This window comes from Glycine soja, chromosome 12, assembly GCF_004193775.1.
Source record: "Glycine soja cultivar W05 chromosome 12, ASM419377v2, whole genome shotgun sequence".
Classification (NCBI taxonomy): Eukaryota; Viridiplantae; Streptophyta; class Magnoliopsida; order Fabales; family Fabaceae; genus Glycine; species Glycine soja.
This window is the reverse complement of record NC_041013.1, coordinates 42,038,640-42,110,728: the sequence shown is the minus strand read 5'-3', so window position 1 is coordinate 42,110,728 and position 72,089 is coordinate 42,038,640. Positions and strand designations below refer to the sequence as shown.

The 72,089-nt window shown below is 30.5% G+C and overlaps 3 protein-coding genes across 8 annotated transcripts; 1 reads left to right on the top strand and 2 right to left on the bottom strand.

Moving 5' to 3' along the window:
* Positions 1-15,789: 15,789 nt before the first annotated feature.
* Positions 15,790-16,341, bottom strand: LOC114378271 (nuclear transcription factor Y subunit C-1-like). Its single transcript, XM_028336839.1, has one exon. It carries the CDS (start codon positions 16,294-16,296, stop codon positions 15,925-15,927), a length of 372 nt encoding a protein of 123 aa, XP_028192640.1. The 5' UTR covers positions 16,297-16,341; the 3' UTR covers positions 15,790-15,924.
* Positions 16,342-31,818: 15,477 nt separating this feature from the next.
* Positions 31,819-36,231, top strand: LOC114380441 (NAD(P)H dehydrogenase (quinone) FQR1). Of its 3 annotated transcripts, none has more exons than XM_028339504.1 (4): positions 31,819-31,956; positions 34,360-34,453; positions 35,269-35,531; positions 35,617-36,186. In XM_028339504.1, exons 1-4 carry the CDS (start codon positions 31,934-31,936, stop codon positions 35,846-35,848), a joined length of 612 nt encoding a protein of 203 aa, XP_028195305.1. In that variant the 5' UTR covers positions 31,819-31,933; the 3' UTR covers positions 35,849-36,186. The 3 variants fall into 3 exon arrangements, with proteins under 3 accessions (XP_028195305.1, XP_028195306.1, XP_028195304.1); XM_028339505.1 differs by lacking the exon at positions 31,819-31,956 and adding an exon at positions 32,120-32,256; XM_028339503.1 differs by lacking the exon at positions 31,819-31,956 and adding an exon at positions 32,317-32,346 and having other exon boundaries at positions 35,617-36,231.
* A 5,208-nt stretch (positions 36,232-41,439) lies between these two features.
* LOC114378011 (transcription factor bHLH123-like) lies at positions 41,440-46,012 on the bottom strand. 4 transcript variants are annotated; one of them, XM_028336516.1, is made up of 7 exons: positions 45,316-46,012; positions 44,388-45,003; positions 43,896-44,003; positions 43,688-43,753; positions 43,446-43,505; positions 43,288-43,338; positions 41,440-42,407 (listed from the first exon to the last, which is right to left on the bottom strand). In XM_028336516.1, the coding sequence occupies exons 1-7, from the start codon at positions 45,627-45,629 to the stop codon at positions 42,258-42,260; spliced, it is 1,365 nt and encodes a 454-aa protein (XP_028192317.1). In that variant the 5' UTR covers positions 45,630-46,012; the 3' UTR covers positions 41,440-42,257. The 4 variants fall into 4 exon arrangements, with proteins under 4 accessions (XP_028192317.1, XP_028192316.1, XP_028192315.1 ...); XM_028336515.1 differs by having other exon boundaries at positions 43,440-43,505; positions 44,388-45,000; XM_028336514.1 differs by having other exon boundaries at positions 43,440-43,505; positions 45,316-46,011.
* Between the last annotated feature and the right edge of the window lie 26,077 nt (positions 46,013-72,089).

Genomic DNA, 72,089 nt, shown 5'->3' with positions numbered 1-72,089 from the left:
AATAAAAATTATTTTAATTAAGGATCGAATTTGAGTATTATACAAATGATTAAAGTGTACTTTAACACATTAATCATCATTTGGTTTTATTTATATGTTAACTAATATTTGTTGAATTTTTAGTTTATTCGATTTTTTCTATCCACGTTAAATTGGATGGGATGGTAGCCGGTTAGTTTAGTTAACTGTTTGATTTTTCCCATGAACCAATTATTATCTGAACATTTTAAACTATTAGATAAAAATAAGTGAATAGTTTTTATTTTTCCATGCTTTAGATAGGATTGATATTCTTTTTTTTATTATTATAAATGTCGTCCACAAAAATAGAGAAGAACTCATATATCTTGAAAACGTTACTGTGTGCTTTATTCATATACACGCAAATCATCGTTTGTTTTTATAAGGGTGTCAAAATAATCTTATCTTAGTCACCATATTTTTGAATTAATTCTAATGTTATTGAATCTTTTATCATGAATAAAATGATATAACTTTTCTTTTGGTAGAAAAAAAAAAATGACATCAAAAACATTTGGTGGCAATTAATTTTATTTCGGGTGATTAGAAATGGCTTGACTTAGGGAATTTTTGGGTGGTTTAAAAATTTCAAAAAAATTTATATTGAAAAACTAATTAATTTTAAAAAATCAAACCAAACACATTCATCCAATTTTTCACCTTTTATCCATTCAGTCTAATTTTCTCTTCTTTATTTCATCTATTATATTTTTTTTATATTCCCTCTAGCCAAAATGGACTGTAAAAGAATCAATATTTTTTTGAATGGTGCAAGTTGACAATCTAAAAGTTGACTTAATTTGGTTTTACATAATTAATTTATTATGATTTATTTTTTGCAATTTACAAATATCACAATTCTTTTGAAGTGATAAACGGCAAAATTTATTTTTTGTAAAACTAAAGTGGACTTTTAAAATGTCAACTTACATCCTAGGGATTTTCATGAATTGTATCAGTTTTGAATAGAAAACCATCTAATTTAGTTTATTCTATTTTATTAATTTATCATTTAAATAATTTAGTTTGTAATTCAATCCAATCAAAAGTCAATCATAGTTGCACGGATTGAATCGGTTGTCAGTTTTATTTTTTTAAAAAAAATATTTTTTATTCAATCTTTGTAGAAAATTAATATTAAATCAATATTTTTTTGGATCAAAGATAAAAATATATTTCCAAAAAACAAATAAAGTACAAATCGATCATAACGATCCAGGTCTCACAACGACAACAGCAAACTACAAGACAAAGAAAAGAAAACAACGCCTGCTATATATTACAGAATCAATTTAAATTCCTGTTGCTAGTAGCTCTCAATAGGATAATATCAATCACATCCTTGCTACGAATTGTCCCACCCGGATTTGGTTGGAAAATAATCTTGTTACGACAAGTCTAAATTGCATATACAACCTCAGTTAAAGCAATTTTCAAGAGACTAATTTTTCTACCTTTACCATTCGTCAATTGACAAATCCACTGCAATTCTGAATGCCAGCCCCCAGGAATACGCATAATGCTAATCCACCTAAGGATATCAGCCCAAACTTTTTTAGTGGTAGCACACTCAAAGAAGAGGTGATCACAGGTCTCAGTTAACCCACAAAAAACACATTTACAGTCAGTGACCACACCAAAGCGATGGAGGCGATCTTTGGTGGGAAGCCTATCCAAACAAGTCATCCATAAAATAAACTTAGCTCTCGGCCTAGCCAAATTCCCATAGAAGATTTTCCTCCATGTCACTTTAGGCTTATCCCCTCTCAACATATGGTAAATTTTTCTCGTAACATACTTTCCTGTATTTTGGAACCCCTTCCAAGCATCAGATTGTAAGAGATCATCCCGATGTTTGAACATAGCTTTTAGGATCCAAGAGCACTGGATACCAGGACAGAAAGTAGTGGGATCTGATTTTTTTATATAGTACGCATGAATCCAATTGATCCAGAGTCTGTCTTTCTTCTCACAAACATTCCAAAGAAGTTTTCCAATAGTTGCTTTATTCCATTCCAAGAGGGATATCATATTCAAACCACCTGCAGAAAGAGGATTACAAATATGATCCTAAGCCACGGGCGCTTTTCTGGTTAAGCTCTCTTTGCCAGTCCACATGAAGCTACTACAAATACTGTTGATATGGGATATAACCTTTTTAGGTGAAGGGAAAATCTGCATCCAGTAATTTGCAATAGAGAAAATAACACTTTTCAAAAGTTGCACTCTCCCCACATACGAAAGCAACCTAGTACTCCAATGTTTCAACCGAGCAAGCATCTTCTCAATTAACGGTTGACATTGGGAAATAGTCAATTTCTTACTGGCAAGGGGAACACCAAGGTACCTGAAAGGCATATTTCCAACAGCAAAGCTAGTTTCCTGTTGAATCTGATTGATAGTATTATTGTCCACCCCTCCAAAGTAAATTTTACTTTTCAGGATACTAATCTTCAGGCCTGTAGAAGCTGAGAAATCTCTGACTTTATCCATGAGCAATTTTATAGATTCCAGGTCGCCTCTCACAAACATCAAAATGTCATCAACAAAACACAAATTAATTATCTTCATTTTTTCACACTTCGGGTGGAAATTAAAATTGGGTACCCGACTTAAACTTTGAAGGACCCGATGAAAGTACTCCATAATAAGCACAAACAAGAGAGGTGACATGGGATCCCCCTGTCGAAGACCCCGTTTTGCCTTCAGGATCTTAGACGGTGTTCCATTAATGGAGAATCTATATGACACCGTAGTCACACAGACCATGATCTAATTAACAAAAATATGCGGGAAGCCAAGTTCTATCATAATGTGACGGAGAGCGGACCACTCAATCGTATCATACGCTTTCTGAACATCCATTTGAACCATACATCTAGGGGAGATGTGTTTTCTATTGTAACCCCGAATCAATTCCTGCGCCATCATGATGTTATCATGTATAATTCTGCCCGGTACAAACGCTGATTGATTTTCATGGACCACATAATTAATCACCTCAGCCAATCTAGTAGTGAGAATCTTAGAGATAATTTTATAAATCGTGGTACAACAAGATATAGGCCGCATATCCTTGATAGTATTAGCCTCCGGGGATTTTGGGATAAGGGTGATAAGCGAACAATTCACAGCCAGGTACAAATTACTAGTATCAAAGAATTCAAAAATAGCTTCCCTAACATCATTCTTCACCACTTGCCAAGAAGTTTTAAAGAAGAAGGCATTGAAACCATCTAAACCGGGAGCCTTGCTATCTCCTATACTACGTAATGCTGCCAGAATTTCCGCTTCCTCTACTGGACGAATGAGACGACTAGCAGAGACAGCAGACATCGTATTTCCATTGCGAATAGCAGGCAGATCAATACTTCGCAGTTCCGCGGTTTTTGTGCCCACCAACGCAGAATAAAAATCTAGAATTTCATGTTCAATCTCTTCTTGCGTACTAAGTAAGCCTCCTGTGAGAGAAGTTAACGTATAAAGGCCTTTATGTTTATTCTTCTCCTTAACCGAGGCATGAAAGAACGAGTTGTTTCCGTCGCCAAGCTTAAGCCAAATTTCTTTTGATTTCTGCATTAAGATGCTCTCCTCCCGCTGGTTGAGGTCAGTAAGATGATCAGTACAGTACTTGACTTGTTTGATGGCATGCTCATCAAATAAGTTGGAATTAAGGTTAGCGTGAGCTTGTTCCAACTCAATCCTAGCCTGCTGAATTTTCTCTTGCATATTAGTGTATTGTTTATTGAGCTTCAGTAAAACAGGTTGGAGGTTTCTCAATTTGCGCCACAATTGACACATAGTCGATCCCTCAACTCTTTGCTGCCACGTGCTGGAAATAATCTGGGCATAAGACACATCCGTCGTGGTACAATTAATGAACTTGAAAACAGCTTTCCGCTTGCGAGCCTGTATATGTGAGTTCACTTTCAAAGGTGCGTGATAAAAAATGTTTGGCATTAGGACCTCCACTGTGTTATTTTGATACTGTTGGAACCATTGCACATTTCCAATTAATCTGTCAATACGAGAATATATCGCACCCGTCACATGCTTGTTCGACCACGTAAAATAAGGACCTTTAGTACTTGCTTCAAACAAACCAGAATTTCGCATCATGTTAGCAAGATCTCTGAATTCTGCCTCATTAACTTCAATCCCACCAATTCTATCTTGGCTATTGAGAACATTGTTAAAGTCTCCCATGACTATTCAAGGGCCATTCACAGTAGAGCCTATATATTCAACCTTCTTCCAGAGCTCCTTACGTTTCTCAAGCTGGTTAAAAGCATACAGAATCGTTGCAGCATATTGTGTATTATGGTCTAAACCACAAACCTCAATGTGAATATATTGATCAGCAATGTGCAGTAGATTTACATGCACCGAGTTAGCTTTCCACAAAACCCAGATTCTACCATTCTCATGATACGCATAGTTGTCAGCACAATTCCAAGTTGATCCGAACTTTTTTCTAATGTTGTCTGCATTTTTCATTTTCACCCTAGTTTCCAATAAAGCAACGACCGGTACATTGAACCTAGAGAGACAGGAGCTAATCTCTCGATGTCGAGCTTCTTTATTAATGCCCCTTACGTTCCACGTGATAATCATGGGACGGTTGGGATTTTCTCTATAGGACGATCCCCAATCCTAAGAGGCGAAAATCTATTTTGGAATTTCTTATTCAAATTCTTGTTTGGTGATTCTTCGATATGCTTTTTACCCCGGTCCAGTTTTCATGAAGCAATAATAGTCCAAGGATCCTCATCCCCTTGTATGTTTCCTTCCTGCACGTTGTCATTCCCATGCATTATGTTTTTTGGTTGCACCCTAGCTTCAGACTGGGAACTCTCCTCTACAAATTTCGTTACCGGTTTCCACACCTTTTTTGCACGTTGCATAGGAACTCTATTTGGTGCTGCACAGTCATGGCCAATTTTCAAGCAAGTATGACAATATTTTGGCCTCCATTCATATTCAATTTTTTGCTCCAAAACCCTTCTATTATGGTCCTTAATGCACACAGTTTCTCTAGGCTTTTGTGTGACATCAACCTCGATTAAAACTCTCGCGTAGGATATTCTCAATTTCTTGGCTGTGCATTCATTAGTAGCAATCGGTTTCCCTACGGTGCTAGCAATTTTTGACAGACACTTCTCTCCCCATAGATGCAGTGGCAGATTTGGGAATGTTACCCATAGCGGAAGAATTCTGAGCAAATCTTCTTTGATCTCAAAATCCGGTGTCCAATAACGTATGAAAAGCGGTTTGCCATATATAAAGTATGGACCTGATGTCATTACCTTCTCCTTATCATCACCATTCTTGAATTTGACAAAGAAAAACCCTGCTTCATTATAATATAATTCCGGCAGCGATACAAAATTCCACGTTGTTTCCATGAACTTCTTAACAGCATGCATAGATAGGTTCTCTCCTAGGGCAAATAGAATGACAACATTATCCCAGTATAACAATTCATCTGCAATGTCTGCTTCATTAATGGTGACTTCTACCTTTCCATTCACTAAAGTCGGAGCCACATATTCCACCGCCATGCCACGATCGTGATTCCTATTGCCCTTAATGACATCCACCCATGGTTTTCTCGCTTCTGTGGGTATCGTTTGTTCCTGTAATACTTTCACAGCCTCACTTTCATTTGTGATTGTTTGTACAGTTTGGGATGATTCTCCATGGTCTGACTCTCGTCTCTTGTCATCACTAGTTATCAGTTCTTCAATTGCTTGAGTATGTGTAACATCCCAATTTTGGTAATCTAGATTAAAAAGGATTGTTATGTATAAATAAATAGAGTTTTAAAAAAATGATGAGATTTTATAAATAAAATAAATAAGGAGATATAATTATTAATTAAAATAATGATTTGAGAGAAAATAAAAAGGCTATTTGATTTATTTGTTTGATAGAAAATAAAATAGAGTTGTTTTTATAAAATAAATAAATAAATGAATATAGAGCAAATAATAGGCTGAGTACCCTAGGTATAAATAGTTATGTTAAGTCAGGTGTCTCTTTTTGGCCTCATTTTCGTTTTTCCCTTTCTCCTCTTAAAACTCTTTCTTTTTTCCCGCAGCTCACCAAACCTGTCTTAGAAAAACGACGATCTCAGGCTCATTCACGGTTGGATCGTCGTGAAATTTGATCACCACGTTGCCAAACCAATTCCGAGCATTTTCACCGTTGGGAATTTCGATATTATGTCTGAGCTTAGAGGTAAACCCTTCGCATTGTAGCCTTTTATTTTCCCGCAGAAACCCAAAACTATCTCGGTAAAAGTACGATTGCGGTTTCGTTAACCGTTGGATTTTCAAGAAATTTGGATATGTTGTTCGAAATTCAATTGCGCACACTTCCACCGTTGGGATTTTTGAGATAATATTCGGGGAGGGAGAAAAAGGAATCGCATGTTACTATCGTTAGCTGAAGACACGTGAGTCCGCTCAGAGGTAAGGGGTGAGTTTATCGTAATTGGGGGTTAGAATGAACATGTGTAGGAATCCTTAGAGAACTAAATTTGGGTTTATTTTGGGATGTTTATTGAATTATAATTTTTCTTTATGATTATGAATACAATATTATTGTGTTCTATGTACCAATTGATGTCCTGATGAGAATTGATTGATAAACTTGAGTGCTCTTGATGTCTTTGTGTTAACCCATGATTTTGATACAATTGTGAGGATTTATTTCAGAGGTTTTACATTCCATGTTGTGATAAAATATTTTGTATAAATTGTTATGTTGAGGTTATGAAATGATGATTCAAACTGTGAGTATGTGATAAATTGAACATGTGACAGATGATGAAATACATGTGTATTGAGATGAGATATGTGTATTGAGTTGTGAACTATGAACTGTGCAATCACACAATTGTAAGACCCTTTAAGAGCGACGAGTATTGTGATGAGATCCACTGTGGGAACCCGACAAGTTAAAATGATTTTGAAAACAATTGAGTAAATGTGTGTATTGCATAGTTCATAGGTAAAGTGTATATGATTCATGAGATGTGATAACATGTTAAATTGAGATTATATCATTGTGATTGGGATTAAGTGTATGTGATAAATTGAGTATGTATATGATTGAGATATATAAGTGCATTGAGTTGTGAACTATGAATTGTACAATCACACGATCCTAAGTCCCTTTTAGGACGACGAGTTAATGTTAAGTCCCTTTTAGGGCGACGAGTTGATGCTAAGTTCCTTTTTGGGCGGCGAGTTAATGTTAAGTCTCTTTAAGGACGACGAGTTAATGATAAGACCCTTAAAGGGCGACGAGTTAAAATTATTTTGAGAACAATTGAGGAGTCGTGTGTTTTGTACAGTTCATAGATAGAGTCTATGTGCTAAAATGTTTTCTGGGTTGGACCTGAATCAGGAGGGAGAGACCCTAACAGACTCTTTAGAGTGTAGGCCTTGGGGGTCACACGGTTTGAGTGCTCCTTTAAGCCTATGTTGATCCCATATGGTTGGAGCATTCTCGCAAACACTGTGACCCTGATTGGTCTCCCTATGATATTACTTAGTGAGAATGACTTGACTTGCTAGTGTGTGGTTTGTCTTGTCATGTACTCCTAGGCGTCCGACGAGGTTTTTCACTGACATGGTATAACATTACATATAGGCTTGAGTCTTAGCATAATTGTTCATACGCTTGCTAATTGTTTATTATGAAATTGATGTGTTATTATGTCTTGATTGGAGTGTGTGATTCTTGTGTATTGTGATTGATGATTGAAAGGTGTGATTGATGATTGAAAAGTAAATTTTGAATGACAAAGGGATGAAATAATGTGAGATATGCTAAGTAAATTGTATTTGGCTACTATATGTTGTTTTGTTTCTCTCTAGTAGTCAGGAATGTGATAACTCACTCCCGATTTGCTGTTTGTGTTTGGATCCTGTGATGATCTTGAACCTTGTGTTCGGGGGAGCAGATGGCTAGGTGAAGTGCTTAAAGGAACCTTGTGCTGAAGGACGTCGGGACACAATGCTCTGATAGGATGTGACAGTGGGGCATAAGTTTTATATTAATTGCATAATGTTAGTCTATTTTATTTTATCTCACTGATTTAACAACATATTTTTGTAAATTTTGACGGCCTTGTTTTGAGCCGAATATATTTTTAATAAATTTTAATTGATAATAGTGAAGTGAATGTGAACCTTTTACCCGTGTGAATTTGATTACCGATATTTTTTATATATTTTATTTATTTATATATACGTCGGGGTAGAGGGTGTCACATGTTTCACCATTCTTGTTGGTGAAACACTTTTATTCCATCATTCCCTCCTACGAGACACCTGCATGTCAGCCTCTTGGGTTCCGCAATCACGGGTTCTGCCAATGTCACTGGCGAGATACCCATGCACCCACATGCATCCACGCCATCCCCATCCAGTAGTATGGGTTTCGCCATCTCCATTGGCAAAACACACATGCATTCATGCTAACATGGGTTTCGCCATTCCCATTGGTGAAACACACATGCATGTGATGTTTTCCCATGCTTGTAGGCTCTCCCCCTCCCCTTATATATATGAGCAAAGTTTCAGATGAAAACACACTACCATATTTCTAGTTTTGTGTATTTCTGAGTTTGGAAATTTCTTACTCAAAATTTCTTCTGGAAATTGTTCCGCGCTTCAAGTTTTGTTATTTTTGGGCATGTCTCTCATTTTAATATACATGATATCTTTATTTAATTTTGCAGTTATTAAAATTGGCCCCCAATTCATATTTTATGAATTTTCGGTATGTCTCTCATTTTAATATTGGTTGTATCTTTCCTTTTTAAATCCTCACATCATTTACAGATTATTTTTTAGAATTAAGTTTTCATCTGTAGTATTTTTTAGATTTAGATTATTTAATTTTTAATTTATTAAAATTACTCCCAGATGAAGTTTTGTTATTTTTCGGTGTCTCTCATTTTAATATTGGTGGTATCTTTCCTTTTAAAATCCTCACATCATTTATAATTTTTTTAGGATTAACTTTTAATCTGTAGTATTTTTTAGATTTAGATTATTTAATTGAAGTTTTGTTATTTTTCGGTATGTTTCTCATTTTAATATTGGTGGTATTTTTTTTTTAAAATCCTCACATCATTTATAATTTTTTTAGAATTAATTTTTAATATGTAGTATTGTTTAGATTTAGAGTATTTAATTTTGAAGTTATTAAAATTGCTCCCGAGTTGAAGTTTTGTTAGTATGATTAATTATTTATAAAAAAAATTTGTAGGTATATTTTGGTATATGATGAATTCTGTTATAGCAGTCTTATATTTCAATGGAAGGATATATGAAGAGAATGACGATATAATATTTGAAGACAGTAAACAAGCAATTCAAATTAATTTTGAAATGAGTTATAATGCTTTGAAAAAAAAAATAGGAGAAAAGGTAAGGTTAGCAAATAATGAAATTATTTCTTGTATATAGCTGAAAACCTGAAAAAGGTGTAAGGTTTTCTTCTTCCCTCCTACGTTCAAAAAAAACTAAGGCTAGGACTTTGCAACTTCTGAAAACCTGAAAAAGGCTGAAACCCAAACCCTCCAACGTTCAAATTTTTCTTCATTTATTTTCTGAAAAGCCGAAAACCCTAGCAAGAAGACAACCTTCCTCTACATGCTTTTCGCCAGCTAGACTGGCGGAACCCCTCATGCATGCATTTCACCAGTTGTACCGGTGGAACCCCATATGATGTGCATGGATGGATGGCTGTATGGAGGCATGGATGGGGATGGGTTTATGGGCTGCTTTCGCCAGTGACAGTGGCGGAACTGTGTTGCTTTTCAAAAATAAGATGTTTCGCCAATAGGAATGGTGAAACACCTTGAGAATCCTACAAAAATAAACCCCCTCAAAAAAATGTTTAAAAACATATCCCTTTAAATAAATAATTTGTAAAAATGATCCATTTACATCATTTTGCCTATCATTGGCTAACAATTTCATCGTAAGAGTTAGTAGATATTTGGATTCATGGTAGAGAATTAATTTTTAAGTTCAAAATTAATTTTTGATAAATTTTCATATATTTAATTTTTAAACTTGATTTTTATAATAAAAACATCAATATGAATTATATCGGTTTCAAATAAATTTTAATAAACATTAAGACTCATACAAACAGATACTTATTCTGTTGCATAATTTAGGAGACTCGGCCCACGTTATGCTATTATTTTGGCATACACGCTGACAGCAATAGCAACATTTTTGGAATTTATTAACAATGAACACTCTAGTCAACAGCTAGCCAACCTCCGTCCGTGGATAATCTTTTGTACTCCTTATATCACGCAAAGTCTCCCCTTTCAAAGCAAGCCACACTTCACATGCATGGCCCTTTTATTCTAACTTAATTATTTTCTAAAAGAAAGTTTTAAAAAAAACACGAACTGTTAAATAAAGAAAGATAAATATTGCAAGGAATAAAGAAAGATAAAGGAGTGTTTGCGTCATAGAGTAAAAAAATATAGATGTGGATCCTCTCCTGCATCTCTCTCCAGTGAAAATTTCAGTAGTTCATCACAATTTTCTTTATTTTAGTGTAAAACGACGATAATAAATCCTCATACATTTATTTCCAACCCTCCACCACTAGGCTGAGCCTAGTTAATCACATTTTATTTCTTCTTTACTTGCTGTTAATGACTGGGTTTTCGATAGTAGCTGCAGAGAAACATGACAGGAGAGGATTTAAGTTACCATTCAACTATATTTTTTCTTTAATCCATATGTCACCACCCACTCTTAAACCATGATTGGCTTCCCTAGGCTGGTTAGCTTAAAAATTCTCACTCAAAATCACAATTAAAAGATCATCCATAAGGGATTATTGAAAATTCAATAGAATTTTCTCTAAAAACAAGTCAAACCCTATATTAAATAACTTGTAAAAACATATCATATATCTAAACAAATATTATATATATATATATATATATATATATATATATATATCCAGATCTAACATTTAGATGTCAAGGCCAAAGATCACAACACAAACCCTTAACATATTATCCAAAATATGAAATAATAATGATGTTGGTCATAAATACTAATTATCAAAGTGTATCACAACATTATAATTAGGCCATTAGTATATCTATAAGAGAAGATAATTTAAATTTCAAAATAAAGAGATTTTTCTCTATATCTATTACTACCTTTATTCCTATATTTGCATTATAATGGAGTTAAGTAAAAAACACTCTTCATCAAACGCAATGGAGGCCTACCAAAAGGATAAACAAATTCCTAGGTAAGTCAATAAATCCCAAGAAGTCACTTACTTCACTACTTGTGTATCTGAAAAAATAAAATGAAATAAAGGATAAATCACAAAAATTTTGTGAGAACATAAGATATAAAACAAAGAGGAAGAAAAACACAACATAATACAAGTCTTTACATCCAAAAAGAATTTAAATGACATTAAATAAAAGCGAAATAAATACAACTTACTTATATAAACTATTGTATCATATAAACTTGTATTTAAGAATAATAACTTTATAAACAAACTTTCATTCCACTATGTGCACATAGACCACATTATTTCTTCGTTGTGGCGAACAGTAATTATAGAACTACGATATTTAACTCGTAGATTGTATTATCTCTTCGTTGCAACAAATGAAAAAAAATACATACATATGTGTGTGTGTATATATATATATGAGTGTTTAATTCATAAGCTACATTATCTCTTTTGTTGTAACGAACAGAAATCAACCATGAACTCACAATAAAAAAAAACTATAATTCAATATTCATTCTTAAATACCTTATTGAAAATGTCATAATAAATTTCAATCAAACAAAAATAAATATGTTATTTTATTCTCAAGTACTCCTAAAATTTCAAAGATCACAAAAAAATATATTTTAAAGTTTACTTGTTTCTCCTAAAAAAATTTTAAAAAAATGTTGATAAATAAATTAGTTACTCACTAAAAAAAAATGCAATCAATGCCTTCCAATGCCGTTAGAAGGATCAACCACCCTATTTTGCATAGAATCTAAACATTTAAAATAAAAGAATAAGAGGATAAACAAAATTTCCAAATTTAGCAAATCTACGGTTTTGAGGAAACCACAATAATTCCTAATACTTAGTTTTCTAACCCTTTTCACACAACTCATAACTGAACTATGCTATAAAATACTCATCTAACACAATCAGTTATAAATTTTACATTAAAGAGATCAAATAAAAATTTTAAGAAAATGAATAGTATTTCCTTTTACTCCAATCATCTTTTCATGCTTGGAAATGACACAAGAATACAATAAATTTGATAAATTTTAGAACAATAGAGGAAGATGAGTGAAAGGTTGAGAGATGAAAAATTAAGAAGAAGAGGGAGGATTGGAGAGATAGGGGTGGGTTATTGAAAAGAAAAGGAAATTAGAAGGGGGATTCTCGGGTTTTATACAAACTGGGGGGATTGTTTTATTATTTTATTTGTATAAAATAATGAAACCGTGCGTTTCACCTTAGAAACAAAGTACTAAGAAATTTACAACAATTTACACTTTGCTCTAGATCGCTTGGGTATCATAACACATGTTCTAGTTTCTTCCATGATTTACCGTCTTGTTAAGCTAAATGCTTGATTTTATGTGAAAATTAACCATTGAAGAGACTAAAAAAGGACACAAGGTGATGGTAGGAATTGCAGTTGGTAGCAGCATGGCAATATTTTGTGTCCTACTCTTATCTCTCTATTTCGTAAGAAAAATAAGGGCGAGCACGAAAACTAAGATTACTTTTTCATCTTGATATAGATATGTCTCTTCTTTTGGATTATGTTAATGAAGCTAACATTCTTAGAAAAACCAGAGAATGTAGCAATAGTGGACCATTACAATGAACAGGAGGAAGATATGGAGCTTCCATTGTTTGGCCTATCAACTATAGCTAGTGCAACTGATAACTTTTCAATCAGCAACAAGCTTGGAGGTGGTTTTGGACCTGTATACAAGTTTTTTTTTTTTTCGGAAAAGAAAAACTTTGTATACAATGTAATATACATGATAAGCTAAAATTTAAGAATCATGGCTAAAACAAACGAATCTCTTGTGTGATTTAGCATAACTGCAAATTCCAAATGGCAGGGAACATTGGAGAATGGGCATGAAATTGCTGTTAAGAGACTTTCTAGTGGTTCTGGACAAGGGCTCAAGGAATTTAGAAACGAAATTAATAGCCAAACTTCAACACTGTAATCTTGTAAGGCTTCATGGATGTTGCATATGGACGAAGAGAAGTTGCTAATATAGGAATACATGCCTAACTTGAATCAGTATGGAATCAGGGTCCATGCTAATATTGTTCAGAGTATTTGTAGTCCTTCTAAGTCTATATAATTAGTTTGTTAAATTGAATATGACAAATATTAACTTCTATGAACAGTTCACTAGATCAAACACAGAACATTGTTGGATTGGCCTAAGCGCTTCAATATAATATGTGGGATTGCGAGGGTCCTTCTCTATCTTCATCAGGACTCCAGACTTAGAATCATTCATAGAGATCTGAAACCAAGTAACATCTTACTTGACAGTGAGATGAATCCAAAAATCTCAGACTTTGGTTTGGTTAGAATTTTGTTTGGAGACCAGAACGCAGCAACTACACATAGGGTGGCTGGAAATTAGTATGAATCCTTGACATTCCTTAATATTTTATTATATAATGTCTAAACTTTGGTTTTAATGGTGCTCCTTATTTTTATATTTGTTTTTTAGTGGATATATATGGCACCAGAGTATGCAATGAATGGAAACTTCTCAGTCAAAGCTGATGTCTTTAGCTTTGGCATTTTGTTGTTGAAAATAGTATTTGGAAATAAAAATGCCAAAAACAATCGGCAACATAAAAAATAGAAACGTTATTAGACATGTACGTGTAAATCATTAATCAATTGTTATTTTATTTTTAGTTTAATTTTTATGTACTGTCAATGTAAAAAAATTTATATTGTCAATCAATTAAAAATTGTGATAGATATAACTTTTAAGGTAATTATTAAAAAAATCAAGAAGCTTATTACACATGTCAATTTATGATAGGATGACAGTATAAAATTATTTTATACAGTGCATAAATCATTTTTCCTTTTATTTTTATTCATATTTACATCACTGTGAATGACACATTACTTTATGTGTTCTAGGCATGGGATTTGTGGTTAGAAGGGAGGCCTTCAGAATTGATTAGTGAATAGTGAACAGATTCTTGCAATCTCTCTGAAGCTCTGCGCTGCATCCATATCAGTCTTCTGTGTCTGCAGCAGCATCCACATCACAGGCCAAACATGTCATATGTAGTTATGATGTTAGGTAGTGAAATTGGCTTGCCTCGGCCCAAACTACCAGCTATATTTGTTGGAGACGGTTCACCACATCAGGAATAATCTTCATCATTTAAGAATGACTTACATTCTGTCAACGAATTAGTATTACAGTTTTAGAAGCTCGTTAAGAAGCATTACTCAATCATAAGTCTCACATGCATAGCACACTAATGTTTACAATAAGGCATTATAGCCAATGGCTTTGTGATATTCTGAAAGCTGTGCATTTCCTTTTTCCTTGCCAGCTGGTTTGAAGGTATAGAATATCATTAATACTTTGTTAGTATGAGTTCTGCTGACTGGAATTCAATTTGGGCATTGTATGCTGTCTATTTTTCTTTTTTCTAATCTTTATTTTGACTCTGTATTTTTCTTGTCCCCAGTTAAGTGTCATGTTAACACAAAAGACTAATGCAGGGAAGTTTGTATGAAATAATCCTTCAATTAGAGCTAATATTTTGAATAAATTATACACTCTATTATCTTACTCAAAGATGGGATAACACTCTAACAGGGTGATGATTATCTTGAATTATATAAGAACTACTGCTTTATATCAACAGTGATGTATGAGTTTTGTGACCTACTGAGAGGGCAGGGCAGACCAAGTTAATTTCTTACTTTGCATCTGAATGTTTTATTTTGGTAGATCAATGAATTATCTTTAAGTTTATAATATGCTAATGTTATTATTTATTTCTCATGTTTTTTTTTCAGTTTTTTTAAATAATAAAAAATATTAAAAAAATTTGTTGTTTCCTAGCCGTACCCATATCTTGGGATTTCTAGATTTGTCGTTGTCCATCTCTGTCCACGTGTATATGTCCCCATTCCCGTTTTAGTGCATCCTAGGGTAAAACCTAAAGTGCTTGATAACGGCTTAATAGCAGGTGACCTAATAGGTTCAATAATAATTGTTAGAATAGCTGTGATATCATGTTATATTTCATCTTAAAAGCATTGATATAGTAAAGTTATTCAATAGATATATAAGCTACAATCCAAGAATTGAAATAAGCAGTGTGTTTCAACAAAAATGAAAAGGAAATGAGGTCAACCAATGGCCATGGATAAAAAGGGGAATACAGGGAAGTTCGGAAAGTGTTTTTACTTGAAATCTACATTGGCATTTCGCTGCGTTACAAATCTTTTATTCTTTTAGCTAGCTGCAGTTCAAGAATTTCATCAACACATATTAGGCAATAGACACCATTGCCAAATCTTTTTTCTCTAAGCAGCTGATGGGACTTTTTTGTTGTATTATGGCGTATCAAAAAACTTTAAAGTTAACAATAACATAAAGTTCCTCTGTATTGAGGATCTTAACACAACTTCATTTCATTCTAGTATGAGGATGCATAACAAACACATAAAGTTCTTACCTTAGTTATGTCACACACACACACACATATATATATTACAATAATTACATAGCCATATATAGAAATAGAACTCAAATTTTGTAGCTGCAGTATGTAGTGTAAGGTGGCTTAAGAGTAATCTATAGTTTCCACCTCCATGACATTTGTGGCACCACCAACTGCATGGCTGTCAGAATTGGAAACCAAAGTGATCAAGAAATCAAATATATCAGTGGCTATAACAGCAGAAGCCAAATCCTCTTTGTGCAAAGTCCTCCTTTTGCCTTGAATGGCCATGATCCAGGACCTTCTAGTAAGTTCCTCAATGAAGAGGTCACAAGCCTTGGAGAAAATAATTGGAGCCTCACCTGATATCATCTTAACACCCTCCCCAGAATTCTTCATGATCTTCTTGATCCTTGCCAAGGGCAGTGAGTGGGGCCCTGTCCTTCCCGATACCCCACCACACAGTAACCCTGAATATGCACCAGCTTGTCTCATATTTTCTCTCTACTTCACTCCTTTATGTTTCTGAGTTAACTTCAGCTTCAGTGGTCTCTGAGTTGTAGCATCAGTGTCAAGTTTCAGTGTTATATATGCCATTTCCTTTGAAGCTTTCATAGTTTCACTACAATAACATGGCCGGCCAAGCCTGCTTAAGCCGGCTAATTGGGATTCTAATAAATTAACTGGAGATTATGAAATCTTAATTAGACCTCTTGACTCCAAGACTTTTATTGTATTTATTTATAAATTCGTTGCTTGTGTCAAGAAACATTAGAGATCATGAAATAAAAAGAGTATGTAATGATTTGTGACTTATTTCTCAGTAAAGTATTAGTATTAAAAAAAGCTTAATTATTAAAATGATTCCTTTATTATTTATTATTTTAGAAGGTTGAATTACGCCTCTTAAATTTAAAAAAGTTAATCAAGTCCTCTAATTTTTAATTTGGCACTTTGCTTATTTATTTGGTTCAATTTGTTCTTCTATTTATTTATTTAGTTCAATTTGATCTTTTAATTATTAAAACATTCAATTTAATTTGTCTATTATTAAAAAATTTAATTTGGATCTCTCATTTTTCAAAATCATCCCAATTGTTATTGTTGCAAATATCGGCGATTCAGATTTGAATTTTAACCATTTACAATATTAGATTGTTATAAAATTTAAAATTTATTAAATTGTTATATTAGTAAATATTATTATAAATATTAAACTATTTTGTATCATTATGACGGTAAAAAATTGTCACTATATTTAAATTATGTTTTTATTATTTTATATTTTTTATTACTGTGATGATTTATAATCATCATTATATTTATTTAAATTTTACATTATTGTATATTTTTATAAATTGATCAAATTTAATAATTTAATATTTAAATAGTGACAGTTTAAAATTGTTGATATTCACAAAATCTGAATCATTAGTATTTGTAACAATTACTATCTTAAGAGACCCTTTTAATAATTAAACCTATAAAAAATGATAAATATTTAGCAATTTGAAAGGATGGTCAGTAAAGAAAATATATTTAATTTAGGTATAATTATAACTTTTGGAGCCACGATCTACAACAACGTGGCTGTATATATTATTAGACGTACGCAGCACACTGTAAAATTGTATGCTTTTGGATATTTCGAATGTACAGCTTTTTAAGGTGTGATGAAAACTTGGAAGTTAAAAATACATAAGAAAATATTAATTAAGGGTTAAATAATATTTTAGTATCTTTAATATAGGAATTTTGTGGTTCTTGATTTTTTTATCGAAAAATACTAGTGGTCAGTTGTTAATTTTTATTAGTGGGATGATTCCAACTGATGACCTCTCTTCTCCCTTAACTACTAAGCAGTGACGAATGCATATATTACAATTGTCTCCACAAGATTTTTTTTATTTGTATATGTGTAATAAAATTTTATTTTGTCCCCATAAAAAAAATAGGCATTACCCCAATAAAATAACTATTTTTAAAATGAATGTAAAAATTATAAGAAATAAAAAAAGAATAAATTGATACTAAATTTACTATTTTATCCTTTTGATTTTTATAATATTGACAATGAAAAAATTATAGAATATTTTTTAAAAGTATGAAAATAAGTACATGACAAATATAATTTGTAGAAATTTAGGTATTTTGAATTTTTTTTGTCATGACATTATGTATTTTTTAAAAATTTGTGATATTTTTTTTGAAAATATTATAAACTATTGACTAAAATATCTCTTTTATTATGATAAATATAGAAATGTTCAAAATTTGTCCTACAAAAATTTTTATACTTTTTTCATTCTCATAAAATTAAAATGTGTCACTTTTTGATATTTAGGTTAATTTGATACAATGATAGTTTTTACATATATGCATATAATCAATATAAATATAACATTTTTTTACATTAATTATTCATATAACTAATGTAAAAAAACAATGCATGTAGTTCGGATATCCGAACCTTGCTTTAAGCCTAAAAATAATATATTTCAATTTTGTAAGGACAAAAAATGTACTGAAAATTTTGCATAAATAAATTTTAAATATTTTCATATTTATGAAGTCAAAAAACATATTTGAATCCAAAATTTTTCTTGTCCCTACTAAGAAAATTTTCTAGATCAGCCACTCCCACTAGGTCAATCTTATATGAAGAGGACCGCTCATGATGTTGACACTCAATGGAATAGTCATGTTTGATAATTGGGGTTATCTAGTGATTTATGATGTTGGTCAATTATGATGATAAATGTTAGTTATTGATTTATGATGAGGAATGTGATGATGTTCAATTAATTGTGATCAATGATGTTTGAGGCATGTCTCATGGTCACGATCGATGATGGAACTATGTTGTTGATGTAAGTTAAGATTTTATGTCATAATTATGTTGTATGTATCAATTGAGATAGTTGAGCTATAATATTGTTGTTCTATGTTGGTGTTTATGGATGAACAATAGAAGATAACTTTTATATGAGCTGAGTTTTGTTATAAATCACTGGCTATTATGTATAGTATTTTCAAAGTTTATAAAGTGTAGTTCTCTTCATTTTTCCTTAGTATTTGGAATTCATTTATCTATATATGTAGTTTTTTTTTTAAAGTTTAGTTTTTTTTTTTAAAAGTTTACCCTTGCATGTGGCATATGCAGTTGTTACTGTGATGATATCGAACTATATGTTTGAGAGAGCAAATAATTTTTCAGGCTAATTTTCCTCTTGGAGACATTGTAGATCGATGGAGCTAGCAGCACAGGTTTCTCGACGCAATTTCTTCCTTCCTTTCCTTTGTTTGTTCTTGGGTATAGAATGGACCCGCTTAGGAGTATTATTCTTCTACCTTGAAACGAGCCATATGTGAACATAATGTTAGTTTGAAATGAGAATGATGGTATAATATGTGGAAATATGTGAGGGTGTTATAGCACCAAGTTTTATTTGGTTAAGCTATGTAACGTGGAATGATTTGTATTTCAAGTTTTGGATATTACAATCAGAACCACAGCCAAAATCTCATAGGCCATGTAAATATTGAGAGACAAATTGTAAACTCACATTTATAAAAAAATGTGTGTATCCTTTATGACAAGCAATTTTAATGTCTTTCAGGCACAGAAACTATGGAAAGAGGGAAGACCACTAGAACTGATTGACAAAAGCATATAGAAGACTCGAGTTTTCTATCACAAATGTTGCATTGCATTCAAGTTAGTTTCTTGTGTGTTCAACAGAATCCAGAGGATAGGCCAGGAATGTCTTGTGTGCTCCTAATGCCAGTGAGTGAGCTTGAATTGCCTGAGCCAAAACAGCCAGGGTTCTTTGGAAAATATTCAGGTGAAGCAGACTCCTCCACAGGTAAGCAGCAACTAAGTTCAACAGATGGAATAGCCATTACCTTATTAGAAGCCCGTTGATACATTCTTTGCTTGTCACATGCATCATCTACCTTGTATAGATGTATTATCTTGTGTTAGAAATTAACTCAAGGTCAAGGAGTATATTCTCTCACTCTTTCTCTCCCCTTCTTCCTTCTGTGTGAAGTTGTGACTAAACACACTAATGTTGAAAGAGAACACTAAAAACATGGTAGCGCTTGAAGAGCTGCAAATATGATATCACAAAAAAAAAAAAAAAACAATGGTCACAAAAGTAACCAAGAAATCAAGTTTGTGGTGTCCTACTTTCCATACCTTAAAGCTGGGTTCAGACTACTGCATCTAAGTCAATAGTATCATGAATTCTCTGTAACTAGTCTTGTTTGAGAAGATGCTAACTTGTTAACATAATGTGTTCACTCATTTACCATTTCTTATGTTTCTTTCTTTTCTATTCGTCAAAAAGATAAAAAAATAATGAAAAAACTAGCTAGGTTGAGATAACACAAACTAAGATGCTTCAAAATTACCAAGCTTTTAAACTAAGCTAGAAAAAGTCTGAAATCAAGTTCACTAATCCTTGAGTAGAAAGTTAGAGATTTTGATACTGTTTAGTGTGTCTGGGTTAATTAGTTTTTAGAATAAACACTTTTTATGTAACTTTCTGAAAGAATTTTCTATAAAAAAGTATTTATGCACCTGAAATAAGTGCTTCCAAACATGTCTCTTAATGAAGCTATCCTGCAAAAACCATCATTATTAGCTTCTGGATGCACTCTCAAATAAGTGAGGCCGAGCCATCTTTCAGCATTATGGTGAACTACTCAGCAATCACGTCAGGGTTTTGTTGGCCTGGTTCTATATCTGACTAAAACTGAGTCAGAAGAGCTGAAAGAATCAATGATACTTATGCACGAGAAGTTCTAATAAGTGTGTTCTTACTTCTTGCTTGGAATACTATTTGCAACTTCAATTCCCTTTTTTAAGTAAAGTTTTTCCATCTAGAGCCCGAGACAATTTATAAAAAATGAAAAACAAATGAAAACTGAAAATGAAATAAGCACTAATAGGGAAGTGAGCTTGAGTTATTTTTAACTTGAGGTTGGGCCATTTGGGATTTAACAATGTGTTAACCCCTGGGGACAATAAATTATCCTTAAAAAGTGTATTGGCTAATTGAGATTTTTGGTGTACAATGATGGTTTTAAAATATGGTTGTGATTTTATCAGTCTTTTGATATTGTTGAAAATTGCAAATAAATATGGTCTCAATTGCAGATGTAATATGGTTGTGAAGATTCTCAAAACTGAGTGTCGCGGCCAAAATTGCAATTGTAAACCATTTTTTAAAACCTTAAGCAATAATAAAATTTGATAATAAATTTTGAACATAAGACTTCATATAAACCAACTACATAAATATCCTATTCACACAAATGTTAGCCACCCCATAAGCATTAGGGACCATATAACACTTTACCTGTAGAGAAATTAAAATTCCCATGACAGCCTTTTGTATAAAACTAAATCCAATTAAAAGCTATAAGATAAAATAAGTTGTTATCCTCTGCTCTTATCTTATTATTGCTTAAAATGCAAAGAACTTCTCATTTCTTCAACTGGGCCTACAATTTCATATCCTCTTAACTTCCCAAAACGTGACATCATAAAGGGTGAATGGACAAGGAACTTCAACATTTTTCCCCTTGATCAACAAAATGATGTAGAAATACAAAAGCCTTCATTATGAAAAAGCAATTTAAAAGGTGAACACTACCCACTTGTCAGCTTTCAACCTTCATGCTTAGCAACGACGCCATTACTTGTTTCAGCTCTCATGCACTTTACAGTTAATCCCTTTTGAATTTCTTGTAAGCTAAAAGTCTTAAAACCCAAATTTAAACGCCAAGTACGTCCACACTAAAAAACATAGCCACAAAATTGACCTTCACCCTAGCTAGAAGTTATAGCTGGCAAGAGCAAAATAAAGAAAAAGAGGGAGAGAATCAAGACTTGTTTGTGAATGGACCACAATATATTTAGAGAGGGGCAAAAAGTCTCTCCACTAGTGTTGTCCTTATCGTGTAGAATTAGGTGTTATCCATCTTTCACGGGTCCAATCAAATCATAAGTTCCCCAAAATCTTAGGTGATTTATCCACACCTTATATATTTACGTTACACCCAAAGCAACATATTAATTATAGTTTTATTTTGTACTGTGGAATTGAACCTAAGAGAGAACAAATCTCCTCAATCTATTGTTCATTTGTATGCTGTGTATGCATATACAATAAAACATGACAATTGCATATGAAGAATTTGGTGTAAAATGTAAATATGAATTGAACATTTTGTAAGACTTTTATATATCTTGAATGTCACCAAATAAAGGAGATGAGTTGTCATGAGTCATTGATAAAATATATTGGTCGTTCATTCCATTAGTGTGATTAATTATGATTAAAAAAATATTTTGACTGTACATGTATGTCTAATAATACAATATTTAGTTTAAAGGAAGAGAAGGGAAACAAAGAGATTTTAATAGAGAAAAAAAGAAGGAAAAGGTCTCCTTATTTTATTAGAAGAGAGTGAAGGGAAAGTCTCTTTGCTTTGTTAGTAAGGGGGAGGAGAGAGATAACAATAGTAATGTATTATTATTTCTTTAGAAGTACTAATGGAGAAAAGAAAAAAATAAATAAATCTCAAAAATATATTGTCAATAGACTTTATAATTCACTTTCTCTCTTTTCCAAATCTCCCAATATTGAGGGGAGACAAAAATGAAAAAAATTGGATTTTTAACTGTTGATATCATCATTCTTTCCTCTAAATTTCTAAACCAAACAATGCAATGCTAAAGAAGTTTGTTGCCTCTCTTTCACTTTCACTCAAATCAAATGCACTCTAAAATTAACTCACCAACGCAGATATGCGTGCACATATATATGAAAAGTATTAAGCTTGAATTTAGCAATTATTTGTTTTCAACTCCTTGTATATTTTGTAACAGTTTTTGACTATTTAGCGAAAGATGTCATTCCTCTCAAATATATATTATATTTATTTATTTTTGGTAGTGATAATGGAAGGGTTCTGTAGTATGATGGGGCAGACGCAGGTGAAGAGATGAAGCAGGTTCAAAATAGTAAGCTTCATAAAGAAGCAACCCTATATGACTTTGAAGTTTGAACATAATTGGTGCAGACATTGAATCCGTCAAGCAAAAGCCAATTTTCATCTTTGTAGTGCATATGGCTTGTGAGTTGTGACCCTTTTGCATATAGATACTCTTCGATCTTAGGAATCATGAAGCAAGATAACACCATAATAATAATCCTAATAATAATTGAAGCAAGATAACACCATAATAATAATAATCCAAATAATAATGGCACCATGGTCGGTTTCTGATTTTGCAAGGGACTGCAAATTTTTCTTTTATGGTCCTCTCAATGTGGAGTTGTGAACTGTGAAGAAGAAGAAAAAGTTGCCCCTTGCTCCTTTTTAATTGCTTGAACACATGTATCTAACTTGTGCCCTTCGAACCTAGATGCTTCTCTTGGACATATTTATATTTTATATAATACGAAAAGTGTGGCTCATCATTCTACACAGGGTGAAGTACATTTTCAGGTTTATTGATGGAAAATAAATCATTGTAACACGTCGGTAGGTGAGTTCAGAGTGTTTTAACTAGCACCGGGGTAACAATATGATGACGCTGGACCAATTTTGGAGACCTTGCACCAAATCTGGAAGACAAAATAAAGCTAAATTGAAATGTTTCATAATTTTATTGACCATTGATAGACCAAGGAAGGAAATATTATTATATGGTATATGTTGGAGTTACGTATCCTGCAATATATATAGGCATGTTAGTGCAGCTTAATTTGCAATGAAGTATCACTTTACCAATTAAATTAGGGGTAGTCTAATTTACCCCGATTAGAAATAGGGTTAAATAACTCCATCATAAGTGATCCAATAAAAAATTAGAACAAATATATATTTTGAGTTGGACCAATTTTTAAGTTTTTTTATACACAAAATTTTATTAATTATATACTCTTTTTATTATATTTTACTAATTACATATTTCTTCCCCCTTCAAGAAAAACTAATTACATATTTCCTCAATATATATACCCTTTTTCCATCACCGTCACAACAAAACTCAAAAGCAAAGTAGGGATTTAGTGTTGACTACTCAAATCAATGCAATTAGTGTAGTAATTTTTGTTGATCGGCCAAAAAGATACTTTTATTAAAAAAGAAATTGTTTCAAGAGGTAACAATCATGAGAACGAAAGCAGAAATTTACAAAGCAAGAGAGATTACAAAAAAAACAGATGCAGACCAACCAAAGAATGACATACATAAGGCACCAACATCCTGGCATAATAAGTAGCTGCAAACTCCTCCATGAACAAATGCTCCACCAATTCAACTGAACCCCCTCGGTGATACGTTAATAAGGGGTAAAAGTCCCAACAAAAACGTTTTCTCTCCTTACTGGGTAGCAACGTTATTATTTATTTAAGCTCTTGGCAGAGAACGAAAATAAGTTATAACCAAAGATAAAGCACCCAACCAATTGAAAAGAAACCGGCCGACACCAAGGAACTGTTGTTTTCATCCTTTTGTCAGTGTCTTTTGTAAGGTGTTCGTTCGATCATGGCTATAATTTGATCGTGTGGTTTGCCAATAAAAGATGGACCAAGATGCGATGCCAGCATAAAATTATATTGTTTCTCCGTTAATGATTCAATGAGGTATGGGAGAAGAGAAAATCGTTTTCCTTATCGACATGCTCAATATTGGACGGCAACATACATATGATGTAGAAACAATTCATAAACAAAAAATCTTAAATTTGAAAAGTGGACAAAATTTAAAATTAGTAAAAAATATGTATAATCATTCAAAATCATGTGTAAAAGAAATCTATTTATAATATATAAAAGCTGAGTTATTCCATATTAAGTTGGCACGTCAGCTAAAATGATGATGTGAAAGAAGAATAATATCCTTCTACTGAGTGATACTCACAATCTTTTAAAACTCTATACAATACATTTCAATTGAGTGATACTCACATCCAAATGTCTCAGTCTTTTGCATTCCCTTCTACGTACCTGCTCTTCATCTCAAGGTTTTTCACATACAACTTCGTCTTCTTCTAGATCTTCGGTGCAGAAGAACTTTTTGAAATTCAATCGCTTCATTCATTCGTGTTTCACTTTCTTCAGATTTTTGTCAATATTAGAGATTCTACGTTCGCAATTATGATGATGATGCTATAACAGCAGTATTTCGTGAATCATATTCACATCAAAGACCGAATCACAGGACCTCCAATCACATGTGGCAATCGACGATAACCTCAATCAGACGAATTTGGGATTGTGCGAGCCTCTTCGCATCAGACCCCGAATCGCACGACACTCCATGAAACATCGGTCAGACCTTCTGAATCGGGCGACACTCGACGAAAACTCGGTCAAATGAATTTGGGGATGTGCAAGCATCTTCACATGAAAGACTGAATCACAGGACACTCTCCTAATCGCATACTGCATTGTATAGTGAGAGTCTCTCCATAATTGCATACTTCAAAGTTTTGGTCTTACACACAAGCAAACTTTTGATACTGAGTTTTGTTTGATTTATGTTTTCACTTTTGTGATATTTATTTTTCTGATGCGTAGATTTTTCCATTGTAAAAAATAATTCTGCTAAAAAATATTCAAAAGATAGATGTAAAAATATGAAAAGAGGGTAGACACCGCAAAAACACAATATAACTTGAAAAGACGAAGAAGATTAGCATAGAGGTGCATCCAAATGATGGTATGTAAACAATTTATATTTCTTCATATACAAATTGTTTTTTGTATTAAATTCAAATTCAAATTAGTCATTGGAATTTAAATTCAAATCTAATAGACATAAGTGTTTGATTTATGTCCTCTTCTTTAATATTGACATTTTATAAGTCAGAAACCAAATGCACAAACACACACACACTTGTGTGAAAGTTGAACTATTAGTGTTTTATACAATTTTAAGTGAATGTGAACCTTTGTTAGGCTTAATTAATAAGGTTGATGAATTTGTGTCTTCGAAATGTTCCTTTGTTTAAATAATCACATTGCCTCACTTTAGGGATACATGTAGACATTTTAAAATATATTATTAGTCCTTGGTTGACAACAACAGAACATGGTCCTGGAGAAAAATAAGCATAAGAGTCAGAGGTATAACTCAAAGGCATCATATCAACATTTGAAGGTGGATCACCCGGAAACTTAAAATACGCTAATTTTAACAAATAAAGTCATTATATATTTTTGTTAATTTATTTATCTCCATATTTGTTAATGTATACGCATGCTTATTATATATGTTACTTCATGAAATTTTATTTCACCTCCAAGAGTTCAAGGAGTTGGTTATGAATATCACAATCTTTTCTCAATATTAAGATAATTGACCAACGTGACATAGGTTTCATAAATTCTAATAATAGGTCCAAATATAGCAACACAACTTTGCATCTTCCAAGGACATTATACAATCATGGTTACTTAACACTCAGCTTCTTCTTTTAGAAGAGAACGCTCTTAATACAGACTTGTAACTACAATCTACAAGGAAGTTTTTTTTCTAACTCAACTTATAGTTAAACAATGATTTTCACAATTTATGAATAAATTTTAACTTAAAAAAGATATGCTTAATTGTTCATTGCCTACATGTAAAAAAAAGACTTCAAGGAGTTGGTTATGAATATCACAATATTTTCCTAATATTAATATAATTGACCAACGTGACATAGGTCTTGGAGATGTTTGACCATTTGGTTAGGCAACAACAGAAGAAGTATAAAGAAGGAGCTATTTGATATAGTTTAAATGATGGAACACCTGCTTTAAGTAATTAATCTCCTATCTTCTTGTAGCTATTTGATATAGTTTAAATGATACTCTTTTTTATAATAATACAAATAAATTATTTAAATATTATTTAACTATAGTGAGCAGTTGAGTGTCAATTTTTTATCTCCTATTTTCATAGCAAGGTAATGTGCATTATATTATATTTTACCATGACAATCTAACCATGATTAGCATGACACAAAACTTGCATAAATGTTACTTTTAAATGAATATAAAATATCATGGGTGTGCTTGTTAATATGATCTAATTTTAATATTTTGGCATATGATACTTCATGAGTGGCTGATGTTTAGCTCTTGGTTTGGCCTATTGGTCTTCTACTATCCTATGTCAAACGTGAATTTATGATTATTTTGTAACTTTAGGAATATATGCTGTGTCAAAGGTGATTTTATGATTATTTTGTAACTTTGTCTATAATTTAATTTGGAATCTCGCATGCAAGGTTATCAAACTCGAGAGTCTACGCAGACTCGTGAGAGTTTCATAGACTCGATTCGTATAGTCAACTCGTAGACTCGTAAGAGTCTACTTCATATAAAAAATAATAACAAAATATCTATAAATAACATATTAATTAAACATTTCAACAATATAATAAAGCAAAACAGTAAATCATAAAATTCAAAATATTTAAATAACCAAGTCTAGTAATAATACATCACTACTAGACAATAACTTGTAGAGGTTATAATAGTGGTAGATCATTCTCATCGAGGATTTGATGTTATTAGAGAACAAGGGTTCGATGTTATTAAAGGTGAGAATTTTGTATTTGATAATAACACGCTAAATGAAGGTATGTTGAATGCTGAATAGATAGAAAACAATAAAAAATGACTTACATTTTGGTCTAATTTTTTTAACTTGCTAACTCGTTGACTCGGTGGCAAACTCAAGAGTCTATCAAGTTTACTTAGAGTTTATAGAGTTTACCGAGATTCTACTAAAAAAAGAGTTTACTCAAGAGTCAACTCGCAGAAGACAAATGGACTCATAAACTCGTAAGAGTTAGCAAGTTAACTCGAGAGTTTGATAACCATACTCGCATGCACTATAATTGATTAGTATCCATGCTCTTTCTCTTTTCTTTTTGTTTTTGTTCTAACAAAATACATATATGAAAACTAAAGCATTTTCTAGCGCATCCACCACCATGGTTATCAAGTTAATCACCTAGAGTAGCCTGGACTTTGGCTCAAGCTCCTACCGTAACTACTGCTTCTGTTATAACTCCTACTTCGATTGCGACTTCTTGAGACATAAGGTTATCTACAGTATGATCGATCCCTATACTTTCTATCCCTTGGTGAGATTGACATGAATCATAATAAAGGTGAGTATAAACATTGTAAATCATCAAAAAAGAAATTTTAGCTAATTAATAACAAACCTGTAATGTCGCCTTTGTCTTGGAGGATAATAGTCTGCATTAGGTATCACCCATAAATTTAAAATATGCTAATTTTAACAAATAAAGTCATTATATATTTTTGTTAATTTATTTATCTCCATATTTGTTAATATATACACATATATATGTTGTTTCATGAAATTTCATTTCACTTCCTTAATTTCATAAATTCTAATAATAGGTCCAAATGTAGCAACATAACTTTGCCTCTTCCAACAAGTCAAAAGGTGCATCTTTATCATCTGATGAAGAAGTTTATGAAATCTCACAAACTCATTTAAGAAAAAAGGCAAATAAAGAAGATGACACAACTCAAAGTCCAAAGCTACAACTATCCAAGTCAAAAGATGCATTTTTATCATTAAAAGAAAAAGAATGTCCATTAAAGAAAAATGTGGAAAAAAAATTTGTCATAAGCAAAAGCTCTAAGCTACAAGCGTCCAAGATGTCAAAAAATGCATCTTCATCATCAAATAAAGTTTATTCAATCTCAGAAAGTCCATTAAGGAGAAAGACAAATAAACAAATTGTTCCAACATCCTCTGATGATGAAGAGTCCATCTTACTTCAAAGTTTAAAAAGAAACACACCAAAGAAAACAAAATTTAATAACAGGTCGTCAGCAAAAGAAAATAAATACAAAAATCTATTTAAACAAATAATTTTTGGAGTTTTATTAGCATAATTTTTATGTGTTTTAACATTATGGTTAACTATTTTTCTTTCATTATATATATTTCACATTATATGTTTTAATATTATGTGCTTTATTATATCAATTTCACTTTATTCTTATATTACTCTTATAATATTTATGAACTTTAGTTGAATGGTCATACTCTAATTTTAAAATATTTCCTTATAAATATATGAATAAATACAAATTATCTTAATTTATACATAATTTTTTTAACTTATTTAACCATCAATGATATAAAATATCATTAATAATTATATTTTTAATTTTTATTTATCAATCAAATTATTTATAAACCCGTGCATCGTGCATGTCTATGTCTAATTTAAATAGAGAGTCTAACTTTTAATACAGTCGTTTTAATTCTATTGAACCACATAGAATAAGGTTGTTTAATCTCATTTTTAGCCGTGAGATTAGTTAAACAAATTCATTATATCATAATATCTTATTTGCTTCTCTCTTTCTCTGCCTCTTAATTGTTGTCATATAAGCTGAATTTCACGTGTCAAACAAAATAGTTTGTAGTTTTTTTTTTTTATCTTATTCTAACAAATTAATAATGTTATTTCTATAAAAAAAATCATGGCATTGTATTACTTTTTAATAATAATTTTTTCTATTGTTTTTAGGATTTAAGCACACAAGGTGAATATAACTCAAACAATTAATCCAATAAAGAAAAAAATCTCATTACTTATACACCATATCAAATAGTTTATTTTATGTTATGAGACTTTTTTTTAATATTGTCATCCCATTTAAAGACAGATTGGTTCTTACTCTATTAACATTGACACGATAGTAATCATTTTCTCCATACAGTAATTATTTTCTTTTTATTAACTTCACTCACCAATCAGTATTCAATATACACCTTAATTTAACTATAAGTAGCTATTTGTGTAATCCAATCATCAATTATTAGAGTTGAAAGTACATAAAAAAATCCCAACCCAAAAAATCAATACATTAGATCAGGGGTCTCAAGGTTTAATACCACATTAAGTAACTTATTTTAGTCAATAAGAGATTCCTAGCAGTATTTTTTTTAACTTATAAATTATTGTAGAAAGAGGACATGAAAGAATGTGATGAAGCATCAATAGAGGCATCAATACCTTTTTCTTAATTTTTTGTTTGAAATTAGTTCCAATTGAACGCATACCCATTTTACCATGGCTATATACACAATGGTTAAAAACATAGGGTTCCAACTATATTTATCCATAAGTTTAGCTCAGCAAGTGTGTGATACGTTATCTAATTCCTTTTGTTGATGTCAAACACGAAATCGTACAAAAGTCAAACGCCACCAACCTTATTTAGCAATTGCTGCAAATTCTATGAACACTTCAATTTCCATAATTTTTATCACAAATCATACTCTGCGTGGACCCCAATCACATTCACTAAAAAAACTCACTACACATGAACACGCCTAATGTCATTAGACCAACTGAACCAATTCAACGGTTTTTGATCTCACCAACCTCACCTTTCTCCGTTGCCCTACATCACTCATTGGTTTTATTAATTCAAATACCATTAAAAAAATCATCATTAACTCTATGCTTAAGACATGTTTCAAATGATTATTTCTGAGAAAATATATTTGTTTTCATATATAAATTCTTTTGAAAAGTTAACTAAAAAGTGATTATTTATTTTTAATAAATTAAACCAAATACACAATAATTCATCCTTCTTTACATTTATATTTGAACATTTAGTACCCTCAACCATGCCCTTTGTGAGGGTAATGCTTGCGCAGACTAACTTGTTAAACATGGAGCAATGCATGATGATTCTTTGAAGATATGAAATGACTGTCATACTCATTTAGCCTCGCTTATGCTGACTGATAAAATAGGAGTGATTCATTTTAGAATTTAGCTTTATTCAGTTTTTGTTTCTGTCCTTAACTTTTCTTCTGTATCAAAAAAAAGTATTCGAACATTTAGTTGTCAAATTGATTCAAAACGCATCTTAGGTGCAAGCTTGAGTTTACTTAATTTTTAAGAAAAAAACAACTTTAAAGTTCATTCAATAAAATTTTAATAATAAGCCATTCTAAGTATAAAATTAATTTATTTAAATAAACACTAAAAGTTACTTGTCAAGTTTTTTCTTTTTTTTTTTTGGTTCACGAAGGAGATAAATTTTCTTGTTTATTCTTTTTAATCATATGAAAAAGAATAATTAATTAAGCCATTAATAGTTGTTTAAATGTTAAATTACTCATTTGATTTTTGTAGTTTCATTATTTTTACTTTTATAATTTTTATAGATTGAAAGTAGTCTTTTTAGTTCCTATAATTTATATTTTAATTCTTTTTTAGTCCCTATAGTTTTAAAAATGATCTTTTTAGTCTATATAATTTTATGATTTTTACTTTTGTAGTTTTTATAGTTTTCAAATCATAAGAACTAAAAGAATTAAAATACTCAAAAAGAATATTTTTAAATTATAAGAATTAAAAAAAATTAAAATGTAAAATATAGAGATTAAAAAGATAAGAATTACGAAACGATAACAATCAAAAGTAATTTAATCGTTGTTTAAAAATTCAGGCTCCCAAAAACTTTTGATTTTGAGTTTGATTTTTTATACATAATTATGCTAAAAATTTAGATTTTCTTATGATTATTTCACTTAACTCGAGTAAAATTGTTAATAATAATCTTTTAAAAAAATAAAAACAAAAGTGAAATATGGGATAAAGAAAAAGATAGATGTATCAAATATTTGCACAAATAATATTTTGTTTACTTAATGACAAATGACGCAATAAAAGTTAAAAAAATTGACAGCTTCCAGAGGAACTGAATTAGTTCACGAAAACCTTGATGATGATGATGATGATGTGCGTGACACCATCCTATCATCATTAATCATGTTGTAGGCAACGGTGTCGTTTCACCTACCAAACGTACAAAAAGCAAATCAACAAATTAGCCACCAATTAAAAATGAGCCAAGCTAATCAATCCAATGAGCAAGTACACACATGTGTATATATATATATATATATATATATATATATATATATATATATATATATAGTGCTCCTTCCATTTTCTATGTATCGTCAACGTTAGTGCTTTATTTAGGTGACAAAACTACTCACAGAGAAAGACACTCGGAGACCTTGCAAGACTTCATCAATGGCTGTCAAAGTTTATATTGTGTATGTTTCCTTAGACCCTTTTCTTTTATAATAATGAAATTTTGTTATTTTAAGATTTGTTTATCTTCTTCGTTACTTTCTGAGTTTGTACTGTCTTTGTCGTTAGTGTTGTTGTTTTTCTTCCCTTTTTTTTGGCGTGTTTTCTCATTTTTGTTGATTTAGGTACGATTTTGTTTTCTGGGTTTTGTCACTTCTTCAATGGGTTCTTAAATTTCGAGCCTTTTGAAAGCCCATTGAAGATCTAGGGGTGTGGCAGCTTTCTTCGATCTGATGCATTGTTGTTTATGTGATGGAGAACTGGTTTGTTTTGAAAGCCCTTTTGACCGTGGTCTTCTATGTGCTATGTGATGGAGAATTGGTTTGTTTTGCTTTGATCGTTGGGGGGAAGGAGTATGTTTTTCTTTTTGGATTTGTTGGGAGAATGGTGTTGATGACACAGAATCCCTTCTTAAGTTTGTTGTTTGAATTGTTCTGCATTTTGTTTTGTCGTAATCAGAATCATCCTCTGCAGAAAAGCTATTTTTCCTTAGTTTCATTTATCTGATTTTGAGTTAGATTTTTATTTTTAAAAATGGAAGATAATGGAATTAAGATGCTTATAGACTCCTTGTTATGTAATTTGGCATCACAGCAACCATATTCATTTGTTTCAGATTTACTGTACTGATTTCCCTCAAAGAGGAGAATATAAATTTGTGGTAGATCTCATATTTTGAAAAATTTTAATTGGCTATTGTTAGAGCATTGATGATTTACATTAAAATTAACATTATACACTCATCAATCGTCGAAGTATGGTTGACTAAAGCATTGATGATTTACATTAAAATATTTATTTTCTTTACTATAATTAAAATTAGAAATCAGTTGTAGCACTGATGCCAATGTCCGCATCTCAATTGCTTTGTTAGTAATTTTTTTCAGTGTTTTCTGTTTCCTTTTTAATTTAGTATGCAAGCAATAAATAGCTTTTGTTGATGATGTTTCATCCTTTCTCATGTGATACCCTATAAATTAATAATCATCACAGCAGACAACATTTTGCTGACACAGTTGTAATGTGTGAACACTGAACATCTCAAATTTGCTTATCCGAAGGCAGTATCAAATTTGTTATTTTCATTTGTAGGCAACATGTAAAATTGAGACAATGAATGAGAGTGAATAATTGTTCAGTATGGCTCTAGGGATCTCTAATTGCAATCTTAATGTATAAAACAATAGCTATTTGGTCTCACAGGTAATACTAAAGCAATACTTATTTTATGAACATACGTCTACAGCAACAGAAATCTACATGAGATGTGCTTTTGGCTCTTTTGTTTCTTTGCCTGTCTAGCTGCTATTTTCATTAATATATATATATATATATATATATATATATATATATATATATGAGATGAAAAAATCAGAGAACATATTGACTTTTTTATTGTTCTGTAAGTTTCTATGAAATCAGTTTTATTCAGTAGTCACTTTGGTAATGATTGCTATCAAAGGGGACAAAGGGAACCAAAAAGTGTTTCCGTTTGATTTTCAAATCAACCAATTCCACTTCTTACAAATATATTTACTACTGGTTATGTTTAATAGTTTGTTGATATTGCATTGCGGTTCTCTAATCTTTTCAATGTTGAGCGAGGATCATAATTTTCTCTCTACTACACAGTCATTTAGGACCATGCTCTATCTTCCAACAGAGGTTTTGCTGTGATATTTTGGTTCTCATGGTTGGACTTTTGATCCCTTGTTTTGGTTCAGCCATGATGTTTTTGTTAAAGGTCCTATTGTCTTTGTCTATATTTGCTAATTTATTAGTGGCCTTTCTTGTTAATTTTTAGGATTTCAATTTCAATAGGCATGGGTGAATTCATGTCATAAGCTCCTATTGCTTGGGCAACAATGCAAACCATGATGATAAGTAACTTCCATTGCGTCAGTTTTTAAACTGACACAACTTTGACTACAAAGTCAACTAAGGACATGAATTTTATGTTTCCAAGTTAATAACAAACTTTCAGAAGTAGACTGCCTTTTCTGAAGGGCAAAACTGGAAATCTAAGATTACACATGAAGTTTCTACAAGTAATTTTGGGTGTTCAGACGTTGATAACTTCTCTGTCTATCACACATCTGATCCATCTAAAATGATTAGCAAATATTGCAATATATATATATATATATATAATCTTATGCACTCTTGTTTTATATAATTCTATAGGTAATTATAACCTTTTATTTTTTTGCTCCTTGCCATTCGTTTTGTTGATCTGTATTCCTTTCTTTTTTATCGTCCAGGAGAATTTTGCTCAATTCCCCTTTCATTTCATCAATAAAGTGAATTACTGAACATGTTTTTGTTAGCTTTAATGACAAAATGTTATTTTCACATTGCTTTCACAGGTACTACTCCATGTATGGGCATGTTGAGAAACTAGCAGAAGAAATAAAGAAAGGGGCTTCCTCTGTGGAAGGTGTTGAGGCCAAATTATGGCAGGCATGTGTTTATGTATCATAATTTACATTTCCTGTGCATTCCATTGTATCATAGCATGAAATTACAAATGGGAAGCAACATCAGTTCCGGAGCTAAAGCTCCTTCCTCTGCAGAGCAAATAAATGATTTTAAGAAAAATAAAATAAAAAAACTAGTATAATGCCTATTACACTGTTATTTATGGTTTTCAACTCAACATTATGTTGTGCTTGCCTTCCAACTTTTACATGGTTAGTTTCAAACATTCTGTTGGCTAAATACCTTCATTATCATCTCTTGCCCGTGTACTTTCAGATTGTGTTTGATTTCTATTTTCTAAAAGTGTTTTTAGTTTTCAAAATCAACTAAACAGGTTTATTAAAACAATTTTAGAGAGTAATGCAAGACACAGTGTGGAATTGAGGGACATGTTGAACAAGATGAAAATAAAGAAAGAAGATGAGGAAACATATCCCAACTGTTTGTTTTTTGGTTTTTAAAACACTTGTTTTGAAAGCAATTTTCATAAATAAATTTTGGATGAGAAACTGATTGCTGAGTCGTAAAACAATTTTTTAAAACCAAAAAGTGAAAAGCAAATAACATACCCTTTATGTTCCCTATACAAGTGCTATATAGCCGGAGGATCTTGCCTTCAATTTCCAAATAATTCTTGTGTGATAACTTTTGTATACTCTGTACTCTGTAGTCTCTTGGAGCAAAACTTTGCTTACAAATTGAATTTGAGAAGAAATGTAAACATTTTCCTGTCAGTGAAGATTGTAAACAAATTTATTTTTAATGGAACTTTCTGACTTTGTTGAACCTGTGAACAGGTACCTGAGACGCTGCAGGATGAGGTGCTCGGTAAGATGAGTGCACCACCCAAGAGCGATGTACCAGTCATTACCCCGAATGAACTATCCGAGGCTGATGGCTTTGTATTCGGCTTCCCAACAAGGTTTGGAATGATGGCTGCTCAGTTTAAAGCTTTTCTAGATGCTACTGGAGGCTTATGGAGAGCACAACAGCTTGCAGGCAAGCCTGCTGGCATCTTCTACAGCACTGGTTCACAAGGCGGCGGACAAGAGACTACAGCGTAAGCGCCCCCTCTATCTTAGTGCTTGGTTTCTTATTGCGCGACCAAAGATGTATCCAATATTAACATGTGGAATCCATGACAGGCTCACTGCTATCACTCAACTGGTTCATCATGGGATGATATTCATTCCAATCGGTTACACGTTTGGTGCTGGCATGTTCGAGATGGAGAAAGTGAAAGGTGGAAGTCCATATGGTGCCGGAACTTATGCCGGTGACGGCTCAAGACAGCCAAGTGAGCTTGAGTTACAGCAAGCATTCCACCAAGGCAAGTACATTGCCGGCATCACAAAGAAGCTCAAGCAAGCTGCATAATGTTTGCCTTCATATATATAGATTATACTATTATTATTAAACCATACCACAATATTGCTTGAAAATCATTACCGATTTTTTAGTCTTGAAATATATTGAGTTTTGTTTTTCTGAGCTTGCAAGTATTTTTCTTTTCTTTTCTAATCTTCGTGAAGGAAATGCTTTGTAAGAGTGTTACATGTTGCAGTGGATGTTGCAATTTGTTGAATGAGGAAAGTTTGTGTGTGTTGTCCTTTCGTGTTAAGCTGAAACAATACTTGTTCCTATCTTTTGTATTACCCCGTTACGCACATAAACATTGCAACGTTTGCAACGAACAATTTGAGTAGAGAATTGGCTTTATTATTCTCTCGTATACAATAAAGATTGCGTGTTTGAAGAAATTAATTGTGTTATATACTTGTATATGTCTACAACAAATAATTTATTCATGCTAAGACATTAGAAATTAGTATTTAGTAGTATATAAATTGAGAAAATGTAAATCAAAGTTGCTGGTGTTCTAAATCGTTATAAGCTTATCTATCGGTTGTAGTCATATATTATATTATAATTTGATAGCTGAAACGGTGTCGAAAGCAAAGGGGATAAGAAATAAAGGAAAGACATAAAATGAAAGGAAAGGAATAGTAAATGAGATGATATTTTAAGTTGTATGGTAGAAAAAAAATAAAAGTAAAAATAAATTTTTTCTTCTCTTGTTTGAGTTAAAAGTAGAAGTAAAGAATGTATATTGAATTTTTGTGAAGAAAATATATTTTTAAACGAACATGAGATGTGTTATGTGGAAAAGCTTCATAAATATTTTATGAGATCTAAATATAGAGCAAAAGTGTAAAAAAATAATAATAATTAAATACTAGCATTATATTAATTTTAAAATCAAACTACTAACTTCTTAAATTAAAGGACAAGATCATACATATCCTTATCTTTATCTAAACAATATCCTAAGATTTAAAAATTACCAAACTTTTCAAAAATTAACATATTCAAATTCAAATGAGAAATATTTAGATATATATTTTCAACACGCGCCTCGTTGCCTTTGCTCCCACACTCCCAACCCAAGCCATAACCCAACAAATGGGTGACTCAAGCCCAAGCCAAAGCACAAATATTGTAGCTTCGTTCCATTTTGCTCATATTGTTTATGCTTCTGTTCCAGTATTTGTTCGCTCATACAATATGAATCATGCACAATAGTCAGACAGCAGAGGAACACCTTAATCTTCTTTCATGACTCCCCAAAGATCTAAAGTCAATTCCTTTCTAACTGCCCAAAGATCACAGTTCTTCCTATGAAAGATATAAAGAGTAACTTGTGAGAAAGAAGGAAATAAATTATTTCTATAGGACCCACAAAATATTTCCCACCAAAATGAAATGAAATGAAATAGGAGGGAAATGATCAATTTTTTTTTAAAATATTATATTTTAAATAAATAATAAATAATTTTATGTTAAGAAAAAAATATTAGATTTAAAAGTTATATTTTTTAATTATTATAATTTTTTTAATATAATTCACCTATTTCTTTTCACTTTCTTTTCCGTAAACACACACACACACACATTATTTCTGCTTTATTTCTATCATTCCTATTTTTTCATATTTTTCCCTCTCTATTTCACTTCTTATCCAAGCTAAACGTAATGTATAGGAAAATAATCCATGTACGTACATTTGGGTGATATTTGACACCTAGAGTAAGAAAGAGAAAAGAAATTCGAATAAAATATGAGTATAATAACTAGAAGATATAATGTGATAAGAAGGTTAAACTAAAAAAAATTATAAATATTAATGAAATATTTGATATATAAGAGTTTTTATATCTCATTAATGTAATATAAAACCAGATGGATGAAAGAAATAAAACTCTCATCTTTTCTATTCGTTGTTCTTTGGTCCTAACTTCCATTCAAACCAACGGAGCTTAAGCTATTTCAAGTCTCATAATTTTTATGTTGAGTTCGGATAATCATACACCTCATTATTCTTTCATGTTTTTTCATCAAAATTAACACTCAATCTTTACTTTTCTTATATTCACGTGCAAAGCCAGACACACTATTACTCCACAGCTTCCCGTCTTTCATTTATAAATATCTTGTCCGTTTGAATTATATAGAGATAGATTGGCCTTCTTAAATTCTTTAATGAAACTATGAAAGAGATTGATGAGAATACGACGTGTAAATTAACTGGCATCATATTCCATCCTCCATGTCTTACAGTTTCATTTTATATTAGTTTATTTCTTCTTTTTTTCACTTTTTTTTTGTTACATACTATTTTTTTCACCTTATTGCATAAAATAAAACAAAATTGTCAAGTATTAATCTGATTGAAACAAATAAAATATATAGGTGCTTATTGATTTGACAGTCCATGCACGACAAATAATCAGTCATGGAAAGAAAATATTCTTATGAGAGAAGAACATTGGTCTTCCTTTCTCTTTGTTGTTAAAGAAATTCAGTGTCATGTGATCTACAGATTTTTCGTATTTTGGTCCACACTTTCCTCTAATTTTCTTTTTTTTTCCTCCCTATCATTAGTATGCATCAATGGGTTTCTAATTCTGGCTTTGCAGCATCTTGTTCCATCATTTCATGACAAAAAGTGTCTGCCCTCTTATCTTTTCTCAGCTAGCCACGCTCATGAATTTCAGCAGCAAGTTAATTTTTTTAGATTCCCATGACACAGTCCTTTTCAAACATGATGAAGAAGCCTGACATTACACATGATGCGCAGAAAAACAGGGAATGGAATCTTTATTGAAGTTATATATACTTATTACAGTTTAGCTTGTAATATGGTTACTGATAATTAAGCTTAGCTCATTGTTCTCTTCTTTGGTAGTATAAATATAATGCTCAACATGATAAAAGTTATGAGTGAATTTAAAGTTAAGCACATATTTGTCTCGAGAGTTGTATTGGGTGGCATAAAGAGCTAGTTAGAAATTATGGAATCCTTGGACAATTGATATATATAGGCCTAAACAATTTGGTGATTATATTCCCTTCCCACCCTTTTTTATCCACATGAACTTTGGTATCAATGACTTTCGTTGATTAGCAATCATGTTATAGAATTATGCGACATAAACTATTATAAACAATTAAACGAGTTTATTGTTATCGGTTAAAGAAAGAAAAAGGTGCTAAAATAGAAGTATTCCTGTTATCCCTTCATTGCAATTCCATAGGTGCCATGCATGTGTCTAAATTATTATCCTTTTTTTTAGCATTTTATATTTTTAATATTTCATATCTTACAAAAATAATCTAATTTTATAGTTATCAGAACATGATGTTTTTAAATGTAAATGGAAAACAATAGTAAATATGTTTTTAATATTAAAAATGATAGATAATCTGTAACAAAAAAAAATTAATATGCTAAAACAACACTTATTTAAAAATAGAAAGAGTACATAAATACAATAGAAATTACCGAGACAACAATTTTTGTTACTAAGTTGAAATTAAGGATCATGTAAAAGTTAATGATAGTTATGGAGATAAAATATATAAATTATTAATTTTAGTTAAAGAATATTATCATTAACATCCATGTAACTATCTAAATTTTGTTCCAAATATTGTACGTTCTACTCAGCTGCTATCTGGGTGCATAAAAATCGCGACAATGAGATATGGTTTTCACCGCTGCAGGTTCATTTGTTATTCACTTCTAGCTAATCTCTTTCAAATTATATACCATAATGCCAAATGCTATCCACAAAATTAACATCTCCTGCGAGAATCTCCTTTTATTTACTTTAAATTTAAATAAATAAGTTCTGGTGCTGAGATAACAAAAAGAAGAAGCAAATGAATTATCACATATGACAATTTCTTAATGAAGACAAATTTTTAAGAAAGTAATTAATTAGGCTGGCAAAGTAGTGTGGAGCCCCATGACAGGCTAGCTTAGTTAACATAATAATAATCAAAATTCTTAGATGCTCCATTTTTGCATTAGTCTATGTTCAGATCTTGCTAGAGAAGGTAGAAAGTGAGATTTAGTAAAGTACTTCTAATCACAAGGGCGCCATCCACCTGGACCAGAACAAAATCGTTTGAAATGCTCTCTAGCCAATAGCGGCAAAACCCTTGCAAAAGTTGCCGTTTTAAAGATATATACCAATCATGTAGGTTTTAAATTTCAAGACAATGGTATCTTATTCTCTTTTGTTGTGCTATTGTCAATGTTCTTGTTATTATTTATTTCTTATTTTTTTTAAACATATTACAAGAAAAGGAAGAATAACATTGAGTTATCGATATCTTCATATATTAAAAAAAAGGGTTAAAATATATATTTATGATTTCTAATAAATACTTAAATTTTGTATTTATTTCTTAATAATTTTTTCTTTTGTTTTTGTTTTCTAATAAAACAATTTTATTTTTAATTCTTAACACTTATTTTTAGTTCTTGATAAATTAATGAATTTTGTATTCATTTTTTGATAATTTTTTCGTTTGTTAATAGTTTATTTTAAAAATACTAATAACATGAAAAAAAATTTATCATTGAACAAATACAAAATTCGTTAATTTATCATATACTAAATAAAAAATATCAAAGATCAAAACAAAAATATTATTTTATCAGAAACTCAATAAAAAAAAATTTACTAAAAAACAAACACAAAATTCAGGTATTTATTATGGATAAAAAAATATTTTAACCAAAAAATTGTATAAAAATACATCACTAGGAGATATAAGGTGAGTGAGTTAAATTATTAAAGCAGACGGAAAGAGACAAGAAATGTGAATTCAATCCCCCACTAATAAAACTAACATTTTAACAAACTAACATTTACCAATAAAATAAAATAAAAATGTGTCGGGTATCAACATACTATATGGTAGATTAGCTAAACTAGGTGTCGGTTTGTTTGAAAGTTAGACACAACTGATTTTTATAAAATTAATTTTAAACCGTAAAAAGTAATTAACATGTGTTTAAATTAATTTTAATTGGTTATAGATTTTATATTAGAATTTGTACACAATGGAAAAGAATTGACTATAAAAATAAAACAAACACGCCCTAATCAATTAAGCTTTAGTGGTTATTCTAGGTAGAAAATGTCCTTTCTCTTTAAACCTAGCTAAGGTACATATATATTCATTTATATGTACGTTCATTTGAATTTCTTGCGGGGTCGTCTTGATTTTTTTCAGAAATAAGAAATAGATAATGACGGGCACATTGTGCATTCAAAATGAGGACCTTATATGTCCTAATCGAGAAGTCCTCATCAGAGGATATAAATATTTATGAATTTCCTCTTTTCTTTCTACACATACTTCCAATGGAAGGCCATCTATGTGGCCATTCGGTATAACGCACAAAAGCATGTGAAAAAGCATCTACAAAATATAAATATCTTTCTGATAAATAAAACATTTGATTTGAAAAAATTTGAAAACCCTAAAAGGAGGAGCATGGGCCACCTTCTGACTTCCACTTACTCATTCCAAAGACATAAACAAATAAAAAGTGAGGTTTCCAATCAAATGACGCATCCCTTCACTCACACCTCTATTCTATACTTCAATGATTCTCTCAAATTAAAATCTTTTATCTCTTGAGATAAAGGTACATAGTGCCAGCTCTATTCACAATATAGCAACAAGAAATTAATAAAGCTCCTTTATCTTGTGCTAACAACAATTTCTCCCTCTTGTTTAGTCTAGGAATTCGAAAGAACTTAACTTTCTCTATATATATTCAGCAATTTGTTATGCCTAATTAATCCCACAATTCTAAGCATAATTCTTCAATTATTACAACAACTTATTCTGCCCCCAATGGTCCCAATATTGCCCCAAAACCTACATAATTCTGAATGTAGTTGGTCCAACTATGGCTATCTTTTGAAGGGTCATATCCCTTTCTTTCTCTTTCAAACACATTTTCCCCCATCTCTTTTTTATACATCTTTTCCACACCCCAGCAGAACTAACTACCTTTACATATTTATGTGGGCTTCTGTGTCCTCTTTCTTGTTTCTCTTTTCTTTCATCATATCATTCCCAACTTGGCCAGGTGTGTGATAAGGTACATGCATGTCCTAGCTAGCTACTTGCAGGGTATTGGTTCGTGTCCCAATTATCCATCCATCCATTATTATTAGGGTAAAATGTGTTTTAACTTCTTTAATTTCCATAAAAAATTAGTCTTTGTAATTTTTATAATTAGTGAATTTCGTCTCTCATCTTACTACCACAGCTAGGTTAGGTTTCATGAAGAAGACGAAATTCATCAATTATAAAATACAAAGACCAAAATATTTCTTTTAAAATATGGACTAAAATCAATTTTGATAAAAAAAATAAAATTTAAGACCTAAAACACATTTTATCCTTATTTATATTGTTATCTGGGAGTTCCTCCGAATGTTGGTGTCCAAAAATCAACCGTGGTTTCATGGGTAACTGGAAATGTACTTGAAACAGGCACCAAGCATAGCCCTCGGCTTCTTAGATCCTGCTTTGGACCCTCAGCTTCCTTAGATTTACCAGAATTCTGCATCGAAAGGCAAAAAAAAAAGAAGCATTATAACTTAGCTAAATTTGGAAAAAAGTTATCAGCATCAGTCCCTGAGAATCAAATCTGCATCTTACTCCCTTTCCTATCTCTTTCCTTTTCCTTACGATAAGAGTAATACTTATTTCACATTATTTTTTCTTTGCACTCTTTTCCACTCCTTGTAGCATATATATCAAACCATTTGAAGAAGATGATGAAGAAGAAGGAGAGATAAAAAGAATCTTTTACAATGAGTGCATTATAGAAAACCATATCATATATTAATAATTCAACATTAGATTACTTTCCTCTGATATTTTTGTTTAATTGAAATTTAATTAATAATACAAATATAATGGTCTACTTCCATTTTAGAGTGGATTTGGGTAGAAGATAAGAAAAAAAAATAGAAAGAGAAAATAGTAGATATGATAAATAATGAGATAAGAAAAAAAGTGAAACATATTAAAACAATAAAATGTAAAATGAAACGGAATATAAAGCAGATGTATATTTATAATTACTCAATTGACATTATTACTAGATAATTTTATTAGTTTTGAAAATTGATATATAATTCATAAATTAAATATTTAGTATAATATTTCATATTATTGTTATAAACAAATAATATTTATACAAATAAATTAACTTCTGTTCGACAATAAACTGATGAATTCTTATTAATGCTATAACACCAACGACGTGAAAAAAAAGTCAGGATTCTAACCAAAAACGTAGTAAAAAAGAAAAGTGATATCTAGGAGAGGAAGTATTGCTATTTGAAAGATAAAAGCATTTTGTTCAATACTATAATTAAAGAAAAGAAGAAAGAAATATCAGATCTAGTTGCAGCATCTTTATGTACGTATGGTACCTGTTGAATCTGTATTGGAGCTCCACTTTTCATATACGGGGTACTTAAAGCCTGTTCAAAAAGAAAAAATATATATATCTATAAGATGAAAATTTTGCAATTATTTTTAATTGTTTTTTTATAAGAATATCTTAATGGGTAATGGGACTTACGGTGACCTGTTCGTGGAGGAATTTGATGTATTCAATGGCTTCAGAGAGTACTGAGGCTGTATCAGTCTGACACAATTAATGCACAAAAGAGATTTAAAATCTTTTATCAATAATTAACCTGCATTATCAAAACTGCTATGATGATTCATGTTATTTTTTTTCTTAACCCCACTTATTATATGACATAAATTCACAAGTGAAATGATCATTCACTTAATAGGTTGTACATGATTTTATTGCAAGCCCACCTTTCCGAAAGGCGACACCAATTGTTGGAGTGCAGTGATTCTGTCCCCCATCTTCTCTTTTCTCACCTAAGAGGGCAAGAAAGCAGAATTACAGGCTCACATCCATGTTTATGGATTCAAAGGAAAGGAAAAAAAAATAATGATAAAGATAAAAAAAAGTTTAAAGAGCTTTCCCTTCTTGTTAAAAGGCTAGTTGCACTTATTGTACCTTAAAAGCTGGCAAAGGAGATGGTGTTTCGTTACGGGTCCTTTTGGGTGCTGGCTCGTTCCCACTTTTCTTTACCACAGTACCTGACTCCCTAACTTCAGATATATTCTGCAAAATTATTTAAAACCATAGCTATGTGAATTAATTTAAAACTTTACACCACATCAAACCCTAATAACATAATACTATATAATTAATATGGTTTTATAGAATTTTTTTTTATAATTTACCAAATCTGTTAAAGACTAATAATCTCTATCAAATAAACCTGACAACTTAGTTGAATCTCCTCTCCTATAAATTCTATAAAATCTATACATGTCAATGCATTTTACAACTTTGTGTACCGTGAAATATAAGATGAATTGAATTGCTAAGAAAAAAAAAAAGAAAAAAAAAGATTACAAATTTGATCTTCTTTATTAAAAATTAATATTTACCGATAAAAAAAACCATATAAACTATGTTGTCGTAGTAGTATAGTAATAGTACCTTTGACTGTACTTCAAAATTTGGCGTAGAGAAAGGGGGTTGCAATGAAGGGAAGAAGCTGGGGCGAACATCTTTGATGTTTGCAGCCTCAGAAGCATTCCAAAAGGTTGCGGGGTTAGTGAAATGCAACTGGTTATTGGGTGGTGGTTTTGGAGGGGAAGCTCTCAAGAATTGAGGAACTTTGGACCAAGAAGGAACCAATTCATTAGAGTTTAATCCATAGCTTGTTGTATGATATGGAAAACTCATAGGTTGTTGTTGGGTTTGGTTATTGTGATCAGGTCCCAATAGTCCTTGCAAGATTGAGGAGGTCCCATATAAGGCTGAGGAATCAATCTGAAAGTTAGAAGAGGGTAACCCTTGGCTTGTCACTGTGCTGTCCCCAGAGCTATATTGAGGACTAAACTGGCTTTGATCCAAAGAGAAGCCACCACCCCTATTCACTTGCTTGAACTCATTGGTTGAAGACTCTGAAGAGAATATCTTCTCTGACCTCCATTGAACTTGTTGTGACAACTCCATATTCCCAGTTTCATGCTGAAAATTGGTCCTTGATGAGCTCAAATTCTCTTGCAGCATCGACCGGAAACTGTTCTCCGTACCCTTCTCTCCTCTTCTATCACCGTCAAAACAAACACAAGAAAAAAGTCAATCTATATCCCATGAGGATTGATCAACTATTTATTACTCTATTATATGATGCTAAATTACAAAGTTATAAAAAAAAAACAAAGAAATATCAGAAATAAAAGTCTTTCTTGATGTCTGCTATCACATGATATCATTCGATTCAGTTAAAGACTAGAATTTTAGAGATATTATTTACAAGTTATCAAAAAATAACACAGATAAAAATATCTTCTTTTTCTTTTATGGTGGATTGTTAATTTGATTGTGTTTTGACTTGACACAAATTGCATGCACTTACAACAAAGATGCTCGATTCCAATCCATGGCTTGGGATGAGAGGCCTAGGCCCATCATATGCAAGTTGGGGTCACTGGAAGTGGCAGAATCTGGTTGTTGAAGCTTATTATTCTGTGTGTCATGGAAAACCACAGAAGAAGAATCCATGGAAGACCTTGGCTTCATGTCTGCCATATCCGAACCTTGCCAACCAAAGTTGTTGCCTGTGTTGGTGATGGCTGAGGAAGATGACTGGGATGCCCCGCTCTCATACCTCACGCTTCTTGATGTTTCCCACCAGTTCCCACTTGCTTGAAATTGATCATCATCTGCCATATGGTTGTTCTTGATGAAGAATTAATCCAACAAATTTTTGTAGTAATTTGCTTCAGCCTCCGCTATATTTGTGTGTGTTAAATGATAAATAAAAACTAAACTATGAATCTATATGTGATATTTTGGTGCATCAGATTCTTCTTCAATTGTGTGTGTCTATGTGTTTTGTGTTGTGAGGGTTGAGTTTGAGAAAAAATGAATGGAAAACGGTTCGCTGCTTCTCAGTATTTATATTGTTGGCAGCTGAGCTGAAGAGAGAAAAAAACCTTCAACGGAATGAATGAATGAGAAGAGCAACCGACTAACCGGATTATGGTTGACACTTTGATAATTCAAAGGGGTCATTGATAAGACATGGGAATTTTGATTAAAGGTTCAGTTTTTTCAAATTGAATTTGGCTTATTCCTTTATGTTATTATTATTATTTATTTTATAGCAGGAGGTCTTTTCCTTTTCTATTTTTCCAGTTGTTGGCTGCCTCTAAAGTCTAAATTTCCAGTAATATTGAAATGTTATTGAAAATGACAGAACCTGTAAAGGTTTAATAATAGTACAAATAAAATAATATATAAAAAAGTTAAAGAGTTCTATGCTTGATATCAGTTGATCCCTACCTTAAATATTCCCTTCTCTTGGAATGTAAAAATTAACTTTCGTTTTCGTAAATTTCTGTTTCGAATTAAAAAATTTGGCATTAATTAATTAAATTTTCAATTAAGAATTTACTAAAAACGATTTATTAGCATTAACTTTCAGAAATTATTTTAAGTGATTAAAATGAAAAATGTTATTTTTTAAAGCAAAAAAAAGGAAAATGCTATTGAGGAATATTATTTCTTGTATAAAAAATAAAGTATAAAAGTATAACCAAATACTTGTTTTTCTGGTAAAATTCTTTTATATTTACTTGATTAAAATTAGTCACAAGAATTAATTTTGACAAAATTATTAAAACTATTGAAAATAAATACTCCAATGATCAATATAAAAATTGGTAGAGATAGTCAGTTTCATATTATCATCCAATCACAAATTAACGTTTAAAATATTTTAAGATAATTATTTTAAAAATCAATAAACTGATAAATTATGATTAAATAATTATATAAAAAATTTATACTATCATTTTATAATTCTTTTTCTCATAATTAAATAACCACAATCAATCATATAAAAGAAAATATTTACACATAAAAACATAAATAATTAGTTTTGTTAAAAAAAAAAATTGCAGTACATTTCTAACTTTTCTTTAGGAAGAAAGGCGAGCCTTTTATGGAAAAAAAAAATTCCTCATTAAAAGAGCAGAGGTAATCTCAATAATATTGTCAATGTTTTGTACCTGAATAAGATTAATGTCCACAGTAAAAATATATTTGTAGTTAAAACTAAAATAACTACTTTGTCCCAAAAAAAAGTTTGATCGTTTATCTTTCTTTTTTATTTTTTACCTATATATTAAAAGATTAAAATAGCTAGTACTTTTCTTTTGCAAATAATTGAAAAAAAGAAGCATGTATTATTGGACTAGCCTGGCTCATCCCAGGTTGCCTCTTCTAGGATTCGTTTCCTTTAACTATTTTTGCTGAGTAAGGTTCCGTTTTTTTTTTCGAAGATTTTATTCATCGTACTTTATGCATCATCGTGTTGTTATCTTTATGTCAAACCAGTTCTCCAAATTTAATTATATACATTGTCATGATAGATTTGTAACAAACAATAATAATTAATGATTAAATTAGTCATTTAAAGGTATAAAATATTACCGTACTGTTTAATTATAATATATACGTTTTATAGAGAACTAAAATGATAATACGAGAAAATCTTAAAAAAAATTAATGTGATGATGAATTTATTTATTTTTTTAAAATAAAGACAAATTTTAATAACAATAATTTTTTTTAAAAAAAATTAAATAATATTGCATGAAATTTTAAAGGGCTATACTTCCAGAATTTACTCTAACTTTATATTCATATGCATATATTTTATAACAAAAAAGCTAGATGTATAGCTATTTGACAGTGTGACGGGCTTTGTTCAATTGTTCTTTACTTCTTTTGGCAAAATCAAATTACATTGCCAAACAAAAGATACTAAAAAGAAAAAGGTGAAGACGCTCTTACCAATCATTATTTCCTGCAATGCCAACCTACTTTTCTTCCTTTGTTCCCCCCCCCCCCTTAATAGCATCGTTGTTATGCATTTAGGTAACAGTAATCATACATAATAAACGATACTTTTACTATTAGATGTTTCAAATTTATGAGCTTTTTTAAATCTTAGTGAAAATATAAAAAGTTCAATGATTTTTCCTTTAAAATAAAAAATAAAAAGCTGATTGAGTTAACCTTTTTATATATCACTTATATGTCAATATAAAACATTGATAGAATCTTATAAGAATAAGTCCTCATATATTTGAGTATAATCTACTGAAAAAAGCTACCTATGAATACTCGTTCAATTCAATTAAACATCAACAACGTATATACAGACATGGATTGACATTATATTGCAATGAAAAAAGTGAGTAAAACAAACACACTCTAAATAAACTAGCTATGTTTGTTGATTATTAGGTATAAATAAATAAAATCCATTGACCAAATCAATGAGATCAGAGTTGGCTAAAGTAATAAAAATAAAGGTTTTCAATCTAATATTTACTAGTGAATCAGCACTAAGTCATTTATAAGTATGACTATAAATAGTTTGGCTTGTGTTCATCTTACTTTAATCATAAAATTAGTCTACTTTTTTTTCTTTTTCGTAAACCTGATTTTTCACCATTTAAAATAAAAATGCATTGACCTACAAAGTTTGTTACATGATGACCTAATTGAACACCCGGTAATCATGAAAACAGGTCAGCTTCATTATATGCATGAACAGCTTTGGCTTGTTTGCCTAATTCAAAGAACATGTTTACATATTACTTGATAAGATATTTATTAAGTCTGACTTATCCCTTTTTTAAAATTTAACCAGCGTAACAGTGTATATTGCATTAATTAAGTCAGTACACATACGCGTTGACTAACCTAATTCTTTATCAGATAAATCAGAACATCATTACATAAAAGAAGATTCACTTCAGGGTCTAAAGCTAAGCTTGGACAACCAAAGGTTAAGGGTCGTTTCAAACGAACGAAGGGAAATTGTTTAATTTGGTCGAGTGGGTGCAGTGGAGTAGAGGATAGTTCATGCGGTGAAATTGTTTAATAATAAAAATAAAAAAACGATATTGTTAATGTACGGTATCGTCAAGTAACAAAACGATGTTCTATGTGTTTAATTTTGCACTTATCACATTTCAATTAAAAATATGAAAAAGGGGAAGTAGTTTATGGAGTATGGATTTAGAATTGATTTAGAGAAGAAAATTTGAGAATTAATTTAAAACAAAAACAAGCAAATAAAACTGGGGAAAAATTAGTAACGAGAAACTTCCAGATTGGGAATCTGCTCATCGTTTCCTATTGAACTAATCTTATTATGTTGATGCTCTTATCGGTTCTCTTTGAAGACAAATTAACATTAGTAATTTTTGTTTCCTTACATGAATGCAAAGTATATCTAATTGAATTGATAAATGGTAGTTATTATATTTGTTAATTTATTTTATCCTCAAAGGATTAAACCTATTTTAATGATTTAATATTCAAGTTCTTTTCTTATGGGTCCAACGTTTAAGTTCATCTTTTAGTTCTTCCCTATGCATTATGAAGAACGTAAGTCAATTGCTTTGTATAAAGAAAAAAAAAGAATCAATAGAGAAACCAAAAGAGTATCAGGACATTAAACATTCAATAGTTATCAAGGTAAGGCTTCATCTTAGACGAATAAGATTAGAAAAGGAATAATAGAAAAGGAAAAGCAATTTATTTTATTAGCCAAAGAAACATATATATTAATGAGGTACTAGCTAGACGTACCCAAAGGCAAATACAAGAAAATAGCTTACAAGGAAAAGTAATTCTTAATCCTAAGTCATCACAAGGTATGGGGTCGAACTTCCAAGCATAACCTAAAGGTCCTATTTAAACTCTTAGGCTAATAAAAGTTTGGGCCTAAATAAAATAAAAATGCAAAAACATATATATCAGTCGCAAGTTACACTTCATTAGGTGAAGGTTGTTTCATAAGATGCTGGTGAGGCATTTCACGGGATGCCTGTGAACACTCCTGTCTAATTCCTAGACACACCAAATAGAATCCTTCGTAGACAACAGGGTGTTTCATGGGTTACCCATGAGCTTTGTTGCCCTATCAGGTAGAAATGTGCTTTCTTGACTCCTGGTTGTAGTTCCTTGCATCCAATGCTCTAGTATGATTTGATGCCAACTCTAAGTCTTGGTAGTGCTTCAATCGAACTTCAAAATCAAGCTTCATTAATTTTTCCAAAATTTATAAAATTTCTAATCCTAAAACCAAAACAAACCTAAAAACATAACAAGTTCAAAGGGAAAATGATAGCAACATCAGGACCACACGTACAACCGATTGCACCCTTGTGAAGATATCCTTGCCGATAGCTTTATCCATTCTATTATTTGTCATTGCATTTTGTTATTCCTTTCTGTTATCATTGTCCCCCTTTTCTGTTATGGTCTAAGTGCCAAATCATTAGTATACATCACTATAAATACCCATCATCAATGAAATAAAGGCAAGAAGGAAATTGAGTAATCTTACCTGTAGTTTAGTTTGGTAGTATAGACTTAGTTCATTACAAACAAGTAAGATTACTCAATTTCCTTCTTACCTTTATTTCATTGATGATGGGTATTTATAGTGATGTACACTGATGATTTGACACTTAGGCCATAACAGAAAAGGGGACAATAATAACAGAAATGAATAACAGAATGCAATGGCAAATAACAGAATGGATAAAGTTGTCGGCAAGGATCTCTTCACAAGGGTGTAATCAATTGTACGTGTGGGCCTGATGTTGCTATCATTATAGCTGATGTTTCTATCAGAAAACAACAAAAATAACTAGAAACTAAGCTATACAAGATGGGGAAATGCAAGTTATTTTAACTAAAATGTTGTGCAAACTTGGTGTGATATGTGATGCATCAATAAGGGATCGATGCTTGTACATTAAGGGAGGAAATGATCTTGTGGAAAGAAATCTTACAACTAAAAAGGAGAGTAGGTGATGAGAGAAAATGAACTTGTTTTGGGAGTCAAAGAAGAACTAGGGAAATCTTGACGTTCAATGATTTCATTGATCATATGGAGTTGGTGGAACTACCGTTAGTTGGGAGAAAGTTTTCTTGGATAAGGTCGGGGAAGGAGCTATGAGTAGGTTGGATAGGGCAATGGTATCATTGGAATGGCTACAAATGTGTCCAAATGCTACTCAATACATATTTGATAGATCCATATCTGATCAGGGACTTCGACCATTCAAGGTGTTTAACTATTGGATTGAGAAAGTGGAATTTGTGAAGAAAGCATATGGATCATGTGACATTCAAGGATGGGGTGCCTATGTGAAATTCAAGCATTTAAAGAAAGACATTAAGAGGTGGAGTGCTTGTGGAGAAACTTGGTAATCAACATGCTACCAATATTGATAATTTGGTAACAAACAATTAGTTGGATGGAAAAGAAGAAGCTGGAGGTCTTTCGGTGGAAGAGATTGGAGAAAGAGAGGGATTACTTAGATTTTTGGAAGCTTTTAAGGATACAGGAATCTATACTTTGTCAAAAGTCCATACTTAAGTGGCTTGTAGAAAAGGCTGAAAATGCAAAGTTCTTCCATGGGGTTGTTAATTAAAGGAGAAGGAATAATTGCATTAAAGGTTTGAAAGTGGGGAATGAATGGTGTGATGAGCCTCGGAAAGTGAAGCAAGAAATTAAATAGTACTTCCAAAAAAGATTCTTTGAAGAGGGAAGCATGGAGGTTGTGTTGGAGGAGGTTGGCTTTAAATCCTTATCGGAGGACGATAATGTGCTTCTAGTTGATTCATTTTCCAAAAAGGAGATAAAGGAAGTTGTGTGGAGTGCGATGGCAACAAGAACTCTGACCCGAATGGATTAAACTTTAATGTCATCAAGTCTTGTTCAAATGTAATTAAAGTGGACACTTGTAGGGCCGTACATGAGTTTCACACATTTATAAGGTTATTGAGAGGATCCAATGCTTTGTTCATAGCCTTGATATCGAAAAAGAAGAATCCACAAGAGTTAGGGGTATAGACCAATTTCAAAGCCAACTTTGAGAAAGCATACGACTACGTGAGGTGGGATTTCTTAGCCTATATATATGTTATACATGTTGGATTTTGTGCTAAATGGATCCAATGGATGTAAGGGTGTCTACAATCATCATTTATTTTCATCCTGGTCAATGGAAGTCCTATGGAGGAATTTGCGGTTAACAAAGGTCTAAGGTGTAACGCCCTTAATTGTTGACTTCTCAGCGGCTCTCACACTATAACACTTTTTTATATTGACACTTCACTCAACATCCTTGTTGGTTAGAACCATTCACTAGTGAGAACCCTCTGTAGGTATCTTTTTTTGAGACCTTAAAACCAACTCTGACATCGCTCGACTTCTTTCAAGACCATTGATTGTCTCCACAAACCAACACGAGACTTTTCAGCGTGTTTTATCCTTACTCACAAGCTTTCTAGAAAGTTCCCAAAAGGTTACTCATCCTATAACTACTTCAAGTCAAGCACGCTTAAATGTGGAGTTCTTAAGTGATAGACTATCGAAATAGATGTATTTTGTTGGTATAGGTAGTACCAGTTAATTCTTTTAAGTCATCCTAAATTATACAGTTTCATACCTATACAACCTCTAAATCTCTCTCATTCTTATGTGATTCATCTAGGTTATTACATAAGACAAGACGATCCACTAGCACCCTTCCTTTTTTTTGGTGGTAGCGAAGGGTTTGAGCAGTTTGGTGAGAGAAGAGAAAACAAAGGATTTCTTGGTGGTAGTCAAAGTGGGAGATGAAAATTAAGTGGTATCACTCCTCTAATATGTGGATGCTATAATTTTCTTCTTTAGAAATGCAATGGGGGACTCAATTACCTTGCAGACAATTTTAAGGTGTTTTGAGATGACATTCGGTTTAAAAGTAAATTTTCACAAAAGTAACTTAGTTGGTATCAATGTGGATCAAAGGGAGGTGAACACTTGCGCAATAGTGTTGAATTGCAACATCATGAGTATCCCATTTATATGCTTGGGCTTATCTATTGAGGTAGATGCAAGGAAGTGCTCTACATGGCAACCAATAATAGAGAAAATGCAGAAGAAGTTGACTCCTTGACAGTAGAAGACATTTATCTTTTGGAGGGAAAGTGTGTCTCGTCATATTGATTTTGTCTTCTATACCTTAAATTTTTCACCTTATCTCTTTAGAATTCCTAAAAAAAGTTGTTTCCATAATCAATAGTATCCAAAGAAACTTTTTATGGGATGCTAAAGGGGAGGACAAGAAAGTCTTTAGGGTGAGGTGGGAGGTGGTGTGTTCTCCAAAAGAAAAGGTGAGTTGGGTGTCAAAAATCTTGGTGTGTTTAATAGACTGTTGGTGGGTAAGTGATTGTGAAGGTTTGTAAGAGAGAGGGAGGGAGGGTCTTTGGAGAGAGGTTTTGGTTGAGAAGTATGGCGTGGTGGATTTGGATTTGTTTATGTTTGGGTTAGATATTGCTAGAGAGGATCATAGTGGTGGGGCAATTTAATGAGAGTGAGTGAGGTTGAGAGGAATAAGGTGGGTTGGTTTCAACAACAGATTGATAGAGAGCTTGGGCCGGGAAATGGTGTGATAGTTTTTGGTTTGCAAGATGGGGTGGTGCGGAGTGTTTTTACAATAAGTATAATAGGTTGTTTTTAAATTCGATTCAAAAAAATTGTAAGGTGTTGGAGGTGGGAAAGGTGGAATGGGGAAGTTTGGAAGCGGGATCTCGAGTGGAGGAGGGAATGGTATCGATCTATCATGAAGCTGGTGCATGGCAAAGGTAAAGGACTTCAAATTCTCATATTACGTGTGTAAATTGGATCTTGGCTTGTAGCATCTCATATAAATGCTTGAAAGTGGATTTGGAAGTGCATCAATATCATCAACTGGGACGCGGAGTTTTTGGATTAAGTAGAGGTTGGGATAATTATTGTAACATCTGATATAATGGAAAAGAGGAGTGAAATGGGGAGCGAGAAACTGAAGGATGGTGAAAAGAGTTGTCTGGTAAAATTTGGGGACCGAACTATAGTTATTGGGTTGAGGGCAGTAAAGGTTATTAGAACACCCAGTGAATGGGTAGATCTTTTGGGAAATACATTTGCCATTTTAATTGTCTTGTAATTTTGCAAACACGTTTCTAAGATGGCACTGCTTGTGGCATCTTTCTCGTGTTCCTTCTATATTAATATAATTGATTGGCTGTAAAAAAAAAGGATCGATTCTTAGTTCTTTTCCTCTAATTTTCAACTGATAAAATGTTGTCAATCTAAATGATATATTCGCTGTTTTATTTTAAAAATATGATTGTTTTGTTTTGTGTCCAATGTGGCTTTATATATTCATAATTAACTGTCCACATTTGTGTTTGTGTATATATATGTAGGCGTAAAGCTTCAAGTTTGCTCTTTCATTTTTCTTTCACGGAAATGTGTATTACTGCTCTAAACATGTACTTTTTTTTGGTCGGCCTTCTAAACATGTACTTATTGTTTCATGTCATTAAAGATTATTTTCTTGGTATGTGTTACATATCATATATTTGATGATATATTTGTTCTAGAACATAAAGTTGTCTTTTTGTTTGATTTATGGCCATATTCCTTGCATGAAATTTGTAAACTGTGTGTTGGACATTGCCGAAAATAATGCATGGTTGTGTGTTTTGAATGTATTTTAAGTTATACTTTGTTTGGGATTTTATCTGGGGTTATTTTGATTCATCTAAAACGCTTAAAAACCCTATAAATCACTAAGTTTTATAAGCCAATTCTTTTTAAAAGATTGGACACATGAACAATTGGCTGTTGAAACAGTTGTAGAAGAGAACCAAAGTGAAGACTTAAAGACATTTTCTAAGTTTTATGGACTAGTATGAAGTTTAAAGACCATCGACGTTAATAAAAATTATGTTTAAGCTAAAATAATGGCTAAATAGAGGTCATTGGGTCACCATGACCTTACACACATTTTTAATAAGCCGTTCATTTTTATTTGAAAAATAAAACATTACCATTTTGCCTATAGCATTCTTTCAAATTTCACATTTTACAAATTTTCTATTCATCATCATTTAAAAAAAGAAAGACTGATGAATTTATTTACATTGAGAAAGGTATTAATAATGCTTTTAGTATGGAGTTAATCAAATGTTGTGAGCAACTTTCTTAAATTACTATATTTTCAAAAAAAAATAACTCTTATATTATTATATAAGATTTTCAGTTTTTTTTAATTTACATTTATATAAAGTATTGGTTAAGTATAATGTATTATCTTTAATTTCTTTTTTATCTTTGTATTTGACTCCCGAAAATAATATTGATTAGTTCTTCCCCCTAATCATTGTTCATTCTCTGTGTTATAAGATTATCATTTTAAAGGATAATATCATTTTATTTTATTTGCGATTTTAAAAAACCAAAGCCACTTTTTTACTTTATCTTTCACTATTCATATTTCTATTTAAAATGACCGGAGAAAATTAACAAAATGATGATAAAGTTTTGACCATGTGAATAAATCATATTTTCCTACTACTAAAACTCTAAAAGTATTTAAATATTATAAAAACTTTCAGCAAAAACCATTTCTTATAAGTATTTTAGGTCTAGTTCTTGTTTGTCTCTGGGGCTGATGACAAAGTTTACGAGATTAATTAAACATGAGGAGGGTTAATAATATACTCTTTAATATACTTCTTCTAATACATTTTATTATTGATTGAAATTCATTAAAAATTATAAAATCATGAAAGATAATTATTTAATAAGATGTGAGATCAATAATTTTTGTAATTTTTGATAAAATTCAACTAATAAAATAAAGTGTATTAAAAAGAATATTTCTAAAAGTATGTTACTAGCATTTTTCATTAAACATAACGTTACAGTTCACAAATTCCATTTATTGTTTATATTATATTTTATCCTGATTATAAGATCATTTTTAAAAACTTATATATATTTTTTTATAAGATTTTTTTTTAATTTTTAGATGTATTAATTATGTTTTTTCCTACATATCTTTACTTAATTTATTTTCTCTTTCAAACATTAATGAGAATCAATTTAATGAATAGAAAGATAAGAAAAGGATAATTTTAAAAAAAATAATACAATTAATTGATATATTTAATGTAATTAACTAAATTGATTGTTTTTCTTAAAAAACATAAATTAGTTAGAAAGTTTTTATAATGAGGAAGAGATGAAGTATATGTGTAGCTTCTGAGTAGTAGCACAGCGTGCACACTTCCCTGACCAGACCCTATTTAATAATTTTCAAACACAAGTCGTTGTTCTTAATTTGTTGGTGAGAATGACTTGAAGTAGTGTGATTCATTTGTGACTACTGAAGTCGTCTCTCTTGATCATCAAAGGGTTGAATGGTTTGCCTGACACCAATGCAACTAATATATAAGCGTACGAAGATTGATACCAAAAGGAGAAGAAAGTAAAAAAAAAAAAAAATCATTTAAGTTAAGTGAAAAGAAATTTTCATTATAACAAGTTATTCAAATATTTCAAAAATAAATACTTGAGTAATACATGAAAAATTCTTAGAAATACTTGGTTAAATTGAATAAAACATGTTAAATACTTAGAAAAGTTAACTAAGTATAGATATATCATTAACAAAAATAAAAATTATAAATCTAATAAAATATTACTAAAAAAGAAACTGTTTTTTTTATTGGTTCAAAGTTAATTTTTCTATAAGTTCATCATTTTATAAAAGATATATAGTTATTTTAAATATTTTATTAATCGTTGAATTCTTATAAGACCTAATTGCATTCTTATTTATAACACCTAATTAAAAATATAACATGTAAGATAAAAAAAAAATACAGGATAAAAAATTTTAAAAGTATAATAAAAAAAAAGTCATAACACAAAGTAGTAAGAAAAACAACAATAAAAAAAATTGTAATCTTGCTAAAGGCAAAACAGTATATAAAAAATTAAATAAAATTTTCAAATTAAAAAAAAAGTAAAAAAGATGAGAATTTTTTACTTTTAGATAAAATCTTGTTAATAAAAAATAATAGCTTAAAAAAATTAAAAACGGACCATAAAATATTTTTTACATAATACCATGAAAATTTAAAACTCTTGGGGGCTACCCCACTATCGCTGCTTCATTGTTTGTGCACATGTGTCTAAATTCTAATGAAAGTTTAACTTGTAAAAAAACATTTATAAAATGTTGTTTTCGGTACTTGTTTATTTTTTATATATTTAAATTTATCTTCTTTAAAATATTGTATAATTTAATTTTTCATTTATTACATTTTATATATAACAATAATTTTATTATATATTAGGTAGATAAAATATAAGTTAATTGCTATAATTATTTTTAATTGCTTATATTAATTATAATTAAAAATATTTTATTTATGTTAATTGCTATAAAATAATTTTATTTCCTTAGACTAGTTTTAGTAACACTAACCATTTCATATGCTATAGAATTTGAGCAATTATACGCTAGTTACTTTTAATTATAAATATGTTTTCTCATTTATGTTAGGTTTTAAATTGTTTTTAATTTCAGAAATATATTAATTTACCTGAGTAAAATTAATTATAGCTATAGATTAATATTAATTTTGTTTATTAAGTATGTTAAATTTCCACCCCTAACAATTTTTTTTTCTGGTTCCGCCCGAGTAGTTATATAATACAAGTAAACTAAAAAGAACATTCAAGTATGGTTCAAGGCTTAAAAGCTTACCAGCAATAAATAAATACATAGTAGCATAAGAAGTATGCTTCTTGCATGCTTGCAGAAACTTTTGATCGGAAGAAATGATTAATTAATTAATAATCTCTAAAAGAAAGCAAAGTTAAACTTTATTTACTGCGTTGGAAAGTACTCCATCACCTAACCATGAAAAATGTTACTACCAGTCAATATCACGATAATGAATGCAACAATATTTCATCCCAAAAGTTTACGCGTGGAATTGAAACCATATAAATTAAATAAATGGTTAAAAGTTAAAGCAGCAAAAGAGTTGTTAAACATATTTTTAGTTATTCAAAATATTATTAGTTTAAGATGAACATGAATTTTGTAAGTGTTTATAGAGTTAAGAAACTTTATTACCTGTCTTGAATTAGAACACTATTTCCTTTACAAACATAACTATATATAGATTGAATTTGGATTTTCTTAATTATTTTATCAGTTAATAAAAAATAAATTGATTGAAAGAAGAGATTCAATCTCTTTAGTAGAGTTTAACAAGACTGATGAACAATTTACATCACTATCATAATAACTAAAAAAATATTATTTCTCCTCCTAATTTTTTTTAAATGTAACTAGCTATACATTAGCAATGGTATTTACTAAGAAATTATAAGCTTTTAACATTTGATTTCTTTTCTGTAATTTAAATTTTTTTTAATTGCACTGTTAATTTCAAGTGTAAACATTTGAAATAATGTTTATAAATAAGTAATATTAGTTGTATATACTAAATATCAATTTCATTTTTTTTAAAATACACACCTTGTTAGGTGAATCAAATTAATAATTTAAATTAAAGTTTCAATACAAAGTGATAAATTTAATTTCATTTTTGAATTCAACTGTGTTTATTTATAAAGTCAAAGAATTGGTTGTATGCATAAAATATTAACTATACCTATGCTTAATTTCTTTTCTTACATATATGTAAGAAAAAAAATTATATATAGGTGAATAATATGGTGCAGTGAGTGCATGTCTTGATAATTATTTTTTTTTTATGATTATAAAGAAAAAGCGCATGGCTCCCCGTTCCTTAATAGCTCTCTTCTTGTTCTTAGTGTCTTGATAATTACTTCCCACTAATTATTGATAATTGATAAATAAGAATTTTTTCTATTACTTTGACTGATCCAATGTTTATTCTTAAATCTAAAAAAAATGATACTTTTGTAATAAATAAAAAAATTAGCATCTAACAACACATTTAATGGATTAAATTTAGAAAAGATGTTTTCTTAGAATATTATGTCAACAAATTAACTTTTAATTATTATTCCAAATCGAAGTGTAAAATAAAATTATGACAATTTGAAAACAAGTGTCAACAAGTAGGCCCCACGCGGCGTGCAGGCGTGCCACGACATTTGGGTCCCACTTGAAGGCTGCTTACAGCTTTTTTTTCTCTTTGAGAGTCAGAGCCTGTTAGTGACCGTTTTGCCTTACATCACAGATTTTTTATATTTGTTATACTTTTATTCTTTTAATTTAATCATTTTTTAAATACAAATTGTTACCTTCAGATATTTAAAACTATCCTTTACAGATTAATGTTAATATTTTTCAATGTTTACATTATTAAATAAGTTATTTTTCACTTCCTTTATTTATATATGTAAAAAATAACACTCAAATTAAAAACATAGTTAATGATTTTCCTTCTATTAAAATCATTTTTTTAAATCACATGTGTTTCTTAAAAAAATCATACTTGAGTTAAATAAAATAATGTGGGTAACAATTGTTCTTTTAAGTCTTTAACACAATAATATACTTAAGTTTTAAAGTCAAAGTTACGGGTTAAGTTGAGAAATTTTTTAACTTCTACTGTACTATTGTAATAGATATGTAAAATATTTGACAATAAAGTAGATATGAAAGCATAATTAAAATGAAAATTACTATGTTAACTCATACTTTTAAATGGACAAATAAATAATAAAAAACAACTTTTTTAGATAATAAAAAAATGAATGAATAATAACTACATTTTAAGATAAAATATGTTGTTCTTTAAATATTTTTTATTTGTAATAATTGTTTGATGATAGTATTAATTAATCTTTTTTGAAATATTCTTCAGTCATAAAAATTTCCCAAAGCTATCCCCGTTTGCCCTCAATTTCTTCCCAATAGATGTGAAATAACACACCCCCTGAAAACCCTCCGACACAAAAGCCATTTCCACTTTCAAAATTTGTTGTCACCCCGCAACTGCTAATTTGAACAAAACTATAAAGCACGGGTTGCCAATCCATTAACTGAATGAACTCTCCAAAAAGTTGAAGGCTCCTCAATTAGTATTTGATACTCTACTGGTTGATTAATTAATTGCACAATTTCTGCAATGAATGGGACTGGTTGTCAATTGAAGGGTCAAACAGTGACACATCCCTATCTATGCAAGAAAATAAGGACAACAATTGACAAGTGCATGTGCCCTAATTATACTAGTAGCATTTGGTTTTTGGTTTGAAATTAATCCTGAAATTACAAATTCACCAAAAACTATTACAGACGCTTTTACCTAATTCTTAATTTAGAGTTTTTTAAAGACAACCAAACAAAACGCGCTTTAGATATTTGAGTTGCATTTTAATGTGTCATTGATATATAGCCTAACTGAATAATGCAATAAGATCTGCAATATATGTTTGAGTTGGACTTTAATGGGTCATTGATCATATATATTTGGTGCAAGACTTCTAGGTATATATATTGGTATATCCAACGTATATGCATGCTAGCTAGAACGTGGAAGTCACCAAAAAGATAAATCAGGAGTTCCAAATGATTAGCATAATTATAATGGCTCCACTTAATTAATGACTTATAATGCCAAAGCAAGACAAGAAAACAATCTCAGACAAACCTACTAATAATTAGGCCACAGTCATGATATTGCATGCATGGTTGGCTGTTCGATGCATTATTTGATTTCCAGGGTTTTAGGCTTTTAGCAAATCATTAACAATTGCAGAAGCTATATATGCTATGATTAATATATATCAACAAAAAGCATGCATATAAGTCACCTATGATATCATTTTAGAAATGGGGTCTCGACAAATTGGACTTTCAATGTTATAAGTAATTAAGCTATGTGGCTGAGCAAAACCAAAAGAAAAAAATGAGGTCATAAGGCAGTAAGCTTTAGGTGTGTGCAAACTGACAAACTGAATTATAAGAGTAAGGCTACAAAATGTGTCAAGACACAAAAGTAATGAAGGGTGACAGCCCCCACACGGTGACTACAAAATTGCGAACTACTCTTAATTTTGGGAATGGCTTGTTGCGCCACATATTGATTCATATTGTTTTTTTTTTTATCCTTAATTTGTTAATTTTATTAAAAATATCATAATTATAGGAGTATAATATGTTTGATCAGAAAATGTCACATTGATTCGTTTGATTGATAATACAGAGAAAATTAATTAAACTAGCTATATGTTTGACTATAATATATATATTGTGTGTAAGTACGGTAATAAATAAAGTAATAAATAGTATAATATTAAATGGAAATGGTAAATAAGAATTTTATTTAAGTATTGAGAGTAAAAACATAATTATAAACAATAATTAGTTACGCTCAAATATTATTTCAAGCATGATTTTAAAAAAAATATTCTAAACTAATGAGATACAATTTCCTTTGTGGAACACATCTATTTTAGTTAAATAAGTTTATAAAATGTTAAAATGATTTTCCAAACATATTTTTTAGTTCTCAAATTTTTAAGTATCAAATACTTTAATTCTTGACTTTGCAATACATTTTTTTTTCATAATTCTTAGCTTTCATATTGTTACAAAATATCATTGATTTATAAATAAAACTATAAAAGTAAAAGGGATAAAATAAATTATATGCTTTGTAATAATTTTCCAAATCATAGGTTACAATGAAAGTTTGAAAAATTAAAAATTAAAGTGAAAGATAACTATAACTTGAAAGATTATAGTACAGGTTAATTTTTTCTAAATGGCAACTCATCCATTATTCACGGGCGTTAAGAGATTGCTACTCATCCATTGTGCACTTTGACAAAGCAGACTATCATGAAAATCTTTCAAACCAATGGAACTAAGCAGCAAAAGCAAATTCAGAACTCGATCAACACCAAACTTTGTTTCAGCTGCTCATGTCCTAATACTTTAAGAACAAGAAGTTTAATTTGACACATGCAATTTTTTATTTTTTATTTTTATGCATGGTTGACATGCAATTTCATAAGGGCACTCGTTATACATGTATTGATGCGATTATATACATACACGTTTTATATAATGATGATAATATAAGCTTTATACAGTGAATTTTGCTCGTCCTGTTGTTAGTTCAACGCATATTCACATTCTTTTTATATTATGCTGCTTACTCATCCACCAAGAACGAAATTATTGCTTACAAATCCTCCCTCCACCAATTACACTCTTATCTGACGAAACCAACGGAGATTTCCACTTCTCTCTCGTCAGCAGAACAACAGAGTGTGTGTGTGTATATATATATATATATATATAAACTCTTTGTCTAATTTGGAATATTAAGTTGGGTCGCCCAAAAAGGACCTACCAATGCTTTATATTTTATAGTTTTAAAAAATTGGAGGTATAATTGAAACAAAGACTAGAATATGATTTTCAATTTAAAATAATAAAAGATTGTAAATTGGATTTGGAGGAATACTTTTCTATGTATACTATTTGTTTATGGGAATGCTTATGTTTGAAAAATTGTAATTTTACAATAAAAACATAATAAATAACATAAATGGGTGTACAAAGGCAAACTTTACTGTATGATAAAAAGTTAAAAATTGTTTAAAAATAAATTGATTGTAAAGTAATAAATTTTTAATCTTTTTTTCTTTTTAGATGCACATTTTAACTATAAATAAAATATATTTAGTGTTTTTAAAGCAATATTAAATGAATAATATAATTCATTAATTCTTAGATGAGTATTCATAAGAAAGGCAATTTCTCTGTGTGATTAAATTTTCACAAAAGCATTTGAAAAGATGAAAACTATTAACTAATTTATTTAATTATAAGTATTCAGTAAAATTATTTATTAATTGAATTAGTTGATAAACAAAAAATTACATAAATTGATATATATATATATATATATATATATATATATATATATATTTATATGATGTTTTATTTTATTTCAAAGATAAGAGAAAATGTTTGTGGGTAATTATAATTTTAGTTTCAATTATTACAATTTTTTCATATTGGGAATTCTACTATTAATATTATATTAATATACTAAAATATTCCTACCAATTGAGTTTAAAATAAAATAAATTGTAAATAGTATACTTAAGTAGATGTCATATTCTCATTATATTAATTAGTAAGGTAATGCAAGAATGGGACTGAAACTTATGAGAATATATTGGGATATCAATGGAAATCCTAAAGTTTTAATTATGATAGTTATCAAATAAAAGAATTCCATTACATATTAATATTGACATATTAATCAATCATCAATATCTTAAAGTACAATATTGCAATAATAAAATGAAATAAATATTTAAATAATATAATGATTAAAATAAAAAGCATAATATAAAAAATATCTAAAATATTGTAAATTTATTATCGATCATTTTTCACTAAATTAAACAAGAGAGAATAGAATATAAAGAGATAGAAGTTAAAAGGTAAAACTTTACTTGAAATAATATTTAAAAAATACTATAAGCTATTAAAAAGTTATTTATCAAACACATGTTAATATAATTAAACAAATATATATATATATATATATATATATATATATATATATATATATATATATAGAGAGAGAGAGAGAGAGAGAGAGAGAGAGAGAGAGAGAGTAACAAACCAATATGTTTTTGAGGTTCTGAATGGCCGTCACCGCCATACCCATTATATATGGTTGATTATATTTATACTGGTATTAAACAAAACCCTAGCTATTAACTTGTTACAATAAAAATAATAGGGCAAGTGTGCGAAATTTATTTTTGTGGTTAAACATGTTTACATCCTTGTTATTCAACCAATCCCATCACCCACAAGTGCTACTATTTGGTTAAGTGTGTTTTTCGTCTGATTATTTAATTTGGCTCAACAAATTGGATTTGGCGCATGTGTGCCTTATGTGACCATCTCTCTTTTCATTGACTTGTGTCGAAATTCTATGATTTGAAAATTTGTGATGCGTTGGATTTCAACCATAAAAGAAGTAGGGTTCCTAGGGTAGCTAGCTAGCTCTGGGATGATGAGCATGATTATGATGATGATGACGATTAGAGGAAAATATATAAAGAATTTGACTTGCAAGCAAACTAGTGGCTAGCTTGTGCATTGTGTCTTGCCACCCAAAATATGAGTAATTATTTATTGTTCATCCTCTGATGGAGTGGGGTTGACATGGATCTTGATCCTCTTTGATGAAACATTCCTTGAAGTCATTATTGGAACCCACTCATCTCTCAACCTTCCTTTAAAATCCTACAATATTTGAGGACTAACTTTGAAAGCTGTTCCTTTGCTTGTCCTCTTTTTAGCTATTAATACTCTTCTTTCTTTACTTTCTTTCTCACTGTGTCTTTTGAGAAACAATTCTCCTGTTCTTTGCTTTGTCTCCAGGAGTTTGATGTTTATACAAGAATATCTTTTACCGATTAATTAAAGAGTACTTTTAAGAAGACCCGTAAATAATGCGAGAATTTTCTAAAGCATGTTGCACTCGGTCACTATCTTCAATTAATTTTTGCTGACTTTTTTTTTACATGAATTCTTGCTAACATTGATAACTATATTAGTTCATATGAATGATTGTTCTAGTTGTTTAAGAAATTGAAAGTTAAGTGTATACCGTACCAACGAAAGATTTAAAATTAATTTTACCAACACTAAAGTCTCTGGCATTATATAGCATTGCCTTCATAAATTATAGTAGAACTATAATAGTTTTTCGGTTAAATAGTTGTCTTTATTTATGTTTTAATCTCCGCATGAAAAAATTACAAGTTTTAATCCACACATACATAAAAAGTTACAATTTAGTTAGTTTAGTTCCTATTTATTGTCGTTAACACTGTTAATTATGTGACTAACAAAAGACTTTCTAGTTACAGAATTTTCTAGCAAGTGTAAAATCACTATAAAAATAAGATATATGAGTAAGTTATTATAAAAATTCATTCATACTTTTTTAATTCTTATAAATAAATAAATAAAAATATCATAAAATAAGGATATGTGATCTTTTTTTAAGCAATTTTTATCAAGGTTATCAAACTCGAGAGTTTACGTAGACTCATAAGAGTTTCATAGATTCGACTCATGGACTCAACTCATAGACTCGTAAGAGTCTATTTCATATAAAAATAATAACAAAATATCTATAAATAACCTATTAATTAAACATTTCAACAATATAATAAAGTAAAATAGTAAATTATGAAGTTTATAATATTTAAATAACCAAGTCTAGTAATAATACATTACTACCGTGATAACAAAATGCTAACTAAGCATGATTCCAACTCAAAATAGATAGAATGGAAGACTAGACACTAATTAAAGAGGGAAAGATAAGCCTGTGATTTAGAAGTTTCTGTCTGATCTTGCACAAAAGGGCGTTATTCTGTTATTAATGAGCTAAGCCTGTGGTTTAGAAGATATTACCAATGAGATTAAGTCATGGATTAGTTTCTAGCTACCAAAGTTCACAGCATGACCTCACCTCTACGTACATTATTATCTTAGAGAGAAAGGGAGAGAGTAAAAGGAATAAAAAAAAAAATGCTTATTAGTTTCTTTACCAATTCATTTATGAATATTGAATATTTTGGATGAACCAGAAATTAAAGGCGATGACTATAGGGACCCTTCATTTTTAAGTCATGATGGAAATATATATGAAGATGACATGCAATGGACCTACTCATTATATTCCTTTCCTTTCTTGTAATTATTGCTAATCTTATATATCTATATATATTCAAACAAGCTCGTGACTGCTTTCGTTTTTAAATCGAACTGACAAGAAACTTTTTTTTCAGACATAGCTGCCATATGGTATTGTTATACAACTGTCAATAATATATATATATATATATATATATATATATATATATATATATATATATATATATATTATAACTTTGTAGCTAGAGTTTATTAACATAAATAATTTGCCACCCCCAATAGTTCAGTATATTTGAAAAAACTAAAGCTAGGTTAGAACCAAAATATTTATCCAGGATCACATATGTGACTTACAAATAATAGAAACTGCAGGCAGAAACATTTTTATTTTCCTCAAAAGTGGAAGCTATTGAGAATAAATAAACAAGCTTTAAAATCTTTACCAGTATTAAATTTTAAAAGTGAAAGTACCAACAGAAGTATAAAAAAAAGTGAAAGAGTAGGCATTTAAATAAAAATTATGAATGTATATTATTAAATTATAAAAGGCCTAAGTGCATTTTTTACTCTTAATTTTTTAAAAATTTTATGAATTTCATTCCAACAATTTGACACATTTTAACTCAAACTTATAAAAAAAATTAAATTTTATCCTTCGTCAATTTACTCTTAATATAGTTACATTTTTTACCTCCAAATTTTTAATTTCTTTCATAAATTTAATCCATAATTTTTTTAGTAAATTTTATCTCAAAATTTTTTGTTTATTCATAAAATTTAAAAATAAAATAAGTCAAATTATTTTGTTGGGTGTAAAATTCACCAAATTAAAAATTAAAAAATTAAGATAAAAAAATATAATAAAATCATTATAAAAATATTTTTATATAAGAGTGAGAGGTACAGTTTAGACCATAAAATAATATATAAACAATCAAGACTAAAGGCTTTTTAGAGTTATATAACCACTTACAGAAGTTATACGACTTTTTAGAAAACATATGTTACTTGTTTATTTTAATCTTGACTATTAATGATAAGTTTAGTAATCAATTTTCATTTCCCTCATTTTCACATTAAAAAAAATACTCACTGGATACATTTCGTGTGTATCATAAAAAGGGTTTATCACTAGACTAGTCTGTTTGTCATGAAAAAGATATTTTCTCACTAGATACACATTCTATGTGTATAGTAACAAATAAAATAAAATAAAAAGTTTTCTCATTAGATACCTTCAATGTTTGGGTGCGTATGTTGTATATATTTACTCCTAGACCAAGTCTTAGACACTTATTCTTCTTTATAAGTTTTAAGTATGGTTAACTATTATTCTTGGATATTGATTAAGAAATTAAAAAAATATATTTATTATCAAAATTATTAAATTATAAACACTACAAATTTTCCTAATTTTTATGAAATGCAAAATTTAGAATTCCAATTATTAAATCATGTGATGTTATCTTGGTAATTGTATATGTCAAATTTTAGATATATAATCATAGAGGCAACATTTATTTATATTTTGAATTTTTTTTCACATTCAAATTAAATAAAGCTAATCGGTAGAGTATCAAATAATTTTTAAATTTTATTACTTGATATACTTTATCAAACCTCTCAAACTAATAGTTAAACTAATAAAATTCAATATTTATAAAAAAATTATTAAGTGACGTAAGTTAAATAAAAATTACTAATGAAAAGTGAATTACGTTAAAATAATATAGACCAAAAAAGATTTTACGAAATATCATTTGAAGAAAATCCTTATTCTAACTTATTTTGTTTAAGTCTTAATGAAACTTGTACTAAATGTTCAGTTTTTCTTTTTCTTTTTCAGGCTGAAAAGTTCAGGTCACTGAAGTTTGCAGTGGGCTTGTTTTTGGGTCTAGGCACTAGGGCCGTAATCCATCATCAACGTTCGAGAGCACCAACTTAATATGGGAGTTGCTATTGGCCCAACCCCTATGCTGTTAACCTCTGTCATGGGGTGACACCTTTTTTCTCTCAAAAATACCCTTTTCACGTAAACATAATTCCTTTGTATAGTTGTACAATGTAATCATGTTTTCGTTATTTACGAAAAGAGGGCAAAAAAAAGTAAAGAAAACAAGATTCAATTGTACAATTGTACATTGGAATCGTGTTTATGTTACTTTATGAAGGGGTGTGAAAAAAAAGATGAAAATACGATTCCATTATACAATTGTACAACGGTATCATACAACGGAATTGTGTTTTCACTGTTTTTTTTTTCCTCCCAAACATAGTAAAACGGAACTACACTTCCATTGAATACTTTCTTTATACAAACCTTCTTTTTCTTCCTCTTTTCTAATCAGTTTATTCTTTCAATCACCCAAACCATCACTGCACCATACCACGCACTGTCATCACCACCATCCCAGCAACAACATCACGTTGCCATCACCACTATCCCAACAACATCACCACACCATACCAACAACATCATTATGTGAAACACCATCCCAACAATCAATAATTAAAAAAAATAGAAGAACAAGAATGAAAAGAGAGGAAAAGTGGAGGGTTTGATGTAGGTCAGCGCGAAGCCAATCTTGACTGGTGCAATGCATATCTTGATTGGCACACGATTTGTGGGACAGTTCTGGTCTCTTAGTGGTTAGCTCAATGGACAACGGTGGAGTTGTTTGGGGGCACAAGGAAGGTGAAGGGGAAGAGGGAGGGGCATGGTTTGAACTGAGAGGTAAGGAGATATTTTCTCGAGTTTGTAGGGGCCATTAACAAATGGGATTGGGGCCAATAATAACTCCCACTTAATATTTGTGCTAAAGCCCATACAAATTTGACTGATGACCCAACTAAAGAATTAAAAGAGACAAAAACTCACTTACTCAAAAGAAGTGAACCACTTGACTATACACTTTTGCTTAGGCGAGTTTCAAACCGAAAGTAATTGTATCAATCTTGGACTTTGGACCATATTATTGTATCATAATGTAGAAATCTAAAAATGAAGGGGAAAAAAAAGGACATTACTATTGTCACTACCAAAATTGTTATTAGTGCTACCAAGTCTTAGCAAATGATCATTTTATCCTTCTAAGTTTCCTTACACCCTTAATCATTTTCTCTTCCTTTCTTACTTTTCCATCATGACACCCTCACCATTTCCCTTCCTCTCTCACACTATTTTCTCCCCTTCAATTTTTAATTGTAATCAAATTAATTATGATACAAGTTAATATCATAAATTGACTTGATTATTGTTAATAAATGTAAGTCATATAATAATTAATTCAGTTATGTTTAAAAATGGTCATTTATATCACAAATAATTTTATTGCTTTAAAAAAGGTAACTTGCAATTAAAATTAATTAAAAGGGGTTGTAAAAAAATAAAAATATGATTTTGTTGTGTATTTTTTATGAAAAACATAACGACATTATATTTTTGTTGTATATCTTTTTTACACTCCCTTTTACACAATTTGAAACATGACTATGTTGTGTTGTGTAGGGGTTAAAAAATACATGTAGCGAAATTAAGATTGTGTTGTATATAATACACAATGGAAGTATGTTTTTTTGGAAAGGATAATTTTGAAAAAAAAATTCCATGGGTAGTTTAAATAGTATTGTGGTAGTGAGAATACTAGCTCCCATGAAAAAAAATAGTATCATACCATAAGATAACGTTTTCCTCAATGAGTAAGAATTGTTTCCCATTTCATTTTTTATTTTGAAAATAAGCTTACCAAATAATTATTTTGGAATTTTAAAAAGGTATACTGATAAACCTTTTTTTGAAAATAGTCATTATTTCATAATGATCAAATTGAACCAATTTAAAGATAAAGGATCAAATTAAATCTAAAAAACAAAAAGAATTCAATTTATTTTAACCTTTTTTAATTTTATATATCTTAATTATAAAATTCTATTTTTTTTTATAATTAGTGATGTAATAGATATTGTTAACCACTATCTTAGCCAACACATCAGTTATCATATCAATATGTTAATGTTTCAATAACCACATCAACCACCAATGTAACATTAGAGAATCTATTAAACATTTAATTGAAGACTGACAAAGGGATTTGATTGTACAAACTAACGTACTTCAATGCTTAGAAGATCCTCGTTGTGTAAAAGGTATGAAGGAGGGTCATTATATGCAGATTTACCCTTGCTTTTCGATTCAAACCCATGACTAACGGATCACCAAAGTAAACTTTACCATTGTGAAAGGATCCAATCAACCCAATTCCAACTTGAGAGGCCAAATGTGTAAGAAACCTTCTTTTAGTCAAATATGTAATTAAACCTAATGTAACTATAAATTGTATACAAAAGACAAGATAGCCTTATGGGTAATGATGACATAGGTTGTAATAGTGACAATAATGATGATCAAGGTGACAATAATAAAAATAATAACAATGATAATGATAATTATAATAATAGTAGTAAAAATAATTAGGAGATGAATTAAGCCAAATAAGGGTTGACTTTGAAAAGCCTAAACTTAGCCTAGTTTCTAATTACAAAAGCCTTACATAGACTTGACTTGGTTTCTAGTTAATTACAAAGTCTGAGCATAAACTTTTCACCTAATACGGGCCATTAATTGTTTAATGTTTGACTTAATCTGTTTCATAGTCATCTAATGTCTAGAAGCCTACTTAGCATGTTTTATAATAAGAGTTATAAACAAGACAGGAGGCATAGATGTTAAGTGATCAGTCTCGTATTTGCATCCCTTTCACAGTATAAATCCAGTAGAGGGCTTATACTCCTCCAAACTTTACGCATTGAGAAAATGAAAATTAACAAATAACTAACTAGAAATATCTCAAAAGGTAGTGGTGCTGCTCAAAAGTCACAACAGTTTCTAACTATTAACCAGTGCCTACCATTATGGAAGAAAGTCTTGTGTTATGCCATTTAAAAGGACTCAGTAGTGGGGGCAAACTTAGTTGTTCTTATTCATCCACTTCTTCCCATAAGGAGTTCGGACAACAAGGGGTGGGAAACGTATAAAAAGAGATACAACCCCCTTTACACGCTTCATACTATAAAGGAACAAGATATACACTTTTTTTTTTCATCTTCTCCTATTTCCCACACAAATAAGTCACAAATTTGAATACACGTCAAATTTTAATTCTTGAAAACTTTGCTATGTATGCATATTACTCATCACTATCAAGACAAGCCAGCATATCTCCAAACATTAATGGTCCACATTTCTTAAATCACAACAATTTATATCGGAAAATATGATAGTCCCTAATCCCATTTAAAGCAAGGAACACTCATATGCAGTCTACTGGCTAGCCTAGGAACATAATTTTACTTTCAACTATTATATGAATATGTTTCCCACCTTACATGGTATTAAGCAACACTTTCTCTGTTATGCCAATATTTTTTCTGTGTCCTTATTATTTCCCCAAAAGCAAATGAAAAAGGCTGAAAGGGAATAAGGGACTCTAAGAGTGTGAAAGGCATGCCGCTAGCTACTCCATATGGCTATAATCATCCTCTACAAGAGAAAGACTTCTTTGGCTTACTTCAGATCAAGTGGGAGGTATTCAAATTTCAAGGTCCCACTGACTAACCTATCGGGTGGAAATGTGGAATGAAAAATTATGATGAAGGATTTTGCCTAATTCTGTTCGACTCTAGTATTGGACATGAACTTCATGGTTTGAATCATTTTTAATACATCTACTTTTATTGGTGAGCCAAAAGGAACTAATAATCGGAGCACTGCTTTGCAACAAAACTTTATTGTTCCTTTGTGTTGAGAAAACCAAGGAAAATTAAACACTAGGAAGATCTTTACCAATAAATCACGAACAAATAATTGAATTTAATATCACACTTTAACTCAAAATCAGATTTTAGATTTATGTGTCTTTCTCACTTATATGTTACTTAATTTGTCCATTTTTAACTAATGTGAGATTTCATTTTACCAACAATTCAGAATCAAATAATCAAACCTAACCCTATTCATTAACAGTACTTTGTTAATAACAATATTGTTTACTTTCTTTTGATCCATCATGTCATATACTATATGCCTGATTTCAACATTTGAATTAATGTTCATCTTGGGCTAGCTACATGCTAGACTATAATCAAATTGTTTGTGCCTTGCTTACCTAGTGTTCTCACTAGGCTTCCAGCCCTGGCATATAAAAGTTGTTGACAAACTCATTGCAAGGTTTTGCAATGTGATTCGTTGCCTCAACCAATTTGCTAGTGACCGTTTAATTAGTGGGTTCTCTATATTGGTACCCCCAATGTATCCTACAATTTAGCCAACTTTGAGAAAACACTAATCATGATTTTCTTATATGTTCCTTGGTAAACTTCCCTTACTTGGGAAGGATGCCTTATAAGGTATTGCTTTCATCGATTATTGACTAATCACAGCTGGCATATTTCTATATCATATTACGTGGCCATATCATTTTGTCATGGTATAATATGCTTCAAGATTAAACATTAATGATTGTAGTTTAACCTTTGTTAACACAAATTTAAA

Bases quoted from the DNA above. Each gene is read 5' to 3' on its own strand.
- LOC114378271 (XM_028336839.1), bottom strand. From the start codon at position 16,296: ATGAGACAAGCTGGTGCATATTCAGGGTTACTGTGTGGTGGGGTATCG.
- LOC114378011 (XM_028336514.1), bottom strand. From the start codon at position 45,629: ATGGCAGATGATGATCAATTTCAAGCAAGTGGGAACTGGTGGGAAACA. The intron at 44,004-44,387 runs GTACTATTACTA...ATAATTTTGCAG, and splicing joins ATTTTGAAGTACAGTCAAAG to AATATATCTGAAGTTAGGGA. The intron at 42,408-43,287 runs GTACCATACGTA...CTTTCGATGCAG, and splicing joins CTCCAATACAGATTCAACAG to AATTCTGGTAAATCTAAGGA.
- LOC114380441 (XM_028339504.1), top strand. From the start codon at position 31,934: ATGGCTGTCAAAGTTTATATTGT. The intron at 34,454-35,268 runs GCATGTGTTTAT...ACCTGTGAACAG, and splicing joins TTGAGGCCAAATTATGGCAG to GTACCTGAGACGCTGCAGGA. The intron at 35,532-35,616 runs GTAAGCGCCCCC...AATCCATGACAG, and splicing joins GGCGGACAAGAGACTACAGC to GCTCACTGCTATCACTCAAC.